This window comes from Anser anser (assembly GCF_964211835.1).
Source record: "Anser anser genome assembly, chromosome: 24".
NCBI classification, from domain to species: Eukaryota; Metazoa; Chordata; class Aves; order Anseriformes; family Anatidae; genus Anser; species Anser anser.
This window is the reverse complement of record NC_139745.1, coordinates 8,175,194-8,246,428: the sequence shown is the minus strand read 5'-3', so window position 1 is coordinate 8,246,428 and position 71,235 is coordinate 8,175,194.

The window sequence follows — 71,235 nt, the reverse complement described above, 5'->3', positions numbered from 1 at the left end:
TGAAATTCGAATAATATTGCGAAGTATCTGCCATCAGTTTTACTGTGTGCCAGGCTGAGTTCCCTGATGAATTTCAAATTTCAGATATGAAACAGTAAAGGTTAAAAAAAAAAATGTTACAAAGGGTACTTCATGCAGTAGCATAAACTTCTGTTTTCTCAAAACTTGTATCAGTTCATCTCACCAGGACCAGCAGGGGAAGCACACTCTGCCTAGGCACTGGCAAAGGGACACAGTGAGAGTGTAGGGTCTCTTGCTGGGGCCATTCAAAATTTGACTGTACAAGCCCCTGAGCAATATGACAGGGCTTTAAAAATGGCCCTGCTTGAAGTACGCGGGTGATCTGGAGACCTCTAAGGTGCTTTCCAACAAAAGCTTTTCTATAATTGTATGAAATCACCTGCAATAGATTAACCCTGGTCATTATTCCTATCACAGGAAATAACTGTGACGCCTGGGTAACAGGTGAGCTTACTGCGACACCAGGGAGAGCCTTCCTGTACTTAAAGGCAACCTGTAGGAAAGCTGGGGAGGGAGTCTTTATCAGGGCCTGGAGTGACAGGACAAGGAGTAACCGCTTTAAACTGAAAAGTAGCACCCAGAAAGAACGGAGTCACGCAACAGGATTCATTTCCAAAGAGCAGGGCCTTGAGCGGGTATATCACAATGACAGAGTTCATTTCCTTCCCAGTAGCTGGCACGTGCCGTTTTTTGGGATTTCGGGGCTACAGTGAGCTGCTAAGAGGGATGTCTTAGCTCTTGCAGGGCAGTGCTTCCACTAAGGCCAGGACTTTTCTGCATCTTCTACTGCCCTGCAAGCGAGGATGCTTGGGGCACACAGGAAGCTGGGAGGGGACACAGCTGCAGGGATTCCATAAGACACAAGCAAATGCAGCCTTGGCTTGGTGACACTTTCTCTTGATTACTGCTCAACACAAATTACCTCGAGCAAGTCTACTGTGAGGACTAAAGGAAAGAGACGTATGGATGCTGCTAAGCTCTTCTAGCTTGTACCAGGTAGGAAAGATACCTCTGTAGCAGGCGTGAAGAGGATAGCACTAATTAATTAGATGAGAAGCGGAGGAAAGGCACTTAGAGGTAGTGAAAAGCAGTTAATGTGATGTTCCGGGGAAGCTTCAGTCTGCTTAAGGAGTGGCAAGAACAAGCCTAAAGTCATAGCCAAATACAAGAAAGAGAGGAGGACACGCAGCATGAGAAGCTCCCGAGAGAAAGGAGCTCTGTTTTGGGTAAAAATCAGTCCCTTTTTCTATCATGGAGACATCCAAGGGCGTAGGACACGTGCACTTCAGGGAACCAAGAGATGCTGTGCATTTCTCTCGTCCCCCTGACACAGCCACTAGGTGACGATGCTTCCAATTCTCTCTAAAGAAACCTTGCTTTCTCAGGCCCAGGTGTCCAGCTGCACACCAAGGACGTCCCTGGCTCCCAGGCACAGTTCCCAGGCCCAAGGCCGAGCTCCCCTCCGAACCCCCATTCCAGCAGACCTTGCTCCTGGCATTGTGGAGCAGCCATTTCATGTCAGCCTTTTCTCCTGGCAGTCAGCTTAGCGCCGTAACCTCTGCCATCGGGGCGCCCGAGAGCCGTGTGAGGTCAGCAGAGAGTCACTGTCAGCCTTTGACCTCACAAAGGTGGGTGGCCATAAGTGCCCGGAGCGTCCAGCTCGCATTGAGTACTGCTGGTGGCACTCGAGGCGTGGAGGTCTGCATGGTGCAATGGGAGACGCCGATGTCCTGCTGCTGGAACAAGAGGCGCTGATGTGCTGCTGGTGCAGGAGGAGACGTGAAGGTGCTGCTGCTTAGAGGTGCTGAGGAGCGGGCAGCCTCAGCGGGCAGCTGAATCAGAGGGCAGGGAAGCCAAGCAGCTTCCTTCTCTGGGGAAGGGGGCACAGAGAAAGTGATTGGAAATGGGGTACAAGCCTTCAGCCTCTAAAAGCAATCCCTCAGATGTTTAGGCATAGTAAAGTTAGGTATATCTATTTGACTCTAGACCCCAACATGTTTGTTAGTGTTCTGGTTTGTCCACTGCTTTCTTGTGGGGGATTTGAGTTGGCCATTAGTGTTTAGGTGATGCTGACTTCATATCTATGGTGCACTTTATTCTTAAAATGGGAAGTTTCTACCAATTTCCCATCCAAACTTGCTCATAAGCCAACTGCAGTCATCATTTCAGATGTGTCTCCCAACTTACACATTTCCTATTTCTCCTTGATATTTACTCAAGAAATTCATTTACGTAGAGACAACATATTCTTCTCTCAACTGGCATCTGGCTGGGCAGAATGATGTCCTTTCATTCCCTTCCAGGCAATAGGCAACTTGTTCCTTCTGTCTTGTGAACTCTTCCTCCTAAGTTCAATGTGAATACAAGTGGCAGAACTGTGCCTCATGTCCCAAATGAGTGTCAGGGCTGCTGTGAGATGCTGTGCATTTCTCTCGTCCCCCTGACACAGCCACTAGGAGACGATGCTTCCAATTCTCCTTTCAATCTCTGTTTTGTCTGTTTGTATCACTAGCTCTCAAATCGCCACTGATATATGCACGTGCAGCACCCAGCACAACCTTGTTTCAGGCTCCAGCGGGACCTTTAGGCATTACCATCCTGTAAACAAATAACAATGATAGTGAGTGTGGAGGTCTGCATGGTGCAATGGGAGACGCCGATGTCCTGCTGCTGGAACAAGAGACGCTGATGTGCTGCTGGTGCAGGAGGAGACCTGAAGGTGCTGCTGCTTAGAGGTGCTGAGGAGCGGGCAGCATCCGTGCCGGTGGCTGAGCATGCTACTCTTAATTAGTGCTCTACCCTTCCTATCTTTTTACTAAGGTGGGTAGAGAGAAATGCCCATATCTGTTTATTTCCTGGTAAGAAATGTAAGAGCCTTGTATCTGCATATTCAGCAGATTCATCCCAGCGCCCTTGGTACTGGCGATCTGTGTTGATCTATAATAAAGAGCAATCGGTAGCACACCAAGTCTGCGTGACCTTGCATCTAACAGAATCGTCCAAATCCCTGTTGTGATCTCTCTCTAGCTGTGGGCTGGCTAAGCTGTCTGTTGGATGGTGAAAATGGGAAATGATTGGGATGGGAAATGATGAGTGGGCCGAGAAATCATTGCTGGGATGGGAAGACTTCCTTGGGGTGGAAAGCCATTGGGGTGGGAACTCAAAGAGATGGGAAATCTTCCCTGGGTTTGAAATCCTTGGGAAGCAAAAGCGTTGGGATGGGAAATCACTCCGGGGATGGGGAAGTATTGGGATGGGAAGTCTTTAATGGGGCGGGTAACATTCCCTGGGGAAGGAAGTACTTGGAAAAGTAATCAGAGAGATGGGAATTCTTTGGGATGAGATCTCTTTGGATTAAGAAACGCTTCGTGTCGATGGGAAATATCTCGTATGGGAATCTGTTATCATGTGAAATTGTAAGGATGGGAAATGACCGTTAGGATGCAAAGCTGGTACTGGGACGGGAAATGCTTGGGACGGGGAAGTGTTGGTGTGAAACCGTCCTGGGCATGGCAAATGATGCGTGGGAGGGAAAGCCTGATGGGGATGGAAAAGTCTTGCGACGGGAAGCCTGCTTGGGTCCAAAACCTGCAGTCCTCACCAAGATGGCGGTGAGGGGCTGGTCAGCCGTTGGGACGGAACGGCCGTTGCCCGCGTTCCCCAACCGACCGCCCCACTCTCCAGCCACCATGGCAGGTACAGCAGCCGGCTCCCGCTCCTCCCGGGGCTGCGGCCCTGCTGGCGAGCCCAGCGCCCCAGATCTCACCCCAGCGCCCTTTTTCCCACAGAGGGTTTCCCTAGACGGCTTCCGCGGCTTCCGCAGACGCAAAACTCCCCCTTCGTCGTCCCAGCCGTGCCGCCAACGGTGGCTGCGTGGCTGCTGCCCTCCCTCCCCGGAGCGATGGCGCTGCCCTTGCAGCCCCCGCAGGTACCCACCCTCCCCTACGCGCTGCCCCAGGCCACCGTCTGGCACGTGGTGCCGGGGGTCCAGGGGCAGGTGCTGCAGCTCCCCGCCGGGGTGCAGCTGGCACCTGGGGGGCACCTCCCACCCGAGGGGCACCACCTGCAGCTGGGGCAGCTCCCCGCCGTGGGGCAGCTCCCTGCTGTGGGGCAGCTCCCCCACACCGCTCCTCCCTGGGCCCCCGTCTACCAGTGGGGACAGCCCGTGGGGACGGGGACGGTGCTGCCCCAGGATCCCCTCTGGCTGGGGCCCGGGGCCGTGCTCCATGGGGAGCTCCTGCACCCCGCAGGCACCTGCCTGCTGCAGGCCCCTGCCCACCCCGGCCCCCCACCCCTCCTCGTCCCGGGGCCTCCGCTGCGGGGGCAGGCGCTCCCCGCGCCCCGCACCCTGACCAGCAGCCGGGGGCAGCTGCCGGAGCCCTGCGACCACGCCGTGGGGCTCAGCGAGGACCAGGGGCCCCCGCTGCCCGGCCCCACTCCCCCCGAGCCTGCCCAGGCTCCAACGACCGCCAGCACCCAGACGGTGACGCCCGACGGTGAGTTTGGGGCTGGCACAGCCGGCCGCTGGGCGCCCCACACCCAGGAGCCATGGGAAAGCTGGCATCGCCCATCCTGGGGGATTTGCTTGCTTTTTCCTCAGCGGCGACAGTTGCAGAGGTGCCTGAGGAGCCCCTGGAGCTGCTTGAGCTGGGCCCCGATGCCTTCGCCGAGGCCTTTCCCCAGCTGGCAGGGGACAGCCAGCAGCTGCAGCACCTGCAGGACCAGCTCCCGGCCGACCTGGACATCTCCGGCTTGGAGGAGCTGCTCAGCTGGCTCGATGCCGTGGAGCCCCAGGACGCCTTCCCCGGTGTCCCCAGCAGTCCTGTGCTCAGCCGCTTCCTGTCTGAGCTGCCCGACCTCTGCGAGGACATGGAGGAGCCGAGCACACAGGGACTGGCAGCCACCAGAGCGCTGGGTGAGGTACCCTCAACCCCTGGGGTGCACCCCGAGAAGGTGCAGGGTGGGCGGGCAGTGCAGCCCCCTGCTGTGCCGGCAGCGAGCTCCCCCCTCAAGCCTGCAGCCAGTCCCCAGCTCAGTGCCCTCAGGAGACCCCTGCCCAACCCTCCCTTCACTCTCCCCAAAAGGCCCCCCCACCCTGAATTCCCCACTGCCCTTAGCAGACCCCTGCCCAACCCTCCCTCGCGTCCCCTCAAGAGACCCCCCGACCCTGAATTCCTTAATTCCCTTAGGAGACCCCTGCCCAAGCCTCGCCTGAGTCCCCTCAAGAGCCCCCCCGACCCTGAATTTATTAGTGCCCTTAGGAGACCCCTGCCCAATCCCCCTCTGGGTCTCCTCAAGAGCCCCCCCGGCCCTGAATTTATTAGTGCCCTTAGGAGGCCCCTGCCCAATCCCCCTCTGAGTCCCCTCAAGAGCCCCCCGCCTGCCCCTGCGCCCACCGGCACCAAGTGGGGGGCCAAGCGCCCCGCGCCCACCAGCACCCCCAGCACAGCGCAGAGCTCCCAGCACAGGAGGCCGGCGACGGAGAAAACCCCCGGCAAGGAGAAGACGACGCTGCTGGGCCAGGGTGGCCAAGGCCCCAAGACGCTGTGCCAGGGGAAGACGGGTGGCCACAGCGCGGTGGCTGGCAGCAGCGGCCAAGCGGGCGGCGGCAGGCAGCAGCCGGCGAGCGACAGCACCAGGGCGCCCAGCAAGAGGGCCCGAAGCCCGGGGGCTGCTGGGGGGCAAGGAGCAGCGGCACCGCCTCCCCGGAGAGCGCTGCTGCTGCTGGAGCCCCCCCCCCATTAAGCCCCGTGCCCGTGCCCGTGCCGTGCGGGCCCAGGACAGGCTCCGTCCCCAAGGCATCGGGGTCAAGACGCTGCAGCGCCAGCACCCGGGGACAAAGACCCCCAGCGAGACTTTGCAGCCGCTGGGGGCCAGGGCGAAGGCGCTGGGGCCAGTGCGCCAGCCGCCCTGTGTGCAGCCGCAGCCCACCTCCAGCGGCCCCAGCAGCATGCCCAGGGCCCCGCCGACGGTGCCAGGCTCCAGCGCTGTGCCCGCTGCCCCCCGGCCCCCAGCTGGCGACAAGGCCCAGGCGGTGCCGGCACCACCAGGCAGCACGGCGCGAGCGTGGAGAGCTCCCGTGCAGCAGGCGCCCAGAGCGCCGTGCCTGCCAGCCGCGGGGGGCCAAGCGCAGCGGGAGCCTCTGCCCACGCAGCCGCGCACGCTGCAGCGTCCGGCGCAGCCCCGCGTGGACTACGTGCCCTGCGTGGGGCCCTGGGCGGGCGGCGACGCGGCGCCCACGCCGCTGGAGGAGCAGGAGGCGTCGGTGCCCATCACGCCGCAGCAGCGTCCCGAGCGGGAGCGCCTGAAGAAGCTGGCCCAGGAGGAGCGGCAGCGGGCGGCCCACCAGATGAAGATCGGCCCCGTGCAATTCTTCGTGCAGCGGCAGAAGGACCACGCCATAGCCAAGTATTACGGCTACCCGTGACCCTGCGCTCCTCGACGGCCCCCGCAGCACCCGGGCCCGCTCAGCATGCAGGCACAGAGACCTCTGCAGGCGCCTGCTCCAGCTTCAGCCACGCTCCTCAGCCCTTGCCCCTCTCGCTTGCCCTCTCCCTTCTCCAGTGCTGGAGCTGGGCAGTGTTTGCCACTTTCAGGGATGGGCAACTGGGGCAATGGGAAATGCGCGGGTCACGAATGAACGTTGCAGTGGGAAGCTGTTGGGATGTTGGCAATAGCTGGGGTGGGAAAGGTTGGGCATGGGAACTGCTTGTTGGGACACCAAATGGCTGAGGTCCCAAACTTATTTCTTCGTTCGGGTCATTTCTCTTATTTAGTGCCTTCCTTATTAAATTCCTCTAGTGTAGGTGTTCACTCAGCAAGGCCTCTGCCTGCAGCTGTTCTTGCACTGGGATGCCGAGGGGATTTCATGCAGCCCGCTCCCGCTGCCCATGCTCAGTCCGTGCATGGATGTGGGCATGGCCAGCACGGATGGGAGAAAATGGGTGGACGGCTGGGTGGATGGGAGGGTGATGGGAGTTGGGAATTCAGCCTTGGGATCAGACACGGGAGGTTGTTGGGATAGGAAATGATCAGTGGGATGGGAAGTCACGATGGGGATAGGAATTCATTAGAATGGGAAAAATTGGTTTCATTTTTATTTCATTAAATTTACTTTATTGACTGTGTTGTACAGGATGGCATTTTTTTAGGTTCTCTTCCTTTTCTACCCTATTAAACTCTCTTTATCACAACGCACTGCTTTGTACTTTAGTTTTCCTTCCGAGTCGTTCTGGATTCACTCAGGGTGGGGGGGACATTAGTGAACGCCTGTGTGCTTCAGATCCAAGGTCACCTTTGCCCTCAACTCAAGATACATATTTGCATCTGTTGTCATGATACAAAATTAACAACAACAAAATAAAAGTTAACTACTTCCGAGCACCAGCTGTACGTTTGCTGGGTCTGCTCTATGCATTTGAAGACCATTCAATACTATTCAGCACCTTCAGGAAGAAATGTGTGGTTCTAGGGAAATGCGTCTTGATCTGATGCAAACCTGTGACGCACCCTGCGGCCCCTGCAACCCCTGTGATTTTACCTGCAGCCCCTGCAATCCCTGTGATTTTACCTGCAGCCCCTGCAACCCCTATGATTTTACCTGCAGCCCCTGCAACCCCTGTGAAGTTACCTGCAGCCCCTCCAACCCTTGTGATGTTCCCTGCAGCCACTCCAACCCTGGGACAGGCCCTACAGCTGGCTCCGGGGACTACCCCGTTGCCGTATCAGTCGCCAATACACACAAGATGAAGGAATGAATGCAGAAGTCATCTCGTTTAGGCAGGGAAGAAAGTCCTCAGAAGAAGGGGAAGGAGCAATAGGAAGGCGAGGAAGGCGACCCCAATGTAGGGCCATCGAAGGGAAGAAGAGGCTGTTATAAAATAGAAAAGAGAGAAAAGCAGCAGTAGGCAGGTGATCCCCATCCCTGGGCGAGCTGCGAAACATGGGACAAGATTTCAGCTGTCATGCAGGCGAGCACATTGTCACCTGGCTGCTGCGATGCTGGGATAACAGCTCCGGGAGCCTGGAATCGGAGGGCAGGGAAGCCAAGCAGCTGGGATCCTTCTCTGGGGAAGGGGGCACTGAGAAAGCGATCGGAAACGGGGCACAAGCCTCTGGAGGCGGCGCCTGTCAGGCGTGAAGGAAAGGGATCCCTTCCAGGAAGATGCTGTGGGGTTGCTGAGGGTCGAAGAACAGCAGGTGTGGTGTTTTTCCTCAGCTGGGCAGCTGAGCTCCACCTCAACCGCTCTCTCCCTGCCCCTCCTCAAACGGAAAGGGGAGAAAATAGGATGGAAAGCGCTCAAGGGCTGAGAGAAGGACAGGGAGATCACTCCACTATGATCGTCACGGGCAAAAGAGGCTCAGCAGAGCCTGTTCCAGTCCAGGCTGGGCCTGCTCCTGCGGGGGCTCTCCACAGGCCGCGGCCTCCTCCAGGCCACATCCACCTGCTCCACCGGGGGCTCCTCCACGGGCTGCAGCGTGGAGATCCGCTCCGTGTGGGACCCGTGGGCTGCAGGGGGACAGCCTGCTCCACCAGGGGCCTCTCCCCAGGCCGCAGGGGAACTGCTGCTGTGAGCCTGGAGCACCTCCTGCCTCCTGCTGCACTCACCTTGGGGGCTGCAGAGAGGTTTCTCACTCCTCCCTGACCCAGACGCTGCTGTGCAGCAGGTTTCTTTCCCTTTCTTAGGTGGGCTCTCACACAGGCGCAAAACATCATCCTTTTTGTCTCAGTTCTGGGCAGCAGCGGGTCCCTCTGGAGCCTCCTGGAACCGGCCCTTATCTAACATGGGGCAGCTGCTGCATTCTCCTCACAGAGGACACCCCTGCAGCCCCCCGCTACCAGAACCTGTCCTCGTAAACCCAACACAAGACACCGACCGAGCCTCCCTGATTCCCAGCAGGTGGGTCAGGCTGGGAACCCAGGCCAGTGCCCGGCAGAGCCTCCTGGGCCTTGAAAAGCAAGCTTTATGGGGACGTAGCACCCAGAAAGAACGGAGTCACACAACAGGATTCATTTCCAAAACCGCCTCGTAGACACCTGGGCCAAAGAGCAGGGCCTTGAGCGGGTATATCACAATGACAGAGTTCATTTCCTTCCCAGTAGCTGGCATGTGCCGTTTTTTGGGATTTCGGGGCTACAGCGTGCTGCTAAGAGGGATGTCTTAGCTCTTGCAGGGCAGTGCTTCCACTAAGGCCAGGACTTTTCTGCATCTTCTACTGCCCTGCAAGCGAGGATGCTTGGGGCACACAGGAAGCTGGGAGGGGACACAGCTGCAGGGATTCCATAAGACACAAGCAAATGCAGCCTTGGCTTGGTGACACTTCCTGTTGATTACTGCTCAACACAAATTACCTCGAGCAAGTAACTGTGATGACTAAAGGAAAGAGACGTATGGATGCTGCTAAGCTCTTCTAGCTTGTACCAGGTAGGAAAGATACCTCTGTAGCAGGCGTGAAGAGGATAGCACTAATTAATTAGATGAGAAGTGGAGGAAAGGCACATAGAGGTAGTGAAAATCAGTTAACGTGATGTTCCCAGGAAGCTTCAGTCTGCTTAAGGAGTAGCAAGAACAAGCCTAAAGTCATAGCCAAATACAAGAAAGAGAGGAGGACAAGCAGCATGAGAAGCTCCCGAAAGAAAGGAGCTCTGTTTTGGGTAAAAATCAGTCCCTTTTTCTATCATGGAGATATCCAAGGGCGTAGGACACGTGCACTTCAGGGAACCAAGAGATGCTGTGCATTTCTCTCGTCCCCCTGACACAGCCACTAGGTGACGATGCTTCCAATTCTCTCTAAAGAAACCTTGCTTTCTCAGGCCCAGGTGTCCAGCTGCACACCAAGGACGTCCCTGGCTCCCAGGCACAGTTCCCAGGCCCAAGGCCGAGCTCCCCTCCGAACCCCCATTCCAGCAGACCTTGCTCCTGGCATTGTGGAGCAGCCACTTCATGTCAGCCTTTCCTCCTGGCAGTCAGCTTACCGCCGTAACCTCTGCCATCGGGGCGCCCGAGAGCCGTGTGAGGTCAGCAGAGAGTCACTGTCAGCCTTTGACCTCACAAAGGTGGGTGGCCATAAGTGCCCTGAGCGTCCAGCTCGCATTGAGTACTGCTGGTGGCACTCGAGGCGTGGAGGTCTGCATGGTGCAATGGGAGACGCCGATGTCCTGCTGCTGGAACAAGAGACGCTGATGTGCTGCTGGTGCAGGAGGAGACCTGAAGGTGCTGCTGCTTACAGGTGCTGAGGAGCGGGCAGCCTCCGTGCCGGTGGCTGAGCATGCTCCTCTTAATTACTGCTCTACCCTTCCTATCTTTTTACTAAGGTGGGTAGAGAGAAATGCCCATATCTGTTTATTTCCTGGTAAGAAATGTAAGAGCCTTGTATCTGCATATTCAGCAGATTCATCCCAGCGCCCTTGGTACTGGCGATCTGTGTTGATCTGTAATAAAGAGCAATCGGTAGCACACCAAGTCTCCGTGACCTTGCATCTAACAGAATCGTCCAAATCCCTGTTGTGATCTCTCTACAGCTGTGAGCTGGCTAAGCTGTCTGTTGGATGGTGAAAATGGGAAATGATTGGGATGGGAAATGATGAGTGGGCCGAGAAATCATTGCTGGGATGGGAAGACTTCCTTGGGGTGGAAAGCCATTGGGCTAGGAAATCAAAGAGATGGGAAATCTTCCCTGGGTTTGAAATCATTGGGGAGCAAAAGCGTCGGGATGGGAAATCACTCCGGGGATGGGGAAGTATTGGGATGGGAAGTCTTTAATGGGGCGGGTAACATTCACTGGGGAAGGAAGTACTTGGAAAAGTAATCAGAGAGATGGGAATTCTTTGGGATGAGATCTCTTTGGATTAAGAAACGCTTCGTGTCGATGGGAAATATCTCGTATGGGAATCTGTTATCATGTGAAATTGTAAGGATGGGAAATGACCGTTAGGATGAAAAGCTGGTACTGGGACGGGAAATGCTTGGGACGGGGAAGTGTTGGTGTGAAACCGTCCTGGGCATGGCAAATGATGCGTGGGAGGGAAAGCCTGATGGGGATGGAAAAGTCTTGCGACGGGAAGCCTGCTTGGGTCCAAAACCTGCAGTCCTCACCAAGATGGCGGTGAGGGGCTGGTCAGCCGTTGGGACGGAACCGCCGTTGCCCGCGTTCCCCAACCGACCGCCCCACTCTCCAGCCACCATGGCAGGTACAGCAGCCGGCTCCCGCTCCTCCCGGGGCTGCGGCCCTGCTGGCGAGCCCAGCGCCCCAGATCTCACCCCAGCGCCCTTTTTCCCACAGAGGGTTTCCCCAGACGGCTTCCGCGGCTTCCGCAGACGCAAAACTCCCCCTTTGTCGTCCCAGCCGTGCCGCCAACGGTGGCTGCGTGGCTGCTGCCCTCCCTCCCCGGAGCGATGGCGCTGCCCTTGCAGCCCCCCCAGGTACCCACCCTCCCCTACGCGCTGCCCCAGGCCACCGTCTGGCACGTGGTGCCGGGGGTCCAGGGGCAGGTGCTGCAGCTCCCCGCCGGGGTGCAGCTGGCACCTGGGGGGCACCTCCCACCCGAGGGGCACCACCTGCAGCTTGGGCAGCTCCCCGCCGTGGGGCAGCTCCCTGCTGTGGGGCAGCTCCCCCACACCGCTCCTCCCTGGGCCCCCGTCTACCAGTGGGGACAGCCCGTGGGGACGGGGACGGTGCTGCCCCAGGATCCCCTCTGGCTGGGGCCCGGGGCCGTGCTCCATGGGGAGCTCCTGCACCCCGCAGGCACCTGCCTGCTGCAGGCCCCTGCCCACCCCGGCCCCCCACCCCTCCTCGTCCCGGGGCCTCCGCTGCGGGGGCAGGCGCTCCCCGCGCCCCGCACCCTGACCAGCAGCCGGGGGCAGCTGCCGGAGCCCTGCGACCACGCCGTGGGGCTCAGCGAGGACCAGGGGCCCCCGCTGCCCGGCCCCACTCCCCCCGAGCCTGCCCAGGCTCCAACGACCGCCAGCACCCGGACGGTGACGCCCGACGGTGAGTTTGGGGCTGGCGCAGCCGGCCGCTGGGCGCCCCACACCCAGGAGCCATGGGAAAGCTGGCATCGCCCATCCTGGGGGATTTGCTTGCTTTTTCCTCAGCGGCGACAGTTGCAGAGGTGCCTGAGGAGCCCCTGGAGCTGCTTGAGCTGGGCCCCGATGCCTTCGCCGAGGCCTTTCCCCACCTGGCAGGGGACAGCCAGCAGCTGCAGCACCTGCAGGACCAGCTCCCGGCCGACCTGGACATCTCCGGCTTGGAGGAGCTGCTCAGCTGGCTCGATGCCGTGGAGCCCCAGGACGCCTTCCCCGGTGTCCCCAGCAGTCCTGTGCTCAGCCGCTTCCTGTCTGAGCTGCCCGACCTCTGCGAGGACATGGAGGAGCCGAGCACACAGGGACTGGCAGCCACCAGAGCGCTGGGTGAGGTACCCTCAACCCCTGGGGTGCACCCCGAGAAGGTGCAGGGTGGGCGGGCGGTGCAGCCCCCTGCTGTGCCGGCAGCGAGCTCCCCCCTCAAGCCTGCAGCCAGTCCCCAGCTCAGTGCCCTCAGGAGACCCCTGCCCAACCCTCCCTTCACTCTCCCCAAAAGGCCCCCCCACCCTGAATTCCTCACTGCCCTTAGCAGACCCCTGCCCAACCCTCCCTCGCGTCCCCTCAAGAGACCCCCCGACCCTGAATTCCTTAATTCCCTTAGGAGACCCCTGCCCAAGCCTCGCCTGAGTCCCCTCAAGAGCCCCCCCGACCCTGAATTTATTAGAGCCCTTAGGAGACCCCTGCCCAATCCCCCTCTGGGTCCCCTCAAGAGCCCCCCCGGCCCTGAATTTATTAGAGCCCTTAGGAGGCCCCTGCCCAATCCCCCTCTGAGTCCCCTCAAGAGCCCCCCGCCTGCCCCTGCGCCCACCGGCACCAAGTGGGGGGCCAAGCGCCCCGCGCCCACCAGCACCCCCAGCACAGCGCAGAGCTCCCAGCACAGGAGGCCGGCGACGGAGAAAACCCCCGGCAAGGAGAAGACGACGCTGCTGGGCCAGGGTGGCCAAGGCCCCAAGACGCTGTGCCAGGGGAAGACGGGTGGCCACAGCGCGGTGGCTGGCAGCAGCAGCCAAGCGGGCGGCGGCAGGCAGCAGCCGGCGAGCGACAGCACCAGGGCGCCCAGCAAGAGAGCCCGAAGCCCGGGGGCTGCTGGGGGGCAAGGAGCAGCGGCACCGCCTCCCCGGAGAGCGCTGCTGCTGCTGGAGCCCCCCCCCATTAAGCCCCGTGCCCGTGCCCGTGCCGTGCGGGCCCAGGACAGGCTCCGTCCCCAAGGCATCGGGGACAAGATGCTGCAGCGCCAGCACCCGGGGACAAAGACCCCCAGCGAGACTTTGCAGCCGCTGGGGGCCAGGGCGAAGGCGCTGGGGCCAGTGCGCCAGCCGCCCTGTGTGCAGCTGCAGCCCACCTCCAGCGGCCCCAGCAGCATGCCCAGGGCCCCGCCGACGGTGCCAGGCTCCAGCGCTGTGCCCGCTGCCCCCCGGCCCCCAGCTGGCGACAAGGCCCAGGCGGTGCCGGCACCACCAGGCAGCACGGCGCGAGCGTGGAGAGCTCCCGTGCAGCAGGCGCCCAGAGCGCCGTGCCTGCCAGCCGCGGGGGGCCAAGCGCAGCGGGAGCCTCTGCCCACGCAGCCACGCACGCTGCAGCGTCCGGCGCAGCCCCGCGTGGACTACGTGCCCTGCGTGGGGCCCTGGGCGGGCGGCGACGCGGCGCCCACGCCGCTGGAGGAGCAGGAGGCGTCGGTGCCCATCACGCCGCAGCAGCGTCCCGAGCGGGAGCGCCTGAAGAAGCTGGCCCAGGAGGAGCGGCAGCGGGCGGCCCACCAGATGAAGATCGGCCCCGTGCAATTCTTCGTGCAGCGGCAGAAGGACCACGCCATAGCCAAGTATTACGGCTACCCGTGACCCTGCGCTCCTCGACGGCCCCCGCAGCACCCGGGCCCGCTCAGCATGCAGGCACAGAGACCTCTGCAGGCGCCTGCTCCAGCTTCAGCCACGCTCCTCAGCCCTTGCCCCCCTCGCTTGCCCTCTCCCTTCTCCAGTGCTGGAGCTGGGCAGTGTTTGCCACTTTCAGGGATGGGCAACTGGGGCAATGGGAAATGCGCAGGTCACGAATGAACGTTGCAGTGGGAAGCTGTTGGGATGTTGGCAATAGCTGGGGTGGGAAAGGTTGGGCATGGGAACTGCTTGTTGGGACACCAAATGGCTGAGGTCCCAAACTTATTTCTTCGTTCGGGTCATTTCTCTTATTTAGTGCCTTCCTTATTAAATTCCTCTAGTGTAGGTGTTCACTCAGCAAGGCCTCTGCCTGCAGCTGTTCTTGCACTGGGATGCCGAGGGGATTTCATGCAGCCCGCTCCCGCTGCCCATGCTCAGTCCGTGCATGGATGTGGGCATGGCCAGCACGGACGGGAGAAAATGGGTGGACGGCTGGGTGGATGGGAGGGTGATGGGAGTTGGGAATTCAGCCTTGGGATCAGACACGGGAGGTTGTTGGGATAGGAAATGATCAGTGGGATGGGAAGTCACGATGGGGATAGGAATTCATTAGAATGGGAAAAATTGGTTTCATTTTTATTTCATTAAATTTACTTTATTGACTGTGTTGTACAGGATGGCATTTTTTTAGGTTCTCTTCCTTTTCTACCCTATTAAACTCTCTTTATCACAACGCACTGCTTTGTACTTTAGTTTTCCTTCCGAGTCGTTCTGGATTCACTCAGGGTGGGGGGGACATTAGTGAACGCCTGTGTGCTTCAGATCCAAGGTCACCTTTGCCCTCAACTCAAGATACATATTTGCATCTGTTGTCATGATACAAAATTAACAACAACAAAATAAAAGTTAACTACTTCCGAGCACCAGCTGTACGTTTGCTGGGTCTGCTCTATGCATTTGAAGACCATTCAATACTATTCAGCACCTTCAGGAAGAAATGTGTGGTTCTAGGGAAATGCGTCTTGATCTGATGCAAACCTGTGACGCACCCTGCGGCCCCTGCAACCCCTGTGATTTTACCTGCAGCCCCTGCAATCCCTGTGATTTTACCTGCAGCCCTTCCAACCCCTGTGATTTTACCTGCAGCCCCTGCAACCCCTGTGATTTTACCTGCAGCCCCTGCAATCCCTGTGATTTTACCTGCAGCCCCTGCAACCCCTATGATTTTACCTGCAGCCCCTGCAACCCCTGTGAAGTTACCTGCAGCCCCTCCAACCCTTGTGATGTTCCCTGCAGCCACTCCAACCCTGGGACAGGCCCTACAGCTGGCTCCGGGGACTACCCCATTGCCGTATCAGTCGCCAATACACACAAGATGAAGGAATGAATGCAGAAGTCATCTCGTTTAGGCAGGGAAGAAAGTCCTCAGAAGAAGGGGAAGGAGCAATAGGAAGGCGAGGCAGGCGACCCCAATGTAGGGCCATCGAAGGGAAGAGGAGGCTGTTATAAAATAGAAAAGAGAGAAAAGCAGCAGTAGGCAGGTGATCCCCATCCCTGGGCGAGCTGCGAGACATGGGACAAGATTTCAGCTGTCATGCAGGCGAGCACATTGTCACCTGGCTGCTGCGATGCTGGGATAACAGCTCCGGGAGCCTGGAATCGGAGGGCAGGGAAGCCAAGCAGCTGGGATCCTTCTCTGGGGAAGGGGGCACTGAGAAAGCGATCGGAAACGGGGCACAAGCCTCTGGAGGCGGCGCCTGTCAGGCGTGAAGGAAAGGGATCCCTTCCAGGAAGATGCTGTGGGGTTGCTGAGGGTCGAAGAACAGCAGGTGTGGTGTTTTTCCTCAGCTGGGCAGCTGAGCTCCACCTCAACCGCTCTCTCCCTGCCCCTCCTCAAACGGAAAGGGGAGAAAATAGGATGGAAAGCGCTCAAGGGCTGAGAGAAGGACAGGGAGATCACTCCACTATGATCGTCACGGGCAAAAGAGGCTCAGCAGAGCCTGTTCCAGTCCAGGCCGGGCCTGCTCCTGCGGGGGCTCTCCACAGGCCGCGGCCTCCTCCAGGCCACATCCACCTGCTCCAGCGGGGGCTCCTCCACGGGCTGCAGCGTGGAGATCCGCTCCGTGTGGGACCCGTGGGCTGCAGGGGGACAGCCTGCTCCACCAGGGGCCTCTCCCCAGGCCGCAGGGGAACTGCTGCTGTGAGCCTGGAGCACCTCCTGCCTCCTGCTGCACTCACCTTGGGGGCTGCAGAGAGGTTTCTCACTCCTCCCTGACCCAGACGCTGCTGTGCAGCAGGTTTCTTTCCCTTTCTTAGGTGGGCTCTCACACAGGCGCAAAACATCATCCTTTTTGTCTCAGTTCTGGGCAGCAGCGGGTCCCTCTGGAGCCTCCTGGAACCGGCCCTTATCTAACATGGGGCAGCTGCTGCATTCTCCTCACAGAGGACACCCCTGCAGCCCCCCGCTACCAGAACCTGTCCTCGTAAACCCAACACAAGACACCGACCGAGCCTCCCTGATTCCCAGCAGGTGGGTCAGGCTGGGAACCCAGGCCAGTGCCCGGCAGAGCCTCCTGGGCCTTGAAAAGCAAGCTTTATGGGGACGTAGCACCCAGAAAGAACGGAGTCACACAACAGGATTCATTTCCAAAACCGCCTCGTAGACACCTGGGCCAAAGAGCAGGGCCTTGAGCGGGTATATCACAATGACAGAGTTCATTTCCTTCCCAGTAGCTGGCATGTGCCGTTTTTTGGGATTTCGGGGCTACAGCGTGCTGCTAAGAGGGATGTCTTAGCTCTTGCAGGGCAGTGCTTCCACTAAGGCCAGGACTTTTCTGCATCTTCTACTGCCCTGCAAGCGAGGATGCTTGGGGCACACAGGAAGCTGGGAGGGGACACAGCTGCAGGGATTCCATAAGACACAAGCAAATGCAGCCTTGGCTTGGTGACACTTCCTGTTGATTACTGCTCAACACAAATTACCTCGAGCAAGTAACTGTGATGACTAAAGGAAAGAGACGTATGGATGCTGCTAAGCTCTTCTAGCTTGTACCAGGTAGGAAAGATACCTCTGTAGCAGGCGTGAAGAGGATAGCACTAATTAATTAGATGAGAAGTGGAGGAAAGGCACATAGAGGTAGTGAAAATCAGTTAACGTGATGTTCCCAGGAAGCTTCAGTCTGCTTAAGGAGTAGCAAGAACAAGCCTAAAGTCATAGCCAAATACAAGAAAGAGAGGAGGACAAGCAGCATGAGAAGCTCCCGAAAGAAAGGAGCTCTGTTTTGGGTAAAAATCAGTCCCTTTTTCTATCATGGAGATATCCAAGGGCGTAGGACACGTGCACTTCAGGGAACCAAGAGATGCTGTGCATTTCTCTCGTCCCCCTGACACAGCCACTAGGTGACGATGCTTCCAATTCTCTCTAAAGAAACCTTGCTTTCTCAGGCCCAGGTGTCCAGCTGCACACCAAGGACGTCCCTGGCTCCCAGGCACAGTTCCCAGGCCCAAGGCCGAGCTCCCCTCCGAACCCCCATTCCAGCAGACCTTGCTCCTGGCATTGTGGAGCAGCCACTTCATGTCAGCCTTTCCTCCTGGCAGTCAGCTTAGCGCCGTAACCTCTGCCATCGGGGCGCCCGAGAGCCGTGTGAGGTCAGCAGAGAGTCACTGTCAGCCTTTGACCTCACAAAGGTGGGTGGCCATAAGTGCCCTGAGCGTCCAGCTCGCATTGAGTACTGCTGGTGGCACTCGAGGCGTGGAGGTCTGCATGGTGCAATGGGAGACGCCGATGTCCTGCTGCTGGAACAAGAGACGCTGATGTGCTGCTGGTGCAGGAGGAGACCTGAAGGTGCTGCTGCTTACAGGTGCTGAGGAGCGGGCAGCCTCCGTGCCGGTGGCTGAGCATGCTCCTCTTAATTACTGCTCTACCCTTCCTATCTTTTTACTAAGGTGGGTAGAGAGAAATGCCCATATCTGTTTATTTCCTGGTAAGAAATGTAAGAGCCTTGTATCTGCATATTCAGCAGATTCATCCCAGCGCCCTTGGTACTGGCGATCTGTGTTGATCTGTAATAAAGAGCAATCGGTAGCACACCAAGTCTCCGTGACCTTGCATCTAACAGAATCGTCCAAATCCCTGTTGTGATCTCTCTACAGCTGTGGGCTGGCTAAGCTGTCTGTTGGATGGTGAAAATGGGAAATGATTGGGATGGGAAATGATGAGTGGGCCGAGAAATCATTGCTGGGATGGGAAGACTTCCTTGGGGTGGAAAGCCATTGGGCTAGGAAATCAAAGAGATGGGAAATCTTCCCTGGGTTTGAAATCATTGGGGAGCAAAAGCGTCGGGATGGGAAATCACTCCGGGGATGGGGAAGTATTGGGATGGGAAGTCTTTAATGGGGCGGGTAACATTCACTGGGGAAGGAAGTACTTGGAAAAGTAATCAGAGAGATGGGAATTCTTTGGGATGAGATCTCTTTGGATTAAGAAAGGCTTCGTGTCGATGGGAAATATCTCGTATGGGAATCTGTTATCATGTGAAATTGTAAGGATGGGAAATGACCGTTAGGATGAAAAGCTGGTACTGGGACGGGAAATGCTTGGGACGGGGAAGTGTTGGTGTGAAACCGTCCTGGGCATGGCAAATGATGCGTGGGAGGGAAAGCCTGATGGGGATGGAAAAGTCTTGCGACGGGAAGCCTGCTTGGGTCCAAAACCTGCAGTCCTCACCAAGATGGCGGTGAGGGGCTGGTCAGCCGTTGGGACGGAACCGCCGTTGCCCGCGTTCCCCAACCGACCGCCCCACTCTCCAGCCACCATGGCAGGTACAGCAGCCGGCTCCCGCTCCTCCCGGGGCTGCGGCCCTGCTGGCGAGCCCAGCGCCCCAGATCTCACCCCAGCGCCCTTTTTCCCACAGAGGGTTTCCCCAGACGGCTTCCGCGGCTTCCGCAGACGCAAAACTCCCCCTTTGTCGTCCCAGCCGTGCCGCCAACGGTGGCTGCGTGGCTGCTGCCCTCCCTCCCCGGAGCGATGGCGCTGCCCTTGCAGCCCCCCCAGGTACCCACCCTCCCCTACGCGCTGCCCCAGGCCACCGTCTGGCACGTGGTGCCGGGGGTCCAGGGGCAGGTGCTGCAGCTCCCCGCCGGGGTGCAGCTGGCACCTGGGGGGCACCTCCCACCCGAGGGGCACCACCTGCAGCTTGGGCAGCTCCCCGCCGTGGGGCAGCTCCCTGCTGTGGGGCAGCTCCCCCACACCGCTCCTCCCTGGGCCCCCGTCTACCAGTGGGGACAGCCCGTGGGGACGGGGACGGTGCTGCCCCAGGATCCCCTCTGGCTGGGGCCCGGGGCCGTGCTCCATGGGGAGCTCCTGCACCCCGCAGGCACCTGCCTGCTGCAGGCCCCTGCCCACCCCGGCCCCCCACCCCTCCTCGTCCCGGGGCCTCCGCTGCGGGGGCAGGCGCTCCCCGCGCCCCGCACCCTGACCAGCAGCCGGGGGCAGCTGCCGGAGCCCTGCGACCACGCCGTGGGGCTCAGCGAGGACCAGGGGCCCCCGCTGCCCGGCCCCACTCCCCCCGAGCCTGCCCAGGCTCCAACGACCGCCAGCACCCGGACGGTGACGCCCGACGGTGAGTTTGGGGCTGGCGCAGCCGGCCGCTGGGCGCCCCACACCCAGGAGCCATGGGAAAGCTGGCATCGCCCATCCTGGGGGATTTGCTTGCTTTTTCCTCAGCGGCGACAGTTGCAGAGGTGCCTGAGGAGCCCCTGGAGCTGCTTGAGCTGGGCCCCGATGCCTTCGCCGAGGCCTTTCCCCAGCTGGCAGGGGACAGCCAGCAGCTGCAGCACCTGCAGGACCAGCTCCCGGCCGACCTGGACATCTCCGGCTTGGAGGAGCTGCTCAGCTGGCTCGATGCCGTGGAGCCCCAGGACGCCTTCCCCGGTGTCCCCAGCAGTCCTGTGCTCAGACGCTTCCTGTCTGAGCTGCCCGACCTCTGCGAGGACATGGAGGAGCCGAGCACACAGGGACTGGCAGCCACCAGAGCGCTGGGTGAGGTACCCTCAACCCCTGGGGTGCACCCCGAGAAGGTGCAGGGTGGGCGGGCGGTGCAGCCCCCTGCTGTGCCGGCAGCGAGCTCCCCCCTCAAGCCTGCAGCCAGTCCCCAGCTCAGTGCCCTCAGGAGACCCCTGCCCAACCCTCCCTTCACTCTCCCCAAAAGGCCCCCCCACCCTGAATTCCTCACTGCCCTTAGCAGACCCCTGCCCAACCCTCCCTCGCGTCCCCTCAAGAGACCCCCCGACCCTGAATTCCTTAATTCCCTTAGGAGACCCCTGCCCAAGCCTCGCCTGAGTCCCCTCAAGAGCCCCCCCGACCCTGAATTTATTAGAGCCCTTAGGAGACCCCTGCCCAATCCCCCTCTGGGTCCCCTCAAGAGCCCCCCCGGCCCTGAATTTATTAGAGCCCTTAGGAGGCCCCTGCCCAATCCCCCTCTGAGTCCCCTCAAGAGCCCCCCGCCTGCCCCTGCGCCCACCGGCACCAAGTGGGGGGCCAAGCGCCCCGCGCCCACCAGCACCCCCAGCACAGCGCAGAGCTCCCAGCACAGGAGGCCGGCGACGGAGAAAACCCCCGGCAAGGAGAAGACGACGCTGCTGGGCCAGGGTGGCCAAGGCCCCAAGACGCTGTGCCAGGGGAAGACGGGTGGCCACAGCGCGGTGGCTGGCAGCAGCAGCCAAGCGGGCGGCGGCAGGCAGCAGCCGGCGAGCGACAGCACCAGGGCGCCCAGCAAGAGAGCCCGAAGCCCGGGGGCTGCTGGGGGGCAAGGAGCAGCGGCACCGCCTCCCCGGAGAGCGCTGCTGCTGCTGGAGCCCCCCCCCATTAAGCCCCGTGCCCGTGCCCGTGCCGTGCGGGCCCAGGACAGGCTCCGTCCCCAAGGCATCGGGGACAAGATGCTGCAGCGCCAGCACCCGGGGACAAAGACCCCCAGCGAGACTTTGCAGCCGCTGGGGGCCAGGGCGAAGGCGCTGGGGCCAGTGCGCCAGCCGCCCTGTGTGCAGCTGCAGCCCACCTCCAGCGGCCCCAGCAGCATGCCCAGGGCCCCGCCAACGGTGCCAGGCTCCAGCGCTGTGCCCGCTGCCCCCCGGCCCCCAGCTGGCGACAAGGCCCAGGCGGTGCCGGCACCACCAGGCAGCACGGCGCGAGCGTGGAGAGCTCCCGTGCAGCAGGCGCCCAGAGCGCCGTGCCTGCCAGCCGCGGGGGGCCAAGCGCAGCGGGAGCCTCTGCCCACGCAGCCACGCACGCTGCAGCGTCCGGCGCAGCCCCGCGTGGACTACGTGCCCTGCGTGGGGCCCTGGGCGGGCGGCGACGCGGCGCCCACGCCGCTGGAGGAGCAGGAGGCGTCGGTGCCCATCACGCCGCAGCAGCGTCCCGAGCGGGAGCGCCTGAAGAAGCTGGCCCAGGAGGAGCGGCAGCGGGCGGCCCACCAGATGAAGATCGGCCCCGTGCAATTCTTCGTGCAGCGGCAGAAGGACCACGCCATAGCCAAGTATTACGGCTACCCGTGACCCTGCGCTCCTCGACGGCCCCCGCAGCACCCGGGCCCGCTCAGCATGCAGGCACAGAGACCTCTGCAGGCGCCTGCTCCAGCTTCAGCCACGCTCCTCAGCCCTTGCCCCCCTCGCTTGCCCTCTCCCTTCTCCAGTGCTGGAGCTGGGCAGTGTTTGCCACTTTCAGGGATGGGCAACTGGGGCAATGGGAAATGCGCAGGTCACGAATGAACGTTGCAGTGGGAAGCTGTTGGGATGTTGGCAATAGCTGGGGTGGGAAAGGTTGGGCATGGGAACTGCTTGTTGGGACACCAAATGGCTGAGGTCCCAAACTTATTTCTTCGTTCGGGTCATTTCTCTTATTTAGTGCCTTCCTTATTAAATTCCTCTAGTGTAGGTGTTCACTCAGCAAGGCCTCTGCCTGCAGCTGTTCTTGCACTGGGATGCCGAGGGGATTTCATGCAGCCCGCTCCCGCTGCCCATGCTCAGTCCGTGCATGGATGTGGGCATGGCCAGCACGGACGGGAGAAAATGGGTGGACGGCTGGGTGGATGGGAGGGTGATGGGAGTTGGGAATTCAGCCTTGGGATCAGACACGGGAGGTTGTTGGGATAGGAAATGATCAGTGGGATGGGAAGTCACGATGGGGATAGGAATTCATTAGAATGGGAAAAATTGGTTTCATTTTTATTTCATTAAATTTACTTTATTGACTGTGTTGTACAGGATGGCATTTTTTTAGGTTCTCTTCCTTTTCTACCCTATTAAACTCTCTTTATCACAACGCACTGCTTTGTACTTTAGTTTTCCTTCCGAGTCGTTCTGGATTCACTCAGGGTGGGGGGGACATTAGTGAACGCCTGTGTGCTTCAGATCCAAGGTCACCTTTGCCCTCAACTCAAGATACATATTTGCATCTGTTGTCATGATACAAAATTAACAACAAAATAAAAGTTAACTACTTCCGAGCACCAGCTGTACGTTTGCTGGGTCTGCTCTATGCATTTGAAGACCATTCAATACTATTCAGCACCTTCAGGAAGAAATGTGTGGTTCTAGGGAAATGCGTCTTGATCTGATGCAAACCTGTGACGCACCCTGCGGCCCCTGCAACCCCTGTGATTTTACCTGCAGCCCCTGCAATCCCTGTGATTTTACCTGCAGCCCTTCCAACCCCTGTGATTTTACCTGCAGCCCCTGCAACCCCTGTGATTTTACCTGCAGCCCCTGCAATCCCTGTGATTTTACCTGCAGCCCCTGCAACCCCTATGATTTTACCTGCAGCCCCTGCAACCCCTGTGAAGTTACCTGCAGCCCCTCCAACCCTTGTGATGTTCCCTGCAGCCACTCCAACCCTGGGACAGGCCCTACAGCTGGCTCCGGGGACTACCCCATTGCCGTATCAGTCGCCAATACACACAAGATGAAGGAATGAATGCAGAAGTCATCTCGTTTAGGCAGGGAAGAAAGTCCTCAGAAGAAGGGGAAGGAGCAATAGGAAGGCGAGGCAGGCGACCCCAATGTAGGGCCATCGAAGGGAAGAGGAGGCTGTTATAAAATAGAAAAGAGAGAAAAGCAGCAGTAGGCAGGTGATCCCCATCCCTGGGCGAGCTGCGAGACATGGGACAAGATTTCAGCTGTCATGCAGGCGAGCACATTGTCACCTGGCTGCTGCGATGCTGGGATAACAGCTCCGGGAGCCTGGAATCGGAGGGCAGGGAAGCCAAGCAGCTGGGATCCTTCTCTGGGGAAGGGGGCACTGAGAAAGCGATCGGAAACGGGGCACAAGCCTCTGGAGGCGGCGCCTGTCAGGCGTGAAGGAAAGGGATCCCTTCCAGGAAGATGCTGTGGGGTTGCTGAGGGTCGAAGAACAGCAGGTGTGGTGTTTTTCCTCAGCTGGGCAGCTGAGCTCCACCTCAACCGCTCTCTCCCTGCCCCTCCTCAAACGGAAAGGGGAGAAAATAGGATGGAAAGCGCTCAAGGGCTGAGAGAAGGACAGGGAGATCACTCCACTATGATCGTCACGGGCAAAAGAGGCTCAGCAGAGCCTGTTCCAGTCCAGGCCGGGCCTGCTCCTGCGGGGGCTCTCCACAGGCCGCGGCCTCCTCCAGGCCACATCCACCTGCTCCACCGGGGGCTCCTCCACGGGCTGCAGCGTGGAGATCTGCTCCGTGTGGGACCCGTGGGCTGCAGGGGGACAGCCTGCTCCACCAGGGGCCTCTCCCCAGGCCGCAGGGGAACTGCTGCTGTGAGCCTGGAGCACCTCCTGCCTCCTGCTGCACTCACCTTGGGGGCTGCAGAGAGGTTTCTCACTCCTCCCTGACCCAGACGCTGCTGTGCAGCAGGTTTCTTTCCCTTTCTTAGGTGGGCTCTCACGCAGGCGCAAAACATCATCCTTTTTGTCTCAGTTCTGGGCAGCAGCGGGTCCCTCTGGAGCCTCCTGGAACCGGCCCTTATCTAACATGGGGCAGCTGCTGCATTCTCCTCACAGAGGACACCCCTGCAGCCCCCCGCTACCAGAACCTGTCCTCGTAAACCCAACACAAGACACCGACCGAGCCTCCCTGATTCCCAGCAGGTGGGTCAGGCTGGGAACCCAGGCCAGTGCCCGGCAGACCCTCCTGGGCCTTGAAAAGCAAGCTTTATGGGCACGTAGCACCCAGAAAGAACGGAGTCACACAACAGGATTCATTTCCAAAACCGCCTCGTAGACACCTGGGCCAAAGAGCAGGGCCTTGAGCGGGTATATCACAATGACAGAGTTCATTTCCTTCCCAGTAGCTGGCATGTGCCGTTTTTTGGGATTTCGGGGCTACAGCGTGCTGCTAAGAGGGATGTCTTAGCTCTTGCAGGGCAGTGCTTCCACTAAGGCCAGGACTTTTCTGCATCTTCTACTGCCCTGCAAGCGAGGATGCTTGGGGCACACAGGAAGCTGGGAGGGGACACAGCTGCAGGGATTCCATAAGACACAAGCAAATGCAGCCTTGGCTTGGTGACACTTCCTGTTGATTACTGCTCAACACAAATTACCTCGAGCAAGTCTACTGTGAGGACTAAAGGAAAGAGACGTATGGATGCTGCTAAGCTCTTCTAGCTTGTACCAGGTAGGAAAGATACCTCTGTAGCAGGCGTGAAGAGGATAGCACTAATTAATTAGATGAGAAGTGGAGGAAAGGCACGTAGAGGTAGTGAAAATCAGTTAACGTGATGTTCCCAGGAAGCTTCAGTCTGCTTAAGGAGTAGCAAGAACAAGCCTAAAGTCATAGCCAAACACAAGAAAGAGAGGAGGACACGCAGCATGAGAAGCTCCCGAAAGAAAGGAGCTCTGTTTTGGGTAAAAATCAGTCCCTTTTTCTATCATGGAGACATCCAAGGGCGTAGGACACGTGCACTTCAGGGAACCAAGAGATGCTGTGCATTTCTCTCGTCCCCCTGACACAGCCACTAGGTGACGATGCTTCCAATTCTCTCTAAAGAAACCTTGCTTTCTCAGGCCCAGGTGTCCAGCTGCACACCAAGGACGTCCCTGGCTCCCAGGCACAGTTCCCAGGCCCAAGGCCGAGCTCCCCTCCGAACCCCCATTCCAGCAGACCTTGCTCCTGGCATTGTGGAGCAGCCACTTCATGTCAGCCTTTCCTCCTGGCAGTCAGCTTAGCGCCGTAACCTCTGCCATCGGGGCGCCCGAGAGCCGTGTGAGGTCAGCAGAGAGTCACTGTCAGCCTTTGACCTCACAAAGGTGGGTGGCCATAAGTGCCCTGAGCGTCCAGCTCGCATTGAGTACTGCTGGTGGCACTCGAGGCGTGGAGGTCTGCATGGTGCAATGGGAGACGCCGATGTCCTGCTGCTGGAACAAGAGACGCTGATGTGCTGCTGGTGCAGGAGGAGACCTGAAGGTGCTGCTGCTTACAGGTGCTGAGGAGCGGGCAGCCTCCGTGCCGGTGGCTGAGCATGCTCCTCTTAATTACTGCTCTACCCTTCCTATCTTTTTACTAAGGTGGGTAGAGAGAAATGCCCATATCTGTTTATTTCCTGGTAAGAAATGTAAGAGCCTTGTATCTGCATATTCAGCAGATTCATCCCAGCGCCCTTGGTACTGGCGATCTGTGTTGATCTGTAATAAAGAGCAATCGGTAGCACACCAAGTCTCCGTGACCTTGCATCTAACAGAATCGTCCAAATCCCTGTTGTGATCTCTCTACAGCTGTGGGCTGGCTAAGCTGTCTGTTGGATGGTGAAAATGGGAAATGATTGGGATGGGAAATGATGAGTGGGCCGAGAAATCATTGCTGGGATGGGAAGACTTCCTTGGGGTGGAAAGCCATTGGGCTAGGAAATCAAAGAGATGGGAAATCTTCCCTGGGTTTGAAATCATTGGGGAGCAAAAGCGTCGGGATGGGAAATCACTCCGGGGATGGGGAAGTATTGGGATGGGAAGTCTTTAATGGGGCGGGTAACGTTCACTGGGGAAGGAAGTACTTGGAAAAGTAATCAGAGAGATGGGAATTCTTTGGGATGAGATCTCTTTGGATTAAGAAAGGCTTCGTGTCGATGGGAAATATCTCGTATGGGAATCTGTTATCATGTGAAATTGTAAGGATGGGAAATGACCGTTAGGATGAAAAGCTGGTACTGGGACGGGAAATGCTTGGGACGGGGAAGTGTTGGTGTGAAACCGTCCTGGGCATGGCAAATGATGCGTGGGAGGGAAAGCCTGATGGGGATGGAAAAGTCTTGCGACGGGAAGCCTGCTTGGGTCCAAAACCTGCAGTCCTCACCAAGATGGCGGTGAGGGGCTGGTCAGCCGTTGGGACGGAACCGCCGTTGCCCGCGTTCCCCAACCGACCGCCCCACTCTCCAGCCACCATGGCAGGTACAGCAGCCGGCTCCCGCTCCTCCCGGGGCTGCGGCCCTGCTGGCGAGCCCAGCGCCCCAGATCTCACCCCAGCGCCCTTTTTCCCACAGAGGGTTTCCCCAGACGGCTTCCGCGGCTTCCGCAGACGCAAAACTCCCCCTTTGTCGTCCCAGCCGTGCCGCCAACGGTGGCTGCGTGGCTGCTGCCCTCCCTCCCCGGAGCGATGGCGCTGCCCTTGCAGCCCCCCCAGGTACCCACCCTCCCCTACGCGCTGCCCCAGGCCACCGTCTGGCACGTGGTGCCGGGGGTCCAGGGGCAGGTGCTGCAGCTCCCCGCCGGGGTGCAGCTGGCACCTGGGGGGCACCTCCCACCCGAGGGGCACCACCTGCAGCTGGGGCAGCTCCCCGCCGTGGGGCAGCTCCCTGCTGTGGGGCAGCTCCCCCACACCGCTCCTCCCTGGGCCCCCGTCTACCAGTGGGGACAGCCCGTGGGGACGGGGACGGTGCTGCCCCAGGATCCCCTCTGGCTGGGGCCCGGGGCCGTGCTCCATGGGGAGCTCCTGCACCCCGCAGGCACCTGCCTGCTGCAGGCCCCTGCCCACCCCGGCCCCCCACCCCTCCTCGTCCCGGGGCCTCCGCTGCGGGGGCAGGCGCTCCCCGCGCCCCGCACCCTGACCAGCAGCCGGGGGCAGCTGCCGGAGCCCTGCGACCACGCCGTGGGGCTCAGCGAGGACCAGGGGCCCCCGCTGCCCGGCCCCACTCCCCCCGAGCCTGCCCAGGCTCCAACGACCGCCAGCACCCGGACGGTGACGCCCGACGGTGAGTTTGGGGCTGGCGCAGCCGGCCGCTGGGCGCCCCACACCCAGGAGCCATGGGAAAGCTGGCATCGCCCATCCTGGGGGATTTGCTTGCTTTTTCCTCAGCGGCGACAGTTGCAGAGGTGCCTGAGGAGCCCCTGGAGCTGCTTGAGCTGGGCCCCGATGCCTTCGCCGAGGCCTTTCCCCACCTGGCAGGGGACAGCCAGCAGCTGCAGCACCTGCAGGACCAGCTCCCGGCCGACCTGGACATCTCCGGCTTGGAGGAGCTGCTCAGCTGGCTCGATGCCGTGGAGCCCCAGGACGCCTTCCCCGGTGTCCCCAGCAGTCCTGTGCTCAGCCGCTTCCTGTCTGAGCTGCCCGACCTCTGCGAGGACATGGAGGAGCCGAGCACACAGGGACTGGCAGCCACCAGAGCGCTGGGTGAGGTACCCTCAACCCCTGGGGTGCACCCCGAGAAGGTGCAGGGTGGGCGGGCGGTGCAGCCCCCTGCTGTGCCGGCAGCGAGCTCCCCCCTCAAGCCTGCAGCCAGTCCCCAGCTCAGTGCCCTCAGGAGACCCCTGCCCAACCCTCCCTTCACTCTCCCCAAAAGGCCCCCCCACCCTGAATTCCTCACTGCCCTTAGCAGACCCCTGCCCAACCCTCCCTCGCGTCCCCTCAAGAGACCCCCCGACCCTGAATTCCTTAATTCCCTTAGGAGACCCCTGCCCAAGCCTCGCCTGAGTCCCCTCAAGAGCCCCCCCGACCCTGAATTTATTAGAGCCCTTAGGAGACCCCTGCCCAATCCCCCTCTGGGTCCCCTCAAGAGCCCCCCCGGCCCTGAATTTATTAGAGCCCTTAGGAGGCCCCTGCCCAATCCCCCTCTGAGTCCCCTCAAGAGCCCCCCGCCTGCCCCTGCGCCCACCGGCACCAAGTGGGGGGCCAAGCGCCCCGCGCCCACCAGCACCCCCAGCACAGCGCAGAGCTCCCAGCACAGGAGGCCGGCGACGGAGAAAACCCCCGGCAAGGAGAAGACGACGCTGCTGGGCCAGGGTGGCCAAGGCCCCAAGACGCTGTGCCAGGGGAAGACGGGTGGCCACAGCGCGGTGGCTGGCAGCAGCAGCCAAGCGGGCGGCGGCAGGCAGCAGCCGGCGAGCGACAGCACCAGGGCGCCCAGCAAGAGAGCCCGAAGCCCGGGGGCTGCTGGGGGGCAAGGAGCAGCGGCACCGCCTCCCCGGAGAGCGCTGCTGCTGCTGGAGCCCCCCCCCATTAAGCCCCGTGCCCGTGCCCGTGCCGTGCGGGCCCAGGACAGGCTCCGTCCCCAAGCCATCGGGGACAAGACGCTGCAGAGCCAGCACCCGGGGACAAAGACCCCCAGCGAGACTTTGCAGCCGCTGGGGGCCAGGGCGAAGGCGCTGGGGCCAGTGCGCCAGCCGCCCTGTGTGCAGCTGCAGCCCACCTCCAGCGGCCCCAGCAGCATGCCCAGGGCCCCGCCAACGGTGCCAGGCTCCAGCGCTGTGCCCGCTGCCCCCCGGCCCCCAGCTGGCGACAAGGCCCAGGAGGTGCCGGCACCACCAGGCAGCACGGCGCGAGCGTGGAGAGCTCCCGTGCAGCAGGCGCCCAGAGCGCCGTGCCTGCCAGCCGCGGGGGGCCAAGCGCAGCGGGAGCCTCTGCCCACGCAGCCACGCACGCTGCAGCGTCCGGCGCAGCCCCGCGTGGACTACGTGCCCTGCGTGGGGCCCTGGGCGGGCGGCGACGCGGCGCCCACGCCGCTGGAGGAGCAGGAGGCGTCGGTGCCCATCACGCCGCAGCAGCGTCCCGAGCGGGAGCGCCTGAAGAAGCTGGCCCAGGAGGAGCGGCAGCGGGCGGCCCACCAGATGAAGATCGGCCCCGTGCAATTCTTCGTGCAGCGGCAGAAGGACCACGCCATAGCCAAGTATTACGGCTACCCGTGACCCTGCGCTCCTCGACGGCCCCCGCAGCACCCGGGCCCGCTCAGCATGCAGGCACAGAGACCTCTGCAGGCGCCTGCTCCAGCTTCAGCCACGCTCCTCAGCCCTTGCCCCCCTCGCTTGCCCTCTCCCTTCTCCAGTGCTGGAGCTGGGCAGTGTTTGCCACTTTCAGGGATGGGCAACTGGGGCAATGGGAAATGCGCGGGTCACGAATGAACGTTGCAGTGGGAAGCTGTTGGGATGTTGGCAATAGCTGGGGTGGGAAAGGTTGGGCATGGGAACTGCTTGTTGGGACACCAAATGGCTGAGGTCCCAAACTTATTTCTTCGTTCGGGTCATTTCTCTTATTTAGTGCCTTCCTTATTAAATTCCTCTAGTGTAGGTGTTCACTCAGCAAGGCCTCTGCCTGCAGCTGTTCTTGCACTGGGATGCCGAGGGGATTTCATGCAGCCCGCTCCCGCTGCCCATGCTCAGTCCGTGCATGGATGTGGGCATGGCCAGCACGGACGGGAGAAAATGGGTGGACGGCTGGGTGGATGGGAGGGTGATGGGAGTTGGGAATTCAGCCTTGGGATCAGACACGGGAGGTTGTTGGGATAGGAAATGATCAGTGGGATGGGAAGTCACGATGGGGATAGGAATTCATTAGAATGGGAAAAATTGGTTTCATTTTTATTTCATTAAATTTACTTTATTGACTGTGTTGTACAGGATGGCATTTTTTTAGGTTCTCTTCCTTTTCTACCCTATTAAACTCTCTTTATCACAACGCACTGCTTTGTACTTTAGTTTTCCTTCCGAGTCGTTCTGGATTCACTCAGGGTGGGGGGGACATTAGTGAACGCCTGTGTGCTTCAGATCCAAGGTCACCTTTGCCCTCAACTCAAGATACATATTTGCATCTGTTGTCATGATACAAAATTAACAACAACAAAATAAAAGTTAACTACTTCCGAGCACCAGCTGTACGTTTGCTGGGTCTGCTCTATGCATTTGAAGACCATTCAATACTATTCAGCACCTTCAGGAGGAAATGTGTGGTTCTAGGGAAATGCGTCTTGATCTGATGCAAACCTGTGACGCACCCTGCGGCCCCTGCAACCCCTGTGATTTTACCTGCAGCCCCTGCAATCCCTGTGATTTTACCTGCAGCCCTTCCAACCCCTGTGATTTTACCTGCAGCCCCTGCAACCCCTATGATTTTACCTGCAGCCCCTGCAACCCCTGTGAAGTTACCTGCAGCCCCTCCAACCCTTGTGATGTTCCCTGCAGCCACTCCAACCCTGGGACAGGCCCTACAGCTGGCTCCGGGGACTACCCCGTTGCCGTATCAGTCGCCAATACACACAAGATGAAGGAATGAATGCAGAAGTCATCTCGTTTAGGCAGGGAAGAAAGTCCTCAGAAGAAGGGGAAGGAGCAATAGGAAGGCGAGGCAGGCGACCCCAATGTAGGGCCATCCCAGGGAAGAGGAGGCTGTTATAAAATAGAAAAGAGAGAAAAGCAGCAGTAGGCAGGTGATCCCCATCCCTGGGCGAGCTGCGAGACATGGGACAAGATTTCAGCTGTCATGCAGGCGAGCACATTGTCACCTGGCTGCTGCGATGCTGGGATAACAGCTCCGGGAGCCTGGAATCGGAGGGCAGGGAAGCCAAGCAGCTGGGATCCTTCTCTGGGGAAGGGGGCACTGAGAAAGCGATCGGAAACGGGGCACAAGCCTCTGGAGGCGGCGCCTGTCAGGCGTGAAGGAAAGGGATCCCTTCCAGGAAGATGCTGTGGGGTTGCTGAGGGTCGAAGAACAGCAGGTGTGGTGTTTTTCCTCAGCTGGGCAGCTGAGCTCCACCTCAACCGCTCTCTCCCTGCCCCTCCTCAAACGGAAAGGGGAGAAAATAGGATGGAAAGGGCTCAAGGGCTGAGAGAAGGACAGGGAGATCACTCCACTATGATCGTCACGGGCAAAAGAGGCTCAGCAGAGCCTGTTCCAGTCCAGGCCGGGCCTGCTCCTGCGGGGGCTCTCCACAGGCCGCGGCCTCCTCCAGGCCACATCCACCTGCTCCAGCGGGGGCTCCTCCACGGGCTGCAGCGTGGAGATCTGCTCCGTGTGGGACCCGTGGGCTGCAGGGGGACAGCCTGCTCCACCAGGGGCCTCTCCCCAGGCCGCAGGGGAACTGCTGCTGTGAGCCTGGAGCACCTCCTGCCTCCTGCTGCACTCACCTTGGGGGCTGCAGAGAGGTTTCTCACTCCTCCCTGACCCAGACGCTGCTGTGCAGCAGGTTTCTTTCCCTTTCTTATGTGGGCTCTCACGCAGGCGCAAAACATCATCCTTTTTGTCTCAGTTCTGGGCAGCAGCGGGTCCCTCTGGAGCCTCCTGGAACCGGCCCTTATCTAACATGGGGCAGCTGCTGCATTCTCCTCACAGAGGACACCCCTGCAGCCCCCCGCTACCAGAACCTGTCCTCGTAAACCCAACACAAGACACCGACCGAGCCTCCCTGATTCCCAGCAGGTGGGTCAGGCTGGGAACCCAGGCCAGTGCCCGGCAGACCCTCCTGGGCCTTGAAAAGCAAGCTTTATGGGCACGTAGCACCCAGAAAGAACGGAGTCACACAACAGGATTCATTTCCAAAACCGCCTCGTAGACACCTGGGCCAAAGAGCAGGGCCTTGAGCGGGTATATCACAATGACAGAGTTCATTTCCTTCCCAGTAGCTGGCATGTGCCGTTTTTTGGGATTTCGGGGCTACAGCGTGCTGCTAAGAGGGATGTCTTAGCTCTTGCAGGGCAGTGCTTCCACTAAGGCCAGGACTTTTCTGCATCTTCTACTGCCCTGCAAGCGAGGATGCTTGGGGCACACAGGAAGCTGGGAGGGGACACAGCTGCAGGGATTCCATAAGACACAAGCAAATGCAGCCTTGGCTTGGTGACACTTCCTGTTGATTACTGCTCAACACAAATTACCTCGAGCAAGTAACTGTGATGACTAAAGGAAAGAGACGTATGGATGCTGCTAAGCTCTTCTAGCTTGTACCAGGTAGGAAAGATACCTCTGTAGCAGGCGTGAAGAGGATAGCACTAATTAATTAGATGAGAAGTGGAGGAAAGGCACATAGAGGTAGTGAAAATCAGTTAACGTGATGTTCCCAGGAAGCTTCAGTCTGCTTAAGGAGTAGCAAGAACAAGCCTAAAGTCATAGCCAAATACAAGAAAGAGAGGAGGACACGCAGCATGAGAAGCTCCCGAGAGAAAGGAGCTCTGTTTTGGGTAAAAATCAGTCCCTTTTTCTATCATGGAGACATCCAAGGGCGTAGGACACGTGCACTTCAGGGAACCAAGAGATGCTGTGCATTTCTCTCGTCCCCCTGACACAGCCACTAGGTGACGATGCTTCCAATTCTCTCTAAAGAAACCTTGCTTTCTCAGGCCCAGGTGTCCAGCTGCACACCAAGGACGTCCCTGGCTCCCAGGCACAGTTCCCAGGCCCAAGGCTGAGCTCCCCTCCGAACCCCCATTCCAGCAGACCTTGCTCCTGGCATTGTGGAGCAGCCATTTCATGTCAGCCTTTTCTCCTGGCAGTCAGCTTAGCGCCGTAACCTCTGCCATCGGGGCGCCCGAGAGCCGTGTGAGGTCAGCAGAGAGTCACTGTCAGCCTTTGACCTCACAAAGGTGGGTGGCCATAAGTGCCCTGAGCGTCCAGCTCGCATTGAGTACTGCTGGTGGCACTCGAGGCGTGGAGGTCTGCATGGTGCAATGGGAGACGCCGATGTCCTACTGCTGGAACAAGAGACGCTGATGTGCTGCTGGTGCAGGAGGAGACCTGAAGGTGCTGCTGCTTAGAGGTGCTGAGGAGCGGGCAGCCTCAGCGGGCAGCTGAATCAGAGGGCAGTGAAGCCAAGCAGCTTCCTTCTCTGGGGAAGGGGGCACAGAGAAAGTGATTGGAAATGGGGTACAAGCCCTCAGCCTCTAAAAGCAATCCCTCAGATGCTGAGGTATAATAAAGTTAGGTATATCTGTTTGACTCTAGACCCCAACATGTTTGTTAGTGTTCTGGTTTGTCCACTGCTTTCTTGTGGGGGATTTGAGTTGGCCATTACTGCTTAGGTGAATGCTGACTTCATATCAATGGTGCACTTCATTCTTAAAATGGGAAGTTTCTACCAATTTCCTGTCCAAACTTGCTCATAAGCCAACTGCAGTCATCATTTCAGATGTGTCTCCCAACTTACACATTTCCTATTTCTCCTTGATATTTACTCAAGAAATTCATTTACGTAGAGACAACATATTCTTCTCTCAACTGGTCTCTGGCTGGGCAGAATGATGTCCTTTAATTCCCTTCCAGACAATAGGCAACTTGTTCCTTCTGTCTTGTGAACTCTTCCTCCTAAGTTCAATGTGAATACAAGTGGCAGAACTGTGCCTCATGTCTCAAATGAGTGTCAGGGCTGCCTTGTCCAGTGTATTCATACTGGAGGGGAAAAAAAATGAATAGCCATACACACTATATAACCACTTAACTTTTTCAGTCCTCCTTGTGCTAACAGTGCATGAACGTGAGGTTTTGTTGTCATTTTGTTTGTTTGTTTGTTTGTTTTAAACTCCTGACTACCATATAGCAAACATGACAAAAAATCACCCTTTTTTGAGAATCTCTGAGAATGGCTCTGCTTTGTATTATCACCTGTCACTTCACCTGAACCATTTCAATCACAAGCGATAGCCTTCTGTCAGGCTTGGTAGTACTTCCCAACCTTATGTCACCTGCAAATCTCAAAGCTCCTGTGTAATTTTTAATCTTCAGCCACCATGTCCATACCGAACATATCTAACTTTGAAGTCAGCTCTGCCCTGAATAGGAGGTTGGGTTTTCAGAGGTCCCTTCCAGCCTACATTTCTCCATGAGTCTTTGCCTCCTTAGCAGCTGCAGTTTCAGAACTGTCTCTGAGAATTACCATAGGTAACCACGCCTTTGCTGGTAATTCCCTCTTCAGTGTGAACAATTGCAAATTCCCTTTATTCACTTGCAGCCCCAAAGCCCAAATCCGTAGATAATGTATCAGAAGCCCACAGAAAGTGAAATAGATGGAGTTCATCCCCTGTGTAGGGAAGAACTGGTCCTACAAAGGAAAGCTACTAAATTGTCTGGAAACAATTTAGCTCTGATAAATTATCTTGTCAATTACACATTACCCCCTACTTCCCTGGTCTTATCTGTTCTTGCTACAAAACTTTGCACGGTGTTGATGTCAAACTAACAGGCCCACACTTGTCTGGATGACTCTTTACCCTCTTCTGGACAGAAGTATATTTATTACTCTCCCATTCTGGGGACTATCCCCGATTTGCACAATTGTTATGCATTTTTCCTACTTGACTTGTTGTTCTGCGTGCCAATGCTGTTAACAGGCTAGGTAGATATCAGCTTTTCATTTTTCACTTGAATCACTATAGATTTTTATTTCACCCCAGATGATGTTGCGCCTAGTGCCCTACCCTCCTTTTCAATGGGAGTCCTGTCACTGCCCTTAACATCACATTGTTGTTGCTGTTAGATGCAGGAAATCAGATTTGCAGCATTTGAGACATCAGTAACTTTTGACCTATTTTTGCCTCGAGTGTGCAACTGTCCTAATTTGTTCTCTTTCTTCCCCCTGGTTTCTGTGGCTTAAGTACCACTTACTATTATTGTTTAATTTCCTATGTGAAGGAGGTTTTTGGTCATTCTTACTTTATTTCTGCAGTTTTTAACCTCTGAAACATACCTTTTCTCATCGCTTTTTTCCTCTTTGAATTTTGAATTTTAACTATGCCTTCTCTGCACTCAAGTCCCAGAGCTGCTTAGTCAGACTCAATTATTCATTTCCTTAGATTTCAAGGTTTGCATTTCTAAGCCTCAGAACCTTCATTCTAAACCTGGTTTTGTCTGTCTTGAAATGTAAAATGAGAAAAGTCAGCTCATGATCACACTTTATTCAAATTTTACTACATTTAAACCCATACAGGAGCCAAGTCTAAAACGGTCTTGTATTTTTTCACTTTTGGGAAGAAAGCCATCACATAGTATACCTGGATGAACATAAGTGGTAATTATCTTTCAATCTTTTGCTGGGAAGTTAAAGTCTCCCATAATTCCCATTATTGTTTACGTGTCTGATAACTGTACAGAGATAATTCACTATTAGACTGGAGCTAAGAGCAAAGAGCGGGCTAGCAAGGCTGTCTATCTTTAGCAGTGATTTGCACAAAACCACTCTTTTGCTGACCCATAACATTTAATTTCTCTATCCTCTGCTTCTTGCTAACACAAAGCACCATCTTATTCCATCCATTTGCCTTGGTTTCCAGCCTTCCTGAGATTTATCGGTCCTTGTATGACATTCATGCCTTTGTTTCACCCTTCCTGTGTTGACACTTGTCATAACAGTTTTAGATCCTGAACATGATCATCTCAAAGTTTGCCTGACAGTTAGGTCTTCCTCACATTGTCATAGAGTATCAGGTCTCCACCACTTGAAATAGATCGTATTGGATTAGATTATTGGCACCGTCTCTTGTGCTGGTAGTCCATTATCTTCACAGTCCATACAACTGGCCATCAGTGAACATGAAGCGGCCTTATCGTGCCCATTTACCTTTCTGGAAATCAGCCACTCTCTCTGCCTAGAGCAGGGAATGGATTTTCCTCACCTTTCTTCAAAAGCTCTGAAGTTTTCTGTGATCTTTCCAATTTTATGGTATGATAAGCTTTTGCTTCCACCGAAGGGTAGAAGTCATTATGAATAGTGCCAACAAAACAGAAACATAACAATGAAAACGATATTTTAATTCAGAATAGGTATTTGAAAAGTTCACCTTTTCTAGCACAAATGGGGAAAAGAAAAAAAGGAAGGAAAAAAAAAAAAAAAAAAAGCAGTCCTAAAACATCAAAACTGTGGCCAAAGAATTAGAAGAAACACTATTTTTCCAAAGCTGCAATGTTTTCCATTCATCTGGCTGGGCCAGCAGAGCACTGGAGACCTGGATGCACTGCACTCATGGCTGGTTCCCCTAAATGACCTGCAGGGAGATCTTCTTATCTCTATCCCTCTGTTTCTCCTTTCAATCTCTGTTTTGTCTGTTTGTATCACTAGCTCTCAAATCGCCACTGATATATGCACGTGCAGCACCCAGCACAACCTTGTTTCAGGCTCCAGCGGGACCTTTAGGCATTACCATCCTGTAAACAAATAACAATGATAGTGAGTGTAATTACAATCGTCAAACTATTCCAGCTCCACATCATTAGCCATGCCCTGAGCTAAATAACATTTTAATCAGTTTGATATGTCATCTGTGGCTTTCTTCACTGTCACTTGCAATCCAGCAAACTCCTTCCTTCACGTTTCTAGATTAGACAGAGGGTTCTCAACTGCAGACATCCAATTCCCTGTTCAGGAAGCAGCGAGACCTTTCCTCTTCTCACAGATTTAAGATGATAGCCAAGCATCATGAGACGCAGTGCGTATGTCTCCTAGGCCCATCCCATGAGAGCAGGACATTTACCACACATGAGAAGAAGACTTAATGCAGTGGCAAAGCAAAATACTCAGTGTCAAAGCCATGTTGAGATGATCATTAAAGACAGATCAAAATTACCCAATACAGGAGGAAAATCTATCGTTTGTAGAAGATTATGTTCTCTGATTATTAGTTTCAAAATTAGTTTTTCCTTTGGATTTCCTCTGAACTTAAACTTAGTTTGGAATGCCTTTGGTTTTGAATATTTCTAAAATTGTATTACTTCTCCTAAGTAAGTTGCTAGTCTGTTCTATTTACGTGAAATTCAAATAATATTGTGAAGTATCTGCCATCAGTTTTACTGTGTGCCAGGCTGAGTTCCCTGATGAATTTCAAATTTCAGATATGAAACAGTAAAGGTTAAAAAAAAAAATGTTACAAAGGGTACTTCATGCAGTAGCATAAACTTCTGTTTTCTCAAAACTTGTATCAGTTCATCTCACCAGGACCAGCAGGGGAAGCACACTCTGCCTAGGCACTGGCAAAGGCACACAGTGAGACTGTGGGGTCTCTTGCTGGGGTCATTCAAAATTTGACTGTACAAGCCCCTGAGCAATATGACAGGGCTTTAAAAATGGCCCTGCTTGAAGTACGCGGGTGATCTGGAGACCTCTAAGGTGCTTTCCAACAAAAGCTTTTCTATAATTGTATGAAATCACCTGCAATAGATTAACCCTTGTCATTATTCCCATCACAGGAAATAACTGTGACCCCTGGGTAACAGGTGAGCTTACTGCGACACCAGGGAGAGCCTTCCTGTACTTAAAGGCAACCTGTAGGAAAGCTGGGGAGGGAGTCTTTATCAGGTTCTGGAGCGACAGGACAAGGAGTAACCGCTTTAAACTGAAAAGTTAGATTTAGAATATATATTAGGAACAAATTCTCTACTGATAGTACCTCACATCCTGTGCATCTGCCAGCTTCTGCATTTTATGGTTGCCTCCCCTACTTAAGAGAGGATATTGGAGTGCTGTGTGAAACACTCAGATCTTACAGGAACAAAACAATACCTTACCTTTTGCGTTCAAATACATGCCCAGTACGTTCAGCTAAAACAACTTCTAACCTACAGCGTTTGGTCGAAAGTTCCAATTTCTGTCTCAGTTTCATGTACACCAAATTTTCAAGCAGGATTTCTGGGCCAGTGTCGTCTGTCTGTGATAGACTGCTTTGCTAGATCATCATTCACTGCTCCCTCTGCCAGGCACAGGCCTTTCTCTCTTAATCCCTTGTAAGAAAACTTGCAGAGGTATATGGGGTAGCAGTCAGCAGTGTAAAAGAATAAGAGACATACTGCCTTCGCACATATATATACAACACAATATCAAAGATCTCATCAAGGTCCACCAAGGAAAGGAAGCAATGCAGGAGAAAGAAGACAGGACAACAGGGGGAATGGGGAGCATAAGGGAGGAGGCAGCCAGTGGCCTTAAAAACAAAGCATAAAAAATAACTTCCAGTAGTGGGACATAGTGAATTGGAGCTCTAAGGTCTGCATCTAGAGATGTCTTTTATCTTTATCATGCAGTTGTGGAGATGGGTCCTCTGGTTTTGGTCATGTTTTTTCACATTCTGCAATTATCTCCCAAGAAGAACCCCCTGTTGGGCAGAAAGGTAGAGGTGCGCTCCAGAAACACAGTGATGGCAAGGAGTCCTCCACTTCATTCTTCCATTTTTTTCCAGCTGGAAGCATTCATAGTTGTCAACTGAATTGGTTTTGAGGAGTAGGAAAGACAGCATTGCTGGATTTCTGCTTTCTCCTAGATCCTATCATACCACATCATGACAGTTGTCTTTGTTTTATGTCCTTTTATGCCTGGATGTTTCTCATTTTTATGAGTGTGGGGTTTTCTATTTTTCTTTCTTTCTCTTCTTTCTTTCTTTTTCTTTCTTTCTTTCTTTCTTTCTTTCTTTCTTTCTTTCTTTCTTTCTTTCTTTCTTTCTTTCTTTTTCTTTCTGTCTGTCTGTCTTTCTCTCTTCTCTCTTTCTGTCCAGCACTGATTTTATTGCTACTTGTGCATATCCAGACTGTACAGTTTTCTCCATTCCCTCTGTTTCTTCCCTGTGTCTTGCCCCTCTTCCCTGCAACTGAACAGCATTGCCTTGATCAATGAAGTGGCAACATGCGGCTTACACAGTAAACTGCTGAAATTACAGCTATAGCCATGGAGCACAGCTGCAGATCAACAGAAGACCACCAATAACTCACATTTCTAAACTGCTTGTCACAATTCTTCAGTATGCAGGCTGTGATGCTGCCAAGAGCGATCTCACCTCTTAAGCACCCATCCATTTCTTCTCTTCCCAGACCCTCAAGGTATCCTGGTCAAACCACCCCCCTTGCCCCATCTGTCTGTCCCACATTCCTTTTCCCTCATCTTTTTTTTTTTTTTTTCAGCATAGTGTCTCCATAGAAGCTGCTGCTCCCCAACTCCGAGTTGACTAGGGCTGAACTATTGAAAAAGAAAAGAAAAGCTATAAATTATAGTGAGAGATGGTGAATACCTAATGATCTCTTAAAAGCAGGAATTTAAGGGAATAAGTAATTGATAAATGGAGTTAAGATCAGTAGGAAAAAATCCACTGTTGCAATCAGTAGAGTTAAGAAGTTTTTCAAGTACATTAGAAACAAAACTTAGAGTAATGACACAGATCCAATACGGGATGGGTATTGCTTCAGTGAGAAATGATGAAAAAAAAAAACCAACATCACGTACATGTGTATGTGTTGTTGTGTATTTGGAAAAAAAACAGGTTAATGAAAACTGCATGCTCAATTAGATGATTTTTTTTGTTGTCATTGGTAGGGAATTGTGTGCTTTATAACACAATATGTGTTATATGTTTTTTATATATGTTTTAATAAATAGACTTTATTAGATAACTCATTTTGAATGTATAGCCTAGATGTTAGAAGAATTAACAACATGCAATATTATTGTAAAAATTAACAACATGTGGTATCTAAATAATATTTAGAGATGTAAAGGTGTTTGGCATTTCAAAGTCTACTTCTCCAATGAAAAATGTGTTAGAGCTTCTGTTGGATGTAATGTAACCTGCTCACTTCCTGCCCACCTCAGCAGGACAGGGGATAAAATCGGGGAAAAAAAAGGAACGAGAAAGCTCATGGGCTTTGATAAAGACAGGGATATTGCTTATCAATGATTGTTGTGGAAAAATCTCTCTTAACTTGAGGAAATTAATTTAATGCCAATTAATTTGTATAAATTTAATTACTAGTTCAGGTGTTGGGAAGCAAAAGGACAAACATCAAACCACATAGGGGTAACAAACACTTCTCCTCCTCTACTGGGCTCAACTTCACTCCAAGCACCTGTCTTCCACCTGCTGATCTCGCTCAGTCCATTCACTGGGGAAATGGGCAGCACAGGAGGAGGCTGTAGTTAATATGCAGCAGTTCTTCTCTGCCTATCCTTTCTTCTCGTTTCTACTTTGCTCCAGTGTGGGTCCTCCACAGGGTGCAGACCCTGTCAGGAATATTCATCTGTTCTGGCATGGATCCTCCACAGGTTTCAAAGAATATCTGCTCCACCATGGAGCATCTACTTCTCCTCCTCCTATGACTTTGATGTTCCCTCTGTTGTTCCTCATTCTTTTTGTTCTCTCCAGCTCTCTCCATCCAATATTTTCTGTGCATTCTTAGAGGCAACACACCTTGGCTTGTTGTCTGAGTTTGGCCTATGGTGCATCTGTTGCTGTGTCCAGCACAGTGCAGCCCCTGACCTTGCTACCAAAACCTTGCCACAAATCTCAATACACCTGTTAAAAGAGACCCTCCTGTTTGTTGCCCTTCTTTGGACACTCTCGAACAGTTTTATATCTTTTTCTCATACTGTGGTGCCCAAAACTGCACACAGTACTCACAGTACGTGGAATAGCAACAGAGACTGCCTCTAATTTTCTCTTCCCTGCAGAAGCTCTGTTGCTACCACTGTCCGGAAATCATCACTATCACAGACAGGAGTAGCATTCCCTCCTCCCACAGTTGGTTCTTTTTCCCCCAGACTTAGACACCATCCACAAAAGCAAAAACAAAACAAAACAAACAAACAAACAAAAAAGAGTCAAAAGCCCTCAGGAAGGCAGTGGTGCAGACTGTGGAGAGCCTGGGTTCAAATCCTTCTTCTGCGAGGCTCTGAACCTATACCCCACCACAAGCTGTCCGCTAACGTATGGCAGGGCAAGGAGGAAGAAAGAACATTTCTCCTGCACTTTCCATTTATTGTTGGCTGACAATTCTGTAGAGTTATAAAGCCTCAATCAGTGCGATACAGGGTTCTTCTCACATTGTCTCACTGTGCCCTAAGGGGAACAGCTCTAATTTAATAGATGCTTCACCAGAAAATCATGAGTCATCTGCAGTTTTGAAGTTTTCTGGGATCAAGTCCCTTCAGACAGTTGAGGAATTTGCTCTATCACCTATGAAAACTGGTGCTCTAATAAGCTAGTGAGTGAACAAGAGAGAAATCCTCTGCTAGATGACTTGACAAATTTGGTCTGAAAACAGTGTTGAGGCAGAACAATGCACGATTTTTGCCTTGGATGCACAGAGAGATTGGGGGTAGTAGAATTCTTTTATTCTTCATTGATATAAACATTTTCAAAACAGGTGTTTGCTCAACCTTGCTTCCACTGTGTGCATGGGAGGGAGATAACTGAAAGTGGGGAGTGTTGCTTGAAACCTGCAAGTGGCTGAGGTCCAGTGGGGTTGGAGGCTTTCTTACTCCTTTTGGAAATGCAAAGCAACCTTGCGCCTACCCTGCACTTGCAGAAGGATCACGACAGCCCAAAGCACAGAGGCTTTGTAATTACTGCATAGGGATTGGGAGCAGGGGGCTGCAGGCGTGGCCTCTGTGAGAACAGTGCGGAAGCTGCCCGTGTCGGATAAGAGCCAGCTCCAGCCAACTCCAGAAGGGCCACGACGCTTGCCAGAGCTGAGCCTATAAGCGATGCTGTTTGCACCTCCGGGAGAGCAGATTTAAGAAGGGGGAAATACTGCTGTGCAACAGAAGCTGGAAGAGCAAGGAGAGAGAACCAGCCCTGCAGCCCCCAAGGTGAGTGCAGCAGGAGGCAGGAGGTGCTCCAGGCTCACAGCAGCAGTTCCCCTGCGGCCTGGGGAGAGGCCCCTGGTGGAGCAGGCTGTCCCCCTGCAGCCCACGGGTCCCACACGGAGCAGATCTCCACGCTGCAGCCCGTGGAGGAGCCCCCGCTGGAGCAGGTGGATGTGGCCTGGAGGAGGCCGCGGCCTGTGGAGAGCCCCCGCAGGAGCAGGCCCCAGGCCAGAGCTGCAGCCATGGAGAGGAGCCCATGCAGGAGCAGGGGGCCTGGGGGGAGCTGCCACCCGTGGGGGACCCAGGTTGGAGCAGTTTGCTCCTGACGGACGGACCCTGTGGTACAGACCCATATCGGAACAGTTCCTCAAGAATGGTGGCCTGTAAGCAGCCCCCGCAGGCTCATTTCGGGAAGGACGGCATCCCGTGGGAGGGACCCCGCGTGGAACAGGGGCAGAGAGGGACCGTGGAGGAGCAGCAGGTGATGAAGTGTTAGGGGCTGACCACAGCCCACATTCCCCATTCCCCTGCAACACTCGGCAGGAGGAGGTAGAGCAGGGTGGATAGGAGGTAAAAGGGGTTTTAAGTTTGCTTTTAATTTTTCACTATTGTATTCTGCTAGTGATAGGCAACAAATTATATTAATCTCCCTGTGCTGCGTGTGTTTTGTCCAGGACGATAATTGTTGAGTGATCTCCCTGTCCTTATCACAATTCCTTGAGCCCTTTTCATCATATTTTTTCCCCCTTTTCCTTTGAGGAGGGGGAGTGAGAGAGTTGCTATGGTGGAGTTCAGCTGCCCAGCACTTAAAACTACCAAGCAACAGTCCTACTATCCACCGACCAGCGTCCTTATTCAAGCCTGTTGCAGCTATGTATGCTGCTCTGCTCTGTCTGGGATGTGGACCTAGCCATGATATCTGGGGCCAGCTCATATGGACTAGAGCCTTACAATCTGCAGGAATTCCCCTTCAGTGGGAACTTGCATCACATAAAGACGGTTCTCCATGGTGGAAGACAAAGCCTGTAGGAATTATTAGAAGTCGACATCCTCCATCGCTCTGACCCCCGAGATTTGGACATAATTTCCAAAATGAGCAAAAGGGATCTGTGTCTGCCCTGATACGAAGGAAATCACTGCCCCTGGAAATCTAGTCACTATGCTTTGGTGACTTCATCAGCGTTTTTGTTCTGCTTTGTATGCATCAAATGGAAAAGAGCTACCCCAGGAACACTGTGCTTTGGTGGCAGAGATCTGCTTGCAGCTGAGGACACTACTTATGTTTGTGTGTGAAAATCACACTTTCCTGCTAAAGTACATAATATTGGGCCACATGCTTTCTAGCATATCACCTGTCAGGGAAGCAAACCCAGGAAAAGCACTAATACAGCCCTATGTGTCCCTCATGGCTATAAGCACAGCCACAAGCACAACCATGCTAACACACAGGAAATCTGTGCATGATCCCCAGAATTCACAGATGCAACGTGCATTTCTGTGCCCGTGCCCTGACACCAGCTGGCAGCAGGAGTTCAGCTCCCAGCCTCAGCTCACTCTATGTTCCTTGGGTTTGCTTTAATGCCTCCTTTGAGACACTGCCTCAGCGCAGTGAGTTTGTGAATGTGACATATCATTCAATATTATCCACCATGAGCCACTCTGTTCCTATAGCAACTGCCTCCTTAGCCCAGTTCCTGGGTCTCTTCAGGTCTGTTTGATATTCACCTTGACACCTTTGGTGGAGGCCTTGAAGGAACACACAAAGTGTGAAAACACCTTGTACTTATTAGGCCAAGGTAATTCCTCCCCACATGGATGGGCACATATCATCTCCAAGAAAGGGGCTCCCACCTCCACGACTCCCGTCCATCCTCCACCTCTCTATGTCCTTGCATAAATAACGACCTGCACAGCTTAACCTGGACAGGAGCCTGAAGTCCACAACGGGAAACGCTCTGATCTGGGCTCCTTCCAAAAGGGCCACGCAGATATAACTAGAAGAATGCGTAAAACGTTGACCCTAGCTGACGTAATTTCTTTTGGTTGATCTGATGCAAACCTGTGATGCACCCTGCAGCCCCTGCAACACTTGTGATTTTACCTGCAGCCCCTGCAACTGCTGTAATTTTAACTGCAGCCCCTCCAACAACTGTGATTTTACCTGCAGCCCCTGCAACCCCTGTGATTTTACCTGAAGCCCCTGCAACCCCTGTGATTTTACCTGCAGCCCCTCCAACAACTGTGATTTTACTTGCAGCCCCTCCAACCCTTGTGATGTTCCCTGCAGCCACTCCAACCCTGGGACAGGCCCTACAGCTGGCTCCGGGGACTACCCCGTTGCCGTATCAGTCGCCAATACACACAAGATGAAGGAATGGATGCAGAAGTCATCTCGTTTAGGCAGGGAAGAAAGTCCTCCTAAGACGGGGAAGGAGCAATAGGCAGGCGAGGCAGGTGACCCCAATGTAGGGCCATCGAAGAGAAGGGGAGGCTGTTATAAAATAGAAAAGAGAGAAAAGCATCAGTAGGCAGGTGATCCCCATCCCTGGGCGAGCTGCGAGACATGGGACAAGATTTCAGCTGTCATGCAGGCGAGCACATTGTCACCTGGCTGCTGCGATGCTGGGATAACAGCTCCGGGAGCCTGGAATCGGAGGGCAGGGAAGCCAAGCAGCTGGGATCCTTCTCTGGGGAAGGGGGCACTGAGAAAGCGATCGGAAACGGGGCACAAGCCTCTGGAGGCGGCGCCTGTCAGGCGTGAAGGAAAGGGATCCCTTCCAGGAAGATGCTGTGGGGTTGCTGAGGGTCGAAGAACAGCAGGTGTGGTGTTTTTCCTCAGCTGGGCAGCTGAGCTCCACCTCAACCGCTCTCTCCCTGCCCCTCCTCAAACGGAAAGGGGAGAAAATAGGATGGAAAGCGCTCAAGGGCTGAGAGAAGGACAGGGAGATCACTCCACAATGATCGTCACGGGCAAAAGAGGCTCAGCAGAGCCTGTTCCAGTCCAGGCCGGGCCTGCTCCTGCGGGGGCTCTCCCCAGGCCGCGGCCTCCTCCAGGCCACATCCACCTGCTCCAGCGGGGGCTCCTCCACGGGCTGCAGCGTGGAGATCTGCTCCGTGTGGGACCCGTGGGCTGCAGGGGGACAGCCTGCTCCACCAGGGGCCTCTCCCCAGGCCGCAGGGGAACTGCTGCTGTGAGCCTGGAGCACCTCCTGCCTCCTGCTGCACTCACCTTGGGGGCTGCAGAGAGGTTTCTCACTCCTCCCTGACCCAGACGCTGCTGTGCAGCAGGTTTCTTTCCCTTTCTTAGGTGGGCTCTCACGCAGGCGCAAACATCATCCTTTTTGTCTCAGTTCTGGGCAGCAGCGGGTCCCTCTGGAGCCTCCTGGAACCGGCCCTTATCTAACATGGGGCAGCTGCTGCATTCTCCTCACAGAGGACACCCCTGCAGCCCCCCGCTACCAGAACCTGTCCTCGTAAACCCAACACAAGACACCGACCGAGCCTCCCTGATTCCCAGCAGGTGGGTCAGGCTGGGAACCCAGGCCAGTGCCCGGCAGAGCCTCCTGGGCCTTGAAAAGCAAGCTTTATGGGGACGTAGCACCCAGAAAGAACGGAGTCACACAACAGGATTCATTTCCAAAACCGTCTCATAGACACCTGGGCCAAAGAGCAGGGCCTTGAGCGGGTATATCACAATGACAGAGTTCATTTCCTTCCCAGTAGCTGGCACGTGCCGTTTTTTGGGATTTCGGGGCTACAGTGAGCTGCTAAGAGGGATGTCTTAGCTCTTGCAGGGCAGTGCTTCCACTAAGGCCAGGACTTTTCTGCATCTTCTACTGCCCTGCAAGCGAGGATGCTTGGGGCACACAGGAAGCTGGGAGGGGACACAGCTGCAGGGATTCCATAAGGCACAAGCAAATGCAGCCTTGGCTTGGTGACACTTTCTCTTGATTACTGCTCAACACAAATTACCTCGAGCAAGTCTACTGTGAGGACTAAAGGAAAGAGACGTATGGATGCTGCTAAGCTCTTCTAGCTTGTACCAGGTAGGAAAGATACCTCTGTAGCAGGCGTGAAGAGGATAGCACTAATTAATTAGATGAGAAGCGGAGGAAAGGCACTTAGAGGTAGTGAAAAGCAGTTAATGTGATGTTCCGGGGAAGCTTCAGTCTGCTTAAGGAGTAGCAAGAACAAGCCTAAAGTCATAGCCAAATACAAGCAAGAGAGGAGGACACGCAGCATGAGAAGCTCCCGAGAGAAAGGAGCTCTGTTTTGGGTAAAAATCAGTCCCTTTTTCTATCATGGAGACATCCAAGGGCGTAGGACACGTGCACTTCAGGGAACCAAGAGATGCTGTGCATTTCTCTCGTCCCCCTGACACAGCCACTAGGTGACGATGCTTCCAATTCTCTCTAAAGAAACCTTGCTTTCTCAGGCCCAGGTGTCCAGCTGCACACCAAGGACGTCCCTGGCTCCCAGGCACAGTTCCCAGGCCCAAGGCCGAGCTCCCCTCCGAACCCCCATTCCAGCAGACCTTGCTCCTGGCGTTGTGGAGCAGCCATTTCATGTCAGCCTTTTCTCCTGGCAGTCAGCTTAGCGCCGTAACCTCTGCCATCGGGGCGCCCGAGAGCCGTGTGAGGTCAGCAGAGAGTCACTGTCAGCCTTTGACCTCACAGAGGTGGGTGGCCATAAGTGCCCTGAGCGTCCAGCTCGCATTGAGTACTGCTGGTGGCACTCGAGGCGTGGAGGTCTGCATGGTGCAATGGGAGACGCCGATGTCCTGCTGCTGGAACAAGAGACGCTGATGTGCTGCTGGTGCAGGAGGAGACGTGAAGGTGCTGCTGCTTACAGGTGCTGAGGAGCGGGCAGCCTCCGTGCCGGTGGCTGAGCATGCTGCTCTTAATTACTGCTCTACCCTTCCTATCTTTTTACTAAGGTGGGTAGAGAGAAATGCCCATATCTGTTTATTTCCTGGTAAGAAATGTAAGAGCCTTGTATCTGCATATTCCCCAGATTCATCCCAGCGCCCTTGGTACTGGCGATCTGTGTTGATCTGTAATAAAGAGCAATCGGTAGCACACCAAGTCTCCGTGACCTTGCATCTAACAGAATCGTCCAAATCCCTGTTGTGATCTCTCTACAGCTGTGGGCTGGCTAAGCTGTCTGTTGGATGGTGAAAATGGGAAATGATTGGGATGGGAAATGATGAGTGGGCCGAGAAATCATTGCTGGGATGGGAAGACTTCCTTGGGGTGGAAAGCCATTGGGGTGGGAACTCAAAGAGATGGGAAATCTTCCCTGGGTTTGAAATCCTTGGGAAGCAAAAGCGTTGGGATGGGAAATCACTCCGGGGATGGGGAAGTATTGGGATGGGAAGTCTTTAATGGGGTGGGTAACATTCACTGGGGAAGGAAGTACTTGGAAAAGTAATCAGAGAGATGGGAATTCTTTGGGATGAGATCTCTTTGGATTAAGAAACGCTTCGTGTCGATGGGAAATATCTCGTATGGGAATCTGTTATCATGTGAAATTGTAAGGATGGGAAATGACCGTTAGGATGAAAAGCTGGTACTGGGACGGGAAATGCTTGGGACGGGGAAGTGTTGGTGTGAAACCGTCCTGGGCATGGCAAATGATGCGTGGGAGGGAAAGCCTGATGGGGATGGAAAAGTCTTGCGATGGGAAGCCTGCTTGGGTCCAAAAGCTGCAGTCCTCACCAAGATGGCGGCGAGGGGCTGGTCAGCCGTTGGGACGGAACGGCCGTTGCCCGCGTTCCCCAACCGACCGCCCCACTCTCCAGCCACCATGGCAGGTACAGCAGCCGGCTCCCGCTCCTCCCGGGGCTGCGGCCCTGCTGGCGAGCCCAGCGCCCCAGATCTCACCCCAGCGCCCTTTTTCCCACAGAGGGTTTCCCCAGACGGCTTCCGCGGCTTCCGCAGACGCAAAACTCCCCCTTCGTCATCCCAGCCGTGCCGCCAACGGTGGCTGCCTGGCTGCTGCCCTCCCTCCCTGGAGCGATGGCGCTGCCCTTGCAGCCCCCCCAGGTACCCACCCTCCCCTACGCGCTGCCCCAGGCCACCGTCTGGCACGTGGTGCCGGGGGTCCAGGGGCAGGTGCTGCAGCTCCCCGCCGGGGTGCAGCTGGCACCTGGGGGGCACCTCCCACCCGAGGGGCACCACCTGCAGCTTGGGCAGCTCCCCGCCGTGGGGCAGCTCCCTGCTGTGGGGCAGCTCCCCCACACCGCTCCTCCCTGGGCCCCCGTCTACCAGTGGGGACAGCCCGTGGGGACGGGGACGGTGCTGCCCCAGGATCCCCTCTGGCTGGGGCCCGGGGCCGTGCTCCATTGGGAGCTCCTGCACCCCGCAGGCACCTGCCTGCTGCAGGCCCCTGCCCACCCCGGCCCCCCACCCCTCCTCGTCCCGGGGCCTCCGCTGCGGGGGCAGGCGCTCCCCGCGCCCCGCACCCTGACCAGCAGCCGGGGGCAGCTGCCGGAGCCCTGCGACCACGCCGTGGGGCTCAGCGAGGACCAGGGGCCCCCGCTGCCCGGCCCCACTCCCCCCGAGCCTGCCCAGGCTCCAACGACCGCCAGCACCCAGACGGTGACGCCCGACGGTGAGTTTGGGGCTGGCACAGCCGGCCGCTGGGCGCCCCACACCCAGGAGCCATGGGAAAGCTGGCATCGCCCATCCTGGGGGATTTGCTTGCTTTTTCCTCAGCGGCGACAGTTGCAGAGGTGCCTGAGGAGCCCCTGGAGCTGCTTGAGCTGGGCCCCGATGCCTTCGCCGAGGCCTTTCCCCACCTGGCAGGGGACAGCCAGCAGCTGCAGCACCTGCAGGACCAGCTCCCGGCCGACCTGGACATCTCCGGCTTGGAGGAGCTGCTCAGCTGGCTCGATGCCGTGGAGCCCCAGGACGCCTTCCCCGGTGTCCCCAGCAGTCCTGTGCTCAGCCGCTTCCTGTCTGAGCTGCCCGACCTCTGCGAGGACATGGAGGAGCCGAGCACACAGGGACTGGCAGCCACCAGAGCGCTGGGTGAGGTACCCTCAACCCCTGGGGTGCACCCCGAGAAGGTGCAGGGTGGGCGGGCGGTGCAGCCCCCTGCTGTGCCGGCAGCGAGCTCCCCCCTCAAGCCTGCAGCCAGTCCCCAGCTCAGTGCCCTCAGGAGACCCCTGCCCAACCCTCCCTTCACTCTCCCCAAAAGGCCCCCCCACCCTGAATTCCCCACTGCCCTTAGCAGACCCCTGCCCAACCCTCCCTCGCGTCCCCTCAAGAGACCCCCCGACCCTGAATTCCTTAATTCCCTTAGGAGACCCCTGCCCAAGCCTCGCCTGAGTCCCCTCAAGAGCCCCCCCGACCCTGAATTTATTAGTGCCCTTAGGAGACCCCTGCCCAATCCCCCTCTGTGTCTCCTCAAGAGCCCCCCCGGCCCTGAATTTATTAGTGCCCTTAGGAGGCCCCTGCCCAATCCCCCTCTGAGTCCCCTCAAGAGCCCCCCGCCTGCCCCTGCGCCCACCGGTACCAAGTGGGGGGCCAAGCGCCCCGCGCCCACCAGCACCCCCAGCACAGCGCAGAGCTCCCAGCACAGGAGGCCGGCGACGGAGAAAACCCCCGGCAAGGAGAAGACGACGCTGCTGGGCCAGGGTGGCCAAGGCCCCAAGACGCTGTGCCAGGGGAAGACGGGTGGCCACAGCGCGGTGGCTGGCAGCAGCGGCCAAGCGGGCGGCGGCAGGCAGCAGCCGGCGAGCGACAGCACCAGGGCGCCCAGCAAGAGGGCCCGAAGCCCGGGGGCTGCTGGGGGGCAAGGAGCAGCGGCACCGCCTCCCCGGAGAGCGCTGCTGCTGCTGGAGCCCCCCCCCATTAAGCCCCGTGCCCGTGCCCGTGCCGTGCGGGCCCAGGACAGGCTCCGTCCCCAAGCCATCGGGGACACGACGCTGCAGCGCCAGCACCCGGGGACAAAGACCCCCAGCGAGACTTTGCAGCCGCTGGGGGCCAGGGCGAAGGCGCTGGGGCCAGTGCGCCAGCCGCCCTGTGTGCAGCCGCAGCCCACCTCCAGCGGCCCCAGCAGCATGCCCAGGGCCCCGCCGACGGTGCCAGGCTCCAGCGCTGTGCCCGCTGCCCCCCGGCCCCCAGCTGGCGACAAGGCCCAGGCGGTGCCGGCACCACCAGGAAGCACGGCGCGAGCGTGGAGAGCTCCCCTGCAGCAGGCGCCAAGAGCGCCGTGCCTGCCAGCCGCGGGGGGCCAAGCACAGCGGGAGCCTCTGCCCACGCAGCCGCGCACACTGCAGCATCCGGCGCAGCCCCGCGTGGACTACGTGCCCTGCGTGGGGCCCTGGGCGGGCGGCGACGCGGCGCCCACGCCGCTGGAGGAGCAGGAGGCGTCGGTGCCCATCACGCCGCAGCAGCGTCCCGAGCGGGAGCGCCTGAAGAAGCTGGCCCAGGAGGAGCGGCAGCGGGCGGCCCACCAGATGAAGATCGGCCCCGTGCAATTCTTCGTGCCGCGGCAGAAGGACCACGCCATAGCCAAGTATTACGGCTACCCGTGACCCTGCGCTCCTCGACGGCCCCCGCAGCACCCGGGCCCGCTCAGCATGCAGGCACAGAGACCTCTGCAGGCGCCTGCTCCAGCTTCAGCCACGCTCCTCAGCCCTTGCCCCTCTTGCTTGCCCTCTCCCTTCTCCAGTGCTGGAGCTAGGCAGTGTTTGCCACTGTCAGGGATGGGCAACTGGGGCAATGGGAAATGCGCGCGTCACGAATGAACGTTGCAATGGGAAGCTGTTGGGATGTTGGCAATAGCTGGGGTGGGAAAGGTTGGGCGTGGGAACTGCTTGTTGGGACACCAAATGGCTGAGATCCCAAACTTCTTTCTTCTTTCGGGTCATTTCTCTTATTTAGTGCCTTCCTTATTAAATTCCTCTAGTGTAGGTGTTCACTCAGCAAGGCCTCTGCCTGCAGCTGTTCTGGCACTGAGATGCCGAGGGGATTTCATGCAGTCCGCTCCCGCTGCCCATGCTCAGTCCGTGCATGGATGTGGGCATGGCCAGCACGGACGGGAGAAAATGGGTGGACGGCTGGGTGGATGGGAGGGTGATGGGAGTTGGGAATTCAGCCTTGGGATCAGACACGGGAGGTTGTTGGGATAGGAAATGATCAGTGGGATGGGAAGTCACGATGGGGATAGGAATTCATTAGAATAGGACAAATTGGTTTCATTTTTATTTATTATTTTATTAATTTTATTTATTTATTTTATTTATTATATTTATTAATTTTATTTATTAAATTTACTTTATTGACTGTGTTGTACAGGATGGCATTTTTTTAGGTTCTCTTCCTTTTCTACCCTATTAAACTCTCTTTATCACAACGCACTGCTTTGTACTTCATTTTTCCTTCCGAGTCGTTCTGGATTCACTCAGGATGGGGGGGACATTTGTGAATGCCTGTGTGCTTCAGATCCAAGGTCACCTTTGCCCTCAACTCAAGATACATATTTGCATCTGTTGTCATGATACAAAATTAACAACAACAAAATAAAAGTTAACTACTTCCGAGCACCAGCTGTACGTTTGCTGGGTCTGCTCTATGCATTTTGAAGACCATTCAATACTATTCAGCACCTTCAGGAGGAAATGTGTGGTTCTAGGGAAATGCATCTTGATCTGATGCAAACCTGCGACGCACCCTGCAGCCCCTGCAACCCCTGTGATTTTACCTGCAGCCCCTGCAACCCCTGTGATTTTACCTGCAGCCCTTCCAACCCCTGTGAGGTTACCTGCAGGCCTTCCAACCCCTGTGAGGTTACCTGCAGCCCCTCCAACCCCTGTGAGGTTACCTGCAGCCCCTCCAACCCCTGTGAGGTTACCTGCAGCCACTCCAACCCTGGGACAGGCCCTACAGCTGGCTCCGGGGACTACCCCGTTGCCGTATCAGTCGCCAATACACACAAGATGAAGGAATGGATGCAGAAGTCATCTCGTTTAGGCAGGGAAGAAAGTCCTCCGAAGACGGGGAAGGAGCAATAGGCAGGCGAGGCAGGCGACCCCAATGTAGGGCCATCCCAGGGAAGAGGAGGCTGTTATAAAATAGAAAAGAGAGAAAAGCAGCAGTAAGCAGGTGATCCCCATCCCTGGGCGAGCTGCGAGACATGGGACAAGATTTCAGCTGTCATGCAGGCGAGCACATTGTCACCTGGCTGCTGCGATGCTGGGATAACAGCTCCGGGAGCCTGGAATCGGAGGGCAGGGAAGCCAAGCAGCTGGGATCCTTCTCTGGGGAAGGGGGCACTGAGAAAGCGATCGGAAACGGGGCACAAGCCTCTGGAGGCGGCGCCTGTCAGGCGTGAAGGAAAGGGATCCCTTCCAGGAAGATGCTGTGGGGTTGCTGAGGGTCGAAGAACAGCAGGTGTTGGCTGCTCCCACCGTGCTGCAGCAGCGGCAAGGGAGAGACGTGGTGTTTTTCCTCAGCTGGGCAGCTGAGCTCCACCTCAACCGCTCTCTCCCTGCCCCTCCTCAAACGGAAAGGGGAGAAAATAGGATGGAAGGGGCTCAAGGGCTGAGAGAAGGACAGGGAGATCACTCCACAATGATCGTCACGGGCAAAAGAGGCTCAGCAGAGCCTGTTCCAGTCCAGGCCGGGCCTGCTCCTGCGGGGGCTCTCCACAGGCCGCGGCCTCCTCCAGGCCACATCCACCTGCTCCAGCGGGGGCTCCTCCACGGGCTGCAGCGTGGAGATCTGCTCCGTGTGGGACCCGTGGGCTGCAGGGGGACAGCCTGCTCCACCAGGGGCCTCTCCCCAGGCCGCAGGGGAACTGCTGCTGTGAGCCTGGAGCACCTCCTGCCTCCTGCTGCACTCACCTTGGGGGCTGCAGAGAGGTTTCTCACTCCTCCCTGACCCAGACGCTGCTGTGCAGCAGGTTTCTTTCCCTTTCTTAGGTGGGCTCTCACGCAGGCGCAAACATCATCCTTTTTGTCTCAGTTCTGGGCAGCAGCGGGTCCCTCTGGAGCCTCCTGGAACCGGCCCTTATCTAACATGGGGCAGCTGCTGCATTCTCCTCACAGAGGACACCCCTGCAGCCCCCCGCTACCAGAACCTGTCCTCGTAAACCCAACACAAGACACCGACCGAGCCTCCCTGATTCCCAGCAGGTGGGTCAGGCTGGGAACCCAGGCCAGTGCCCGGCAGAGCCTCCTGGGCCTTGAAAAGCAAGCTTTATGGGGACGTAGCACCCAGAAAGAACGGAGTCACGCAACAGGATTCATTTCCAAAACCACCTCATAGACACCTGGGCCAAAGAGCAGGGCCTTGAGCGGGTATATCACAATGACAGAGTTCATTTCCTTCCCAGTAGCTGGCACGTGCCGTTTTTTGGGATTTCGGGGCTACAGTGAGCTGCTAAGAGGGATGTCTTAGCTCTTGCAGGGCAGTGCTTCCACTAAGGCCAGGACTTTTCTGCATCTTCTACTGCCCTGCAAGCGAGGATGCTTGGGGCACACAGGAAGCTGGGAGCGGACACAGCTGCAGGGATTCCATAAGGCACAAGCAAATGCAGCCTTGGCTTGGTGACACTTTCTCTTGATTACTGCTCAACACAAATTACCTCGAGCAAGTCTACTGTGAGGACTAAAGGAAAGAGACGTATGGATGCTGCTAAGCTCTTCTAGCTTGTACCAGGTAGGAAAGATACCTCTGTAGCAGGCGTGAAGAGGATAGCACTAATTAATTAGATGAGAAGCGGAGGAAAGGCACTTAGAGGTAGTGAAAAGCAGTTAATGTGATGTTCCGGGGAAGCTTCAGTCTGCTTAAGGAGTAGCAAGAACAAGCCTAAAGTCATAGCCAAATACAAGAAAGAGAGGAGGACACGCAGCATGAGAAGCTCCCGAGAGAAAGGAGCTCTGTTTTGGGTAAAAATCAGTCCCTTTTTCTATCATGGAGACATCCAAGGGCGTAGGACACGTGCACTTCAGGGAACCAAGAGATGCTGTGCATTTCTCTCGTCCCCCTGACACAGCCACTAGGTGACGATGCTTCCAATTCTCTCTAAAGAAACCTTGCTTTCTCAGGCCCAGGCGTCCAGCTGCACACCAAGGACGTCCCTGGCTCCCAGGCACAGTTCCCAGGCCCAAGGCCGAGCTCCCCTCCGAACCCCCATTCCAGCAGACCTTGCTCCTGGCATTGTGGAGCAGCCATTTCATGTCAGCCTTTTCTCCTGGCAGTCAGCTTAGCGCCGTAACCTCTGCCATCGGGGCGCCCGAGAGCCGTGTGAGGTCAGCAGAGAGTCACTGTCAGCCTTTGACCTCACAAAGGTGGGTGGCCATAAGTGCCCGGAGCGTCCAGCTCGCATTGAGTACTGCTGGTGGCACTCGAGGCGTGGAGGTCTGCATGGTGCAATGGGAGACGCCGATGTCCTGCTGCTGGAACAAGAGGCGCTGATGTGCTGCTGGTGCAGGAGGAGACGTGAAGGTGCTGCTGCTTAGAGGTGCTGAGGAGCGGGCAGCCTCAGCGGGCAGCTGAATCAGAGGGCAGGGAAGCTAAGCAGCTTCCTTCTCTGGGGAAGGGGGCACAGAGAAAGTGACTGGAAATGGGGTACAAGCCCTCAGCCTCTAAAAGCAATCCCTCAGATGTTTAGGTATAGTAATGTTAGGTATATCTGTTTGACTCTAGACCCCAACATGTTTGTTAGTGTCTGGTTTGTCAACTGCTTTCTTGTGGGGGATTTGAGTTGGCCATTACTGTTTAGGTGAATGCTGACTTCGTATCTATGGTGCACTTTATTCTTAAAATGGGAAGTTTCTACCAATTTCCCGTCCAAACTTGCTCATAAGCCAACTGCAGTCATCATTTCAGATGTGTCTCCCAACTTACACATTTCCTATTTCTCCTTGATATTTACTCAAGAAATTCATTTACGTAGAGACAACATATTCTTCTCTCAACTGGCATCTGGCTGGGCAGAATGATGTCCTTTCATTCCCTTCCAGGCAATAGGCAACTTGTTCCTTCTGTCATGTGAACTCTTCCTCCTAAGTTCAATGTGAATACAAGTGGCAGAACTGTGCCTCATGTCTCAAATGAGTGTCAGGGCTGCCTTGTCCAGTGTATTCATACTGGAGGGAAAAAAAAAATGAATAGCCATACACACTATATAACCACTTAACTTTTTCAGTCCTCCTTGTGCTAACAGTGCATGAACGTGAGGTTTTGTTGTCATTTTTGTTTGTTTGTTTGTTTGCTTGCTTTAAACTCCTGACTGCCATATAGCAAACATGACAAAAAAACACCCTTTTTTGAGAATCTCTGAGAATGGCTCTGCTTTGTATTATCACCTGTCACTTCACCTGAACCATTTCAATCACAAGCGATAGCCTTCTGTCAGGCTTGGTAGTACTTCCCAACCTTATGTCCCCTGCAAATCTCAAAGCTCATGTGAGCTCATGTATCCGTAGATAATGTATCAGAAGCTCACAGAAGGTGAAATAGATGTAATTCATCCCCTGTGTAGGGAAGAACTGGTCCTAGAAAGGAAAGCTATTAAATTATCTGGAAACAATTTAGCTCTGATAAATTATTTTGTAAATTACACATTACCCCCTCCTTCCCTGGTCTTAGCTGTTCTTGCTCCAAAACTTTGCATGGTGTTGATGTCAAACTAACAGGCCCACACTTGTCTGGATGACTCTTTACCCTCTTCTGGACAGAGGTGTATTTGTTACTCTCCCATTCTGGGGACTATCCCTGATTTGCACAATTGTTATGCATTTTTCCTACTTGACTTGTTGTTCTGTGTGCCAATGCTGTTAATAGGCTAGGTAGATATCAGCTTTTCATTTTTCACTTGAATCACTATAGATTGTTATTTCACCTCAGATGATGTTGCGCCTAGTGCCCTACCCTCCTTTTCAATGGGAGTCCTGTCACTGCCCTTAATATCACATTGTTGTTGCTGTTAGATGCAGGAAATAAGATTTGCAGCATTTGAGACATCAGTAACTTTTGATCTATTTTTGCCTCAAGTGTGCAACTGTCCTAATTTGTTCTCTTTGTTCCCCCTGGTTTCTGTGGCTTAAGTACCACTTACTATTATTGTTTAATTTCCTATGTGAAGGAGGTTTTTGGTCATTCTTACTTTATTTCTGCAGTTTTTAACCTCTGAAACATGCCTTTTCTCATCGCTTTTTTCCTGTTTGAATTTTGAATTTTAACTATGCCTTCTCTGCACTCAAGTCCCAGAGCTGCTTAGTCAGACTCAATTATTCATTTCCTTAGATTTCAAAGTTTGCATTTCTAAGCCTCAAAACCTTCATTCTAAACCTGGTTTTGTCTGTCGTGAAATGTAAAATGAGAAAAGTCAGCTCATGATCACACTTTATTCAAATTTTACTACATTTAAACCCATACAGGAGCCAAGTCTAAAACGGTCTTGTATTTTTTCACTTTTGGGAAGAAATCCATCACATAGTATACCTCTATGAACATAAGTGGTAATTATCTTTCAATCTTTTGCTGGGAAGTTAAAGTCTCCCATAATTCCCATTATTGTTTACATGTCTGATAACTGTACAGAGATAATTCACTATTAGACTGGAGCTAAGAGCAAAGAGCAGGCTAGCAAGGCTGTCTATCTTTAGCAGTGATTTGCACAAAACCACTCTTTTGCTGACCCATAACATTTAATTTCTCCATCCTCTGCTTCTTGCTAACACAAAGCACCATCTTATTCCATCCATTTGCCTTGGTTTCCAGCCTTCCTGAGATTTATCGGTCCTTGTATGACATTCATGCCTTTGTTTCACCCTTCCTGTGTTGACACTTGTCATAACAGTTTTAGATCCTGAACATGATCATCTCAAAGTTTGCCTGACAGTTAGGTCTTCCTCACATTGTCATAGAGTATCAGGTCTCCACCACTTGAAATAGATCGTATTGGATTAGATTATTGGCACCGTCTCTTGTGCTGGTAGTCCATTATCTTCACAGTCCGTACAACTGGCCATCAGTGAACATGAAGTGGCCTTATCCTGCCCATTTACCTTTCTGGAAATCAGCCACTCTCTCTGCCTAGAACAGGGAATGGATTTTCCTCACCTATCTTCAAAAGCTCTGAAGTTTTCTGTGATCTTTCCAATTGTATGGTATGATAAGCTTTTGCTGCCACTGAAGGGTAGAAGTCATTATGAATAGTGCCAACAAAACAGAAACATAACAATGAAAACGATATTTTAATTCAGAATAGGTATTTGAAAAGTTCACCTTTTCTAGCACAAATGGGGAAAAGAAAAAAAGGAAGGAAAAAAAAAAAAAAAAAAAGCAGTCCTAAAACATCAAAACTGTGGCCAAAGAATTAGAAGAAACACTATTTTTCCAAAGCTGCAATGTTTTCCATTCATCTGGCTGGGCCAGCAGAGCACTGGAGACCTGGATGCACTGTACTCATGGCTGGTTCCCCTAAATGACCTGCAGGGAGATCTTCTTATCTCTATCCCTCTGTTTCTCCTTTCAATCTCTGTTTTGTCTGTTTGTATCACTAGCTCTCAAATCGCCACTGATATATGCACGTGCAGCACCCAGCACAACCTTGTTTCAGGCTCCAGCGGGACCTTTAGGCATTACCATCCTGTTAACAAATAACAATGATAGTGAGTGTAATTACAATCGTCAAACTATTCCAGCTCCACATCATTAGCCATGCCCTGAGCTAAATAACATTTTAATCAGTTTGATATGTCATCTGTGGCTTTCTTCACTGTCACTTGCAATCCAGCAAACTCCTTCCTTCACGTTTCTAGATTAGACAGAGGGTTCTCAACTGCAGACATCCAATTCCCTGTTCAGGAAGCAGCGAGACCTTTCCTCTTCTCACAGATTTAAGATGATAGCCAAGCATCATGAGACACAGTGCGTATGTCTCCTAGGCCCATCCCATGAGAGCAGGACATTTACCACACATGAGAAGAAGACTTAATGCAGTGGCAAAGCAAAATACTCAGTGTCAAAGCCATGTCTAGATGATCATTAAAGACAGATCAAAATTACCCAATACAGGAGGAAAATCTATCGTTTGTAGAAGATTATGTTCTCTGATTATTAGTTTCTAAATTAGTTTTTCCTTTGGATTTCCTCTGAACTTAAACTTAGTTTGGAATGCCTTTGGTTTTGAATATTTCTGAAATCGTATTACTTCTCCTAAGTAAGTTGCTAGTCTGTTCTATTTACGTGAAATTCGAATAATATTGTGAAGTATCTGCCATCAGTTTTACTGTGTGCCAGGCTGAGTTCCCTGATGAATTTCAAATTTCAGATATGAAACAGTAAAGGTTAAAAAAAAAAATGTTACAAAGGGTACTTCATGCAGTAGCATAAACTTCTGTTTTCTCAAAACTTGTATCAGTTCATCTCACCAGGACCAGCAGGGGAAGCACACTCTGCCTAGGCACTGGCAAAGGGACACAGTGAGAGTGTAGGGTCTCTTGCTGGGGCCATTCAAAATTTGACTGTACAAGCCCCTGAGCAATATGACAGGGCTTTAAAAATGGCCCTGCTTGAAGTATGCGGGTGATCTGGAGACCTCTAAGGTGCTTTCCAACAAAAGCTTTTCTATAATTGTATGAAATCACCTGCAATAGATTAACCCTGGTCATTATTCCCATCACAGGAAATAACTGTGACGCCTGGGTAACAGGTGAGCTTACTGCGACACCAGGGAGAGCCTTCCTGTACTTAAAGGCAACCTGTAGGAAAGCTGGGGAGGGAGTCTTTATCAGGGCCTGGAGCGACAGGACAAGGAGTAACCGCTTTAAACTGAAAAGTAGCACCCAGAAAGAACGGAGTCACGCAACAGGATTCATTTCCAAAACCACCTCATAGACACCTGGGCCAAAGAGCAGGGCCTTGAGCGGGTATATCACAATGACAGAGTTCATTTCCTTCCCAGTAGCTGGCACGTGCCGTTTTTTGGGATTTCGGGGCTACAGTGAGCTGCTAAGAGGGATGTCTTAGCTCTTGCAGGGCAGTGCTTCCACTAAGGCCAGGACTTTTCTGCATCTTCTACTGCCCTGCAAGCGAGGATGCTTGGGGCACACAGGAAGCTGGGAGCGGACACAGCTGCAGGGATTCCATAAGGCACAAGCAAATGCAGCCTTGGCTTGGTGACACTTTCTCTTGATTACTGCTCAACACAAATTACCTCGAGCAAGTCTACTGTGAGGACTAAAGGAAAGAGACGTATGGATGCTGCTAAGCTCTTCTAGCTTGTACCAGGTAGGAAAGATACCTCTGTAGCAGGCGTGAAGAGGATAGCACTAATTAATTAGATGAGAAGCGGAGGAAAGGCACTTAGAGGTAGTGAAAAGCAGTTAATGTGATGTTCCGGGGAAGCTTCAGTCTGCTTAAGGAGTAGCAAGAACAAGCCTAAAGTCATAGCCAAATACAAGAAAGAGAGGAGGACACGCAGCATGAGAAGCTCCCGAGAGAAAGGAGCTCTGTTTTGGGTAAAAATCAGTCCCTTTTTCTATCATGGAGACATCCAAGGGCGTAGGACACGTGCACTTCAGGGAACCAAGAGATGCTGTGCATTTCTCTCGTCCCCCTGACACAGCCACTAGGTGACGATGCTTCCAATTCTCTCTAAAGAAACCTTGCTTTCTCAGGCCCAGGCGTCCAGCTGCACACCAAGGACGTCCCTGGCTCCCAGGCACAGTTCCCAGGCCCAAGGCCGAGCTCCCCTCCGAACCCCCATTCCAGCAGACCTTGCTCCTGGCATTGTGGAGCAGCCATTTCATGTCAGCCTTTTCTCCTGGCAGTCAGCTTAGCGCCGTAACCTCTGCCATCGGGGCGCCCGAGAGCCGTGTGAGGTCAGCAGAGAGTCACTGTCAGCCTTTGACCTCACAAAGGTGGGTGGCCATAAGTGCCCGGAGCGTCCAGCTCGCATTGAGTACTGCTGGTGGCACTCGAGGCGTGGAGGTCTGCATGGTGCAATGGGAGACGCCGATGTCCTGCTGCTGGAACAAGAGGCGCTGATGTGCTGCTGGTGCAGGAGGAGACGTGAAGGTGCTGCTGCTTAGAGGTGCTGAGGAGCGGGCAGCCTCAGCGGGCAGCTGAATCAGAGGGCAGGGAAGCTAAGCAGCTTCCTTCTCTGGGGAAGGGGGCACAGAGAAAGTGACTGGAAATGGGGTACAAGCCCTCAGCCTCTAAAAGCAATCCCTCAGATGTTTAGGTATAGTAATGTTAGGTATATCTGTTTGACTCTAGACCCCAACATGTTTGTTAGTGTCTGGTTTGTCAACTGCTTTCTTGTGGGGGATTTGAGTTGGCCATTACTGTTTAGGTGAATGCTGACTTCGTATCTATGGTGCACTTTATTCTTAAAATGGGAAGTTTCTACCAATTTCCCGTCCAAACTTGCTCATAAGCCAACTGCAGTCATCATTTCAGATGTGTCTCCCAACTTACACATTTCCTATTTCTCCTTGATATTTACTCAAGAAATTCATTTACGTAGAGACAACATATTCTTCTCTCAACTGGCATCTGGCTGGGCAGAATGATGTCCTTTCATTCCCTTCCAGGCAATAGGCAACTTGTTCCTTCTGTCATGTGAACTCTTCCTCCTAAGTTCAATGTGAATACAAGTGGCAGAACTGTGCCTCATGTCTCAAATGAGTGTCAGGGCTGCCTTGTCCAGTGTATTCATACTGGAGGGAAAAAAAAAATGAATAGCCATACACACTATATAACCACTTAACTTTTTCAGTCCTCCTTGTGCTAACAGTGCATGAACGTGAGGTTTTGTTGTCATTTTTGTTTGTTTGTTTGTTTGCTTGCTTTAAACTCCTGACTGCCATATAGCAAACATGACAAAAAAACACCCTTTTTTGAGAATCTCTGAGAATGGCTCTGCTTTGTATTATCACCTGTCACTTCACCTGAACCATTTCAATCACAAGCGATAGCCTTCTGTCAGGCTTGGTAGTACTTCCCAACCTTATGTCCCCTGCAAATCTCAAAGCTCATGTGAGCTCATGTATCCGTAGATAATGTATCAGAAGCTCACAGAAGGTGAAATAGATGTAATTCATCCCCTGTGTAGGGAAGAACTGGTCCTAGAAAGGAAAGCTATTAAATTATCTGGAAACAATTTAGCTCTGATAAATTATTTTGTAAATTACACATTACCCCCTCCTTCCCTGGTCTTAGCTGTTCTTGCTCCAAAACTTTGCATGGTGTTGATGTCAAACTAACAGGCCCACACTTGTCTGGATGACTCTTTACCCTCTTCTGGACAGAGGTGTATTTGTTACTCTCCCATTCTGGGGACTATCCCTGATTTGCACAATTGTTATGCATTTTTCCTACTTGACTTGTTGTTCTGTGTGCCAATGCTGTTAATAGGCTAGGTAGATATCAGCTTTTCATTTTTCACTTGAATCACTATAGATTGTTATTTCACCTCAGATGATGTTGCGCCTAGTGCCCTACCCTCCTTTTCAATGGGAGTCCTGTCACTGCCCTTAATATCACATTGTTGTTGCTGTTAGATGCAGGAAATAAGATTTGCAGCATTTGAGACATCAGTAACTTTTGATCTATTTTTGCCTCAAGTGTGCAACTGTCCTAATTTGTTCTCTTTGTTCCCCCTGGTTTCTGTGGCTTAAGTACCACTTACTATTATTGTTTAATTTCCTATGTGAAGGAGGTTTTTGGTCATTCTTACTTTATTTCTGCAGTTTTTAACCTCTGAAACATGCCTTTTCTCATCGCTTTTTTCCTGTTTGAATTTTGAATTTTAACTATGCCTTCTCTGCACTCAAGTCCCAGAGCTGCTTAGTCAGACTCAATTATTCATTTCCTTAGATTTCAAAGTTTGCATTTCTAAGCCTCAAAACCTTCATTCTAAACCTGGTTTTGTCTGTCGTGAAATGTAAAATGAGAAAAGTCAGCTCATGATCACACTTTATTCAAATTTTACTACATTTAAACCCATACAGGAGCCAAGTCTAAAACGGTCTTGTATTTTTTCACTTTTGGGAAGAAATCCATCACATAGTATACCTCTATGAACATAAGTGGTAATTATCTTTCAATCTTTTGCTGGGAAGTTAAAGTCTCCCATAATTCCCATTATTGTTTACATGTCTGATAACTGTACAGAGATAATTCACTATTAGACTGGAGCTAAGAGCAAAGAGCAGGCTAGCAAGGCTGTCTATCTTTAGCAGTGATTTGCACAAAACCACTCTTTTGCTGACCCATAACATTTAATTTCTCCATCCTCTGCTTCTTGCTAACACAAAGCACCATCTTATTCCATCCATTTGCCTTGGTTTCCAGCCTTCCTGAGATTTATCGGTCCTTGTATGACATTCATGCCTTTGTTTCACCCTTCCTGTGTTGACACTTGTCATAACAGTTTTAGATCCTGAACATGATCATCTCAAAGTTTGCCTGACAGTTAGGTCTTCCTCACATTGTCATAGAGTATCAGGTCTCCACCACTTGAAATAGATCGTATTGGATTAGATTATTGGCACCGTCTCTTGTGCTGGTAGTCCATTATCTTCACAGTCCGTACAACTGGCCATCAGTGAACATGAAGTGGCCTTATCCTGCCCATTTACCTTTCTGGAAATCAGCCACTCTCTCTGCCTAGAACAGGGAATGGATTTTCCTCACCTATCTTCAAAAGCTCTGAAGTTTTCTGTGATCTTTCCAATTGTATGGTATGATAAGCTTTTGCTGCCACTGAAGGGTAGAAGTCATTATGAATAGTGCCAACAAAACAGAAACATAACAATGAAAACGATATTTTAATTCAGAATAGGTATTTGAAAAGTTCACCTTTTCTAGCACAAATGGGGAAAAGAAAAAAAGGAAGGAAAAAAAAAAAAAAAAAAAGCAGTCCTAAAACATCAAAACTGTGGCCAAAGAATTAGAAGAAACACTATTTTTCCAAAGCTGCAATGTTTTCCATTCATCTGGCTGGGCCAGCAGAGCACTGGAGACCTGGATGCACTGTACTCATGGCTGGTTCCCCTAAATGACCTGCAGGGAGATCTTCTTATCTCTATCCCTCTGTTTCTCCTTTCAATCTCTGTTTTGTCTGTTTGTATCACTAGCTCTCAAATCGCCACTGATATATGCACGTGCAGCACCCAGCACAACCTTGTTTCAGGCTCCAGCGGGACCTTTAGGCATTACCATCCTGTTAACAAATAACAATGATAGTGAGTGTAATTACAATCGTCAAACTATTCCAGCTCCACATCATTAGCCATGCCCTGAGCTAAATAACATTTTAATCAGTTTGATATGTCATCTGTGGCTTTCTTCACTGTCACTTGCAATCCAGCAAACTCCTTCCTTCACGTTTCTAGATTAGACAGAGGGTTCTCAACTGCAGACATCCAATTCCCTGTTCAGGAAGCAGCGAGACCTTTCCTCTTCTCACAGATTTAAGATGATAGCCAAGCATCATGAGACACAGTGCGTATGTCTCCTAGGCCCATCCCATGAGAGCAGGACATTTACCACACATGAGAAGAAGACTTAATGCAGTGGCAAAGCAAAATACTCAGTGTCAAAGCCATGTCTAGATGATCATTAAAGACAGATCAAAATTACCCAATACAGGAGGAAAATCTATCGTTTGTAGAAGATTATGTTCTCTGATTATTAGTTTCTAAATTAGTTTTTCCTTTGGATTTCCTCTGAACTTAAACTTAGTTTGGAATGCCTTTGGTTTTGAATATTTCTGAAATCGTATTACTTCTCCTAAGTAAGTTGCTAGTCTGTTCTATTTACGTGAAATTCGAATAATATTGTGAAGTATCTGCCATCAGTTTTACTGTGTGCCAGGCTGAGTTCCCTGATGAATTTCAAATTTCAGATATGAAACAGTAAAGGTTAAAAAAAAAAATGTTACAAAGGGTACTTCATGCAGTAGCATAAACTTCTGTTTTCTCAAAACTTGTATCAGTTCATCTCACCAGGACCAGCAGGGGAAGCACACTCTGCCTAGGCACTGGCAAAGGGACACAGTGAGAGTGTAGGGTCTCTTGCTGGGGCCATTCAAAATTTGACTGTACAAGCCCCTGAGCAATATGACAGGGCTTTAAAAATGGCCCTGCTTGAAGTATGCGGGTGATCTGGAGACCTCTAAGGTGCTTTCCAACAAAAGCTTTTCTATAATTGTATGAAATCACCTGCAATAGATTAACCCTGGTCATTATTCCCATCACAGGAAATAACTGTGACGCCTGGGTAACAGGTGAGCTTACTGCGACACCAGGGAGAGCCTTCCTGTACTTAAAGGCAACCTGTAGGAAAGCTGGGGAGGGAGTCTTTATCAGGGCCTGGAGCGACAGGACAAGGAGTAACCGCTTTAAACTGAAAAGTAGCACCCAGAAAGAACGGAGTCACGCAACAGGATTCATTTCCAAAACCACCTCATAGACACCTGGGCCAAAGAGCAGGGCCTTGAGCGGGTATATCACAATGACAGAGTTCATTTCCTTCCCAGTAGCTGGCACGTGCCGTTTTTTGGGATTTCGGGGCTACAGTGAGCTGCTAAGAGGGATGTCTTAGCTCTTGCAGGGCAGTGCTTCCACTAAGGCCAGGACTTTTCTGCATCTTCTACTGCCCTGCAAGCGAGGATGCTTGGGGCACACAGGAAGCTGGGAGCGGACACAGCTGCAGGGATTCCATAAGGCACAAGCAAATGCAGCCTTGGCTTGGTGACACTTTCTCTTGATTACTGCTCAACACAAATTACCTCGAGCAAGTCTACTGTGAGGACTAAAGGAAAGAGACGTATGGATGCTGCTAAGCTCTTCTAGCTTGTACCAGGTAGGAAAGATACCTCTGTAGCAGGCGTGAAGAGGATAGCACTAATTAATTAGATGAGAAGTGGAGGAAAGGCACTTAGAGGTAGTGAAAAGCAGTTAATGTGATGTTCCGGGGAAGCTTCAGTCTGCTTAAGGAGTAGCAAGAACAAGCCTAAAGTCATAGCCAAATACAAGAAAGAGAGGAGGACACGCAGCATGAGAAGCTCCCGAGAGAAAGGAGCTCTGTTTTGGGTAAAAATCAGTCCCTTTTTCTATCATGGAGACATCCAAGGGCGTAGGACACGTGCACTTCAGGGAACCAAGAGATGCTGTGCATTTCTCTCGTCCCCCTGACACAGCCACTAGGTGACGATGCTTCCAATTCTCTCTAAAGAAACCTTGCTTTCTCAGGCCCAGGCGTCCAGCTGCACACCAAGGACGTCCCTGGCTCCCAGGCACAGTTCCCAGGCCCAAGGCCGAGCTCCCCTCCGAACCCCCATTCCAGCAGACCTTGCTCCTGGCATTGTGGAGCAGCCATTTCATGTCAGCCTTTTCTCCTGGCAGTCAGCTTAGCGCCGTAACCTCTGCCATCGGGGCGCCCGAGAGCCGTGTGAGGTCAGCAGAGAGTCACTGTCAGCCTTTGACCTCACAAAGGTGGGTGGCCATAAGTGCCCGGAGCGTCCAGCTCGCATTGAGTACTGCTGGTGGCACTCGAGGCGTGGAGGTCTGCATGGTGCAATGGGAGACGCCGATGTCCTGCTGCTGGAACAAGAGGCGCTGATGTGCTGCTGGTGCAGGAGGAGACGTGAAGGTGCTGCTGCTTAGAGGTGCTGAGGAGCGGGCAGCCTCAGCGGGCAGCTGAATCAGAGGGCAGGGAAGCTAAGCAGCTTCCTTCTCTGGGGAAGGGGGCACAGAGAAAGTGACTGGAAATGGGGTACAAGCCCTCAGCCTCTAAAAGCAATCCCTCAGATGTTTAGGTATAGTAATGTTAGGTATATCTGTTTGACTCTAGACCCCAACATGTTTGTTAGTGTCTGGTTTGTCAACTGCTTTCTTGTGGGGGATTTGAGTTGGCCATTACTGTTTAGGTGAATGCTGACTTCGTATCTATGGTGCACTTTATTCTTAAAATGGGAAGTTTCTACCAATTTCCCGTCCAAACTTGCTCATAAGCCAACTGCAGTCATCATTTCAGATGTGTCTCCCAACTTACACATTTCCTATTTCTCCTTGATATTTACTCAAGAAATTCATTTACGTAGAGACAACATATTCTTCTCTCAACTGGCATCTGGCTGGGCAGAATGATGTCCTTTCATTCCCTTCCAGGCAATAGGCAACTTGTTCCTTCTGTCATGTGAACTCTTCCTCCTAAGTTCAATGTGAATACAAGTGGCAGAACTGTGCCTCATGTCTCAAATGAGTGTCAGGGCTGCCTTGTCCAGTGTATTCATACTGGAGGGAAAAAAAAAATGAATAGCCATACACACTATATAACCACTTAACTTTTTCAGTCCTCCTTGTGCTAACAGTGCATGAACGTGAGGTTTTGTTGTCATTTTTGTTTGTTTGTTTGTTTGCTTGCTTTAAACTCCTGACTGCCATATAGCAAACATGACAAAAAAACACCCTTTTTTGAGAATCTCTGAGAATGGCTCTGCTTTGTATTATCACCTGTCACTTCACCTGAACCATTTCAATCACAAGCGATAGCCTTCTGTCAGGCTTGGTAGTACTTCCCAACCTTATGTCCCCTGCAAATCTCAAAGCTCATGTGAGCTCATGTATCCGTAGATAATGTATCAGAAGCTCACAGAAGGTGAAATAGATGTAATTCATCCCCTGTGTAGGGAAGAACTGGTCCTAGAAAGGAAAGCTATTAAATTATCTGGAAACAATTTAGCTCTGATAAATTATTTTGTAAATTACACATTACCCCCTCCTTCCCTGGTCTTAGCTGTTCTTGCTCCAAAACTTTGCATGGTGTTGATGTCAAACTAACAGGCCCACACTTGTCTGGATGACTCTTTACCCTCTTCTGGACAGAGGTGTATTTGTTACTCTCCCATTCTGGGGACTATCCCTGATTTGCACAATTGTTATGCATTTTTCCTACTTGACTTGTTGTTCTGTGTGCCAATGCTGTTAATAGGCTAGGTAGATATCAGCTTTTCATTTTTCACTTGAATCACTATAGATTGTTATTTCACCTCAGATGATGTTGCGCCTAGTGCCCTACCCTCCTTTTCAATGGGAGTCCTGTCACTGCCCTTAATATCACATTGTTGTTGCTGTTAGATGCAGGAAATAAGATTTGCAGCATTTGAGACATCAGTAACTTTTGATCTATTTTTGCCTCAAGTGTGCAACTGTCCTAATTTGTTCTCTTTGTTCCCCCTGGTTTCTGTGGCTTAAGTACCACTTACTATTATTGTTTAATTTCCTATGTGAAGGAGGTTTTTGGTCATTCTTACTTTATTTCTGCAGTTTTTAACCTCTGAAACATGCCTTTTCTCATCGCTTTTTTCCTGTTTGAATTTTGAATTTTAACTATGCCTTCTCTGCACTCAAGTCCCAGAGCTGCTTAGTCAGACTCAATTATTCATTTCCTTAGATTTCAAAGTTTGCATTTCTAAGCCTCAAAACCTTCATTCTAAACCTGGTTTTGTCTGTCGTGAAATGTAAAATGAGAAAAGTCAGCTCATGATCACACTTTATTCAAATTTTACTACATTTAAACCCATACAGGAGCCAAGTCTAAAACGGTCTTGTATTTTTTCACTTTTGGGAAGAAATCCATCACATAGTATACCTCTATGAACATAAGTGGTAATTATCTTTCAATCTTTTGCTGGGAAGTTAAAGTCTCCCATAATTCCCATTATTGTTTACATGTCTGATAACTGTACAGAGATAATTCACTATTAGACTGGAGCTAAGAGCAAAGAGCAGGCTAGCAAGGCTGTCTATCTTTAGCAGTGATTTGCACAAAACCACTCTTTTGCTGACCCATAACATTTAATTTCTCCATCCTCTGCTTCTTGCTAACACAAAGCACCATCTTATTCCATCCATTTGCCTTGGTTTCCAGCCTTCCTGAGATTTATCGGTCCTTGTATGACATTCATGCCTTTGTTTCACCCTTCCTGTGTTGACACTTGTCATAACAGTTTTAGATCCTGAACATGACCATCTCAAAGTTTGCCTGACAGTTAGGTCTTCCTCACATTGTCATAGAGTATCAGGTCTCCACCACTTGAAATAGATCGTATTGGATTAGATTATTGGCACCGTCTCTTGTGCTGGTAGTCCATTATCTTCACAGTCCATACAACTGGCCATCAGTGAACATGAAGCGGCCTTATCCTGCCCATTTACCTTTCTGGAAATCAGCCACTCTCTCTGCCTAGAGCAGGGAATGGATTTTCCTCACCTTTCTTCAAAAGCTCTGAAGTTTTCTGTGATCTTTCCAATTTTATGGTATGATAAGCTTTTGCTTCCACCGAAGGGTAGAAGTCATTATGAATAGTGCCAACAAAACAGAAACATAACAATGAAAACGATATTTTAATTCAGAATAGGTATTTGAAAAGTTCACCTTTTCTAGCACAAATGGGGAAAAGAAAAAAAAAAAAAAAGCAGTCCTAAAACATCAAAACTGTGGCCAAAGAATTAGAAGAAACACTATTTTTCCAAAGCTGCAATGTTTTCCATTCATCTGGCTGGGCCAGCAGAGCACTGGAGACCTGGATGCACTGCACTCATGGCTGGTTCCCCTAAATGACCTGCAGGGAGATCTTCTTATCTCTATCCCTCTGTTTCTCCTTTCAATCTCTGTTTTGTCTGTTTGTATCACTAGCTCTCAAATCGCCACTGATATATGCACGTGCAGCACCCAGCACAACCTTGTTTCAGGCTCCAGCGGGACCTTTAGGCATTACCATCCTGTAAACAAATAACAATGATAGTGAGTGTAATTACAATCGTCAAACTATTCCAGCTCCACATCATTAGCCATGCCCTGAGCTAAATAACATTTCAATCAGTTCGATATGTCATCTGTGGCTTTCTTCACTGTCACTTGCAATCCAGCAAACTCCTTCCTTCACGTTTCTAGATTAGACAGAGGGTTCTCAACTGCAGACATCCAATGCCCTGTTCAGGAAGCAGTGAGACCTTTCCTCTTCTCACAGATTTAAGATGATATCCAAGCATCATGAGACACAGTGCGTATGTCTCCTAGGCCCATCCCATGAGAGCAGGACATTTACCACACATGAGAAGAAGACTTAATGCAGTGGCAAAGCAAAATACTCAGTGTCAAAGCCATGTCGAGATGATCATTAAAGACAGATCAGAATTACCCAATGCAGGAGGAAAATCTATCGTTTGTAGAAGATTATGTTCTCTGATTATTAGTTTCTAAATTAGTTTTTCCTTTGGATTTCCTCTGAACTTAAACTTAGTTTGGAATGCCTTTGGTTTTGAATATTTCTAAAATTGTATTACTTCTCCTAAGTAAGTTGCTAGACTGTTCTATTTACGTGAAATTCAAATAATATTGTGAAGTATCTGCCATCAGTTTTACTGTGTGCCAGGCTGAGTTCCCTGATGAATTTCAAATTTCAGATATGAAACGGTAAAGGTTAAAAAAAAAAAAAAATGTTACAAAGGGTACTTCATGCAGTAGCATAAACTTCTGTTTTCTCAAAACTTGTATCAGTTCATCTCACCAGGACCAGCAGGGGAAGCACACTCTGCCTAGGCACTGGCAAAGGCACACAGTGAGACTGTAGGGTCTCTTGCTGGGGTCATTCAAAATTTGACTGTACAAGCCCCTGAGCAATATGACAGGGCTTTAAAAATGGCCCTGCTTGAAGTACAGGGGTGATCTGGAGACCTCTAAGGTGCTTTCCAACAAAAGCTTTTCTATAATTGTATGAAATCACCTGCAGTAGATTAACCCTTGTCGTTATTCCCATCACAGGAAATAACTGTGACCCCTGGGTAACAGGTGAGCTTACTGCGACACCAGGGAGAGCCTTCCTGTACTGAAAGGCAACCTGTAGGAAAGCTGTGGAGGGAGTCTTTATCAGGGCCTGGAGCGACAGGACAAGGAGTAACCGCTTTAAACTGAAAAGTTAGATTTAGAATATATATTAGGAACAAATTCTCTACTGAGAGTACCTCACATCCTGTGCATCTGCCAACTTCTGCATTTTATGGTTGCCTCCCCTACTTAAGAGAGGATATTGGAGTGCTGTGTGAAACACTCAGATCTTACAGGAACAAAACAATACCTTACCTTTTGCGTTCAAATATGTGCCCAGTACGTTCAGCTAAAACAACTTCTAACCTACAGCGTTTGGTCGAAAGTTCCAATTTCTGTCTCAGTTTCATGTACACCAAATTTTCAAGCAGGATTTCTGGGCCAGTGTCGTCTGTCTGTGATAGACTGCTTTGCTAGATCATCATTCACTGCTCCCTCTGCCAGGCACAGGCCTTTCTCTCTTAATCCCTTGTAAGAAAACTTGCAGAGGTATATGGGGTAGCAGTCAGCAGTGTAAAAGAATAAGAGACATACTGCCTTCGCACATATATATACAACACAATATCAAAGATCTCATCAAGGTCCACCAAGGAAAGGAAGCAATGCAGGAGAAAGAAGACAGGACAACAGGGGGAATGGGGAGCATAAGGGAGGAGGCAGACAGTGGCCTTAAAAACAAAACATAAAAATAACTTCCAATAGTGGGACATAGTGAATTGGAGCTCTAAGGTCTGCATCTAGAGATGTCTTTTATCTTTATCATGCAGTTGTGGAGATGGGTCCTCTTGTTTTGGTCATGTTTTTTCACATTCTGCAATTATCTCCCAAGAACCACCCCCTGTTGGGCAGAAAGGTAGAGGTGCGCTCCAGAAACACAGCGATGGCAAGGAGTCCTCCACTTCATTCTTCCATTTTTTTCCAGCTGGAAGCATCCATAGTTGTCAACTGAATTGGTTTTGAGGAGTAGGAAAGACAGCATTGCTGGATTTCTGCTTTCTCCTAGATCCTATCATACCACATCATGACAGTTGTCTTTGTTTTATGTCCTTTTATGCCTGGATGTTTCTCATTTTTATGAGTGTGGGGTTTTCTATTTTTCTTTCTTTCTCTTCTTTCTTTCTTTCTTTCTTTCTTTCTTTCTTTCTTTCTTTCTTTCTTTCTTTCTTTCTTTCTTTCTTTCTTTCTTTCTTTCTTTCTTTCTTTCTCTTTCTTTCTTCCTGTCTGTCTGTCTGTCTGTCTGTCTTGTCTCTTTCTGTCCAGCACTGATTTTATTGCTACTTGTGCATATCCAGACTGTACAGTTTTCTCCATTCCCTCTGTTTCTTCCCTGTGTCTTGCCCCTCTTCCCTGCAACTGAACAGCATTGCCTTGATCAATGAAGTGGCAACATGCGGCTTACACAGTAAACTGCTGAAATTACAGCTATAGCCATGGAGCACAGCTGCAGATCAACAGAAGACCACCAATAACTCACATTTCTAAACTGCTTGTCACAATTCTTCAGTATGCAGGCTGTGATGCTGCCAAGAGCGATCTCACCTCTTAAGCACCCATCCATTTCTTCTCTTCCCAGACCCTCAAGGTATCCTGGTCAAACTACCCCCCTTGCCCCATCTCTCTGTCCCACATTCCTTTTCC